We start from the raw sequence: 72,089 nt of genomic DNA, 5'->3' as shown, positions 1-72,089 counted from the left end.
AAAATAGAGTCAATAAGGAATCCAGGAATATAAATTTCACACCATAATTATTTTTTTACAATTTTTGGTGATTTTCCAAAGTTAGAACAGGGGATCCCGAAATCAATCCAGCCCTGTTTCAGTAAAATTCAGATATCTCCAAAAATACAACTCTTTTGCTTATTCTATTTATTTCATATGAAAATAGACACATTCAGCTTCAATTTCATATATTATTCAGCTTCCCATTCATTTTCCACCATTTATGGTGATTTTTCAAAGTTACCCATCTGCTGTTGTTCAACACAGTTTATAACTAAATCGTTCCTTTTTTCGTTTTTGATATTTTCTCCCATCTCATACATGGATCGATTTAGTATCCAACTCAATATTTGCCCCATAAAAATTTCCACCATATGGCAATATTCACCTTCCACACTTTTTCGTTGAGCACTCGGAATGTTAACCGTTATTGGTGGATCTCGCACTTAGCACCACCACTTAATCGGGGAATCAGCACTTAGCAACCCCTTGGGGAATCAGCACATAGCAACCCCCTTTTTATTTCAGAGATACGGTGGATATCGCACTTAGCACCACCAATGAACCGGGGAATCAGCACTTAGCAACCCCTCGGGGGAATCAGCACATAGCAACCCCCTTTCACATTTCAAAGATACGGTGGATATCGCACATAGCACCACCAATGAATCGGGGAATCAGCACACAGCAACCCCTTTATGTACAACATACTTCGGCTTATTCCGAGTGTTCAACCCATAAATCATATATTGCAACCCTTTACCACCTTTCCCGATTTAACAACATTTTTAGGATATGGCCAAACATTTATTTTAATTCCAAATAAATCTCAACATATATCAATTAATGTCAAAATAATACATCAAGTCACGTGTTTACTTACCTCGGTGCAAAATATCGTAATTTTGCACTTCACTCCACTATCTTTTCTTTTCCTCGTTTGAGATAATCTTCACGTCTTTCTTGATCTATAATAGCAAATTTAACTCATTTAATGTTCACATTCATTAAAATAATCCACCACCCAACTTTTTGAAAAATTGCAATTTTGCCCCCAAACTTTTGCATAATTACACTTTTGTCCCCAAGCTCGGAAATTAAACTTCATCACTTATTCTTAGGTTTTATGACATGCTGAACATTTTTCCCTTCTATGGCAACATCAAATTCTCACTCTAACATACACTTATGAACAATAATTATTTTTACCGATTATGCCTATTTACCCGTTTTCGCTTAAAATCGCTTAGCAAAAGTTGTTTAACATAATTTATAGCTTCATATTCCACCATAAAACAGCAAAATAAACACATTTCACCTATGGGTATTTTTCCAAATATGAGCCCTAACACGAATTATTGCTAGAATAAGCTAAACCGAGTTACGAGGATTCCAAAAATGCGAAGAACATTAAAAACGGGGCTAGGATGCACTTACTATGAGCTTGAGAAAGCAAAGAAACCTTAGCTATGGCTTCCTTCAAATTTCGGCAGCAACTAATGAGGAAGATGATGATTTTTGTCATCTTTTTCCCATTTTATTTTTTTTATTACCAAATGACTAATATGTCCCCACTTAAAAAAAATCTATTTCTCTCATTTCTTATGTCTATTTTTGTCCATCAACTAACTAATGGTCTAATTACCACATAAAGACCTCCAATTTAAAATTTCATATCAATTAGATACTTCTACATATAGAACTCAACTTTTGCACTATTTACAATTTAGTCCTTTTGACTAAATTGAGTGCCCAAACGTCGAAATTTTCGAACGAAATTTTTACGAAAATTTTCCGTGAAATTGTAGACCATAAAAATATAATAATAACCATATTTTCCCTCGTCGGATTTGTGGTCCCGAAACCATTATTCCGACTAGGCCCAAAATCGGGCTGTTACACAGCTAAAGCTTAATCCAGCCAAATGTACATTCGGGGCTACCTCAGGAAAATTGCTAGGCTTCATTGTCAGTGAAAGAGGTATCGAAGTTGATCTAGATAAAATAAAAGCCATCCAAGAATTACCTCCCCCGCGCACACAAAAGGAAGTCAGGGGATTTTTAGGGAGGTTGAATTACATTGCTCGATTCATTGCTCAACTTACCAATCAGTGCGACCCAATTTTTCGACTCCTTCGAAAACATAACCCGGGAGAATGGAACGAGGAGTGCCAAGTGGCATTCGATAAGATAAAACGGTATTTGTCTAATCCTCCTGTGCTAGTACCATCGACCCTTGGAAAACCCTTAATCTTGTACCTGACCGTATTTGAAAACTCAATGGGTTGCGTACTGGGCAACATGATGAGTCAGGGAGAAAAGAAAAGGCGATCTACTACCTCAGCAAAAAGTTCACTGAATATGAGGCAAAATATTCGTCCATTGAGAAATATTGTTGCGCTCTGGTTTGGGTAGCTCGGAGACTCAGACAATATATGTTGTATCACACGACATGGCTAATTTCAAAGCTGGACCCAATAAAATACATGATGGAATCGCCAGCACTATCAGGAAGAATGGCACGATGGCAGCTCCTCCTTTCGGAATATGACATTGCCTATGTAAGTTAGAAGTCAATAAAAGGGAGTGCAATAGCTGACTTTTTAGCAACTCGAACGACAGAGGAATATGAGCCTTTAAGATTCGATTTCCCAGACGAAGACTTAATGTGCATCACAAAAATAGAATACGAGTCATCAAAAGAGAAGTCATGGAAGATGTGCTTTAATGGTGCGTCAAATGCTTTAGGGCATGGAATTGGAGCAATCCTGGTATCACCAGACGGGAATCATTATCCGTTCACTGCAAGACTGAACTTCTTCTGTACCAATAATATCGCAGAATATGAGGCCTATATCATGGGGCTTCGTGCAGCTATCGAACGAAACATCGAGATCTTGGAGGTGTACGGGGACGTAGCCCTAGTGATTTACCAAATCCGTGGAGAATGGGAAGTGAGGGACTCAAAATTGATTAAGTACAGTGATTTAGTGGCTGGATTGATCAAGGAATTCAAAGAAATAACTTTTCATTACTTCCCACGAGAAGAGAACCAACTGGCTGATGCCCTAGCCACTTTGGCTTCAATGTTCAAAGCAAGTAGAAAAGCAGAAATAATGCCCCTCAAAATGAGCATATACGAGGTCCCTGCACACTGTTGTAGCATTGAGAAAGAAGTAGACGGACGGCCTTGGTTCCATGATATCTTAGAATATATCAAGAATCAAAGGTATCCCGAACAAGCGAATGAGAACGATAAAAGAACAATTAGAAGAATGGCAACGGGATTTGTTTTTGATGGGGATATCCTGTATAAAAGAGGAAAGGATTAGATGCTTTTGAGATGTGTGGATGATGTTGAAGCCAGAAAAATACTTGAAGAGGTCCATGAGGGAGTTTGCGGAACGCATGCCAATGGTTTCAATATGGCCAGAAAGATCATGAGACTCGGTTATTATTGGCTGACAATGGAAAGTGACTGCATCAATTTTGCCAGAAAATGCCACAAATGTCAAATCTACGGCGATAAAATTCATGTAGCCCCTTCACCCCTTCATGTCATGACTTCTCCGTGGCCTTTTTCTATGTGGGGCATGGATGTCATAGGGCCAATTTCTCCAAAAGCTTCAAATGGACATCGATTCATTTTTGTGGTTATCGATTACTTCACAAAATGGATTGAAGCCGCTTCGTTTGCCAATGTGACGAAGACTGCAGTGTGCAAGTTTTTGAAAAAGGAAATCATTTGCCGATATGGTTTGCCTGAAAGAATCATCTTAGATAATGCCACGAATCTGAACAATAAGATGATGAAAGAAGTGTGCGAGCAGTTCCAAATAAAGCATCATAATTCCTCGCCCTATCGCCCAAAGATGAACGGGGCTGTTGAAGCAGCTAACAAGAACATTAAGAGGATCATTGGGAAAATGACTGAGACATATAAAGATTGGCACGAGAAACTTCCATTTGCTTTGTTTGCATATCGCACATCTGTGCGAACATCTACGGGAGCAGCTCCTTTCTCTCTAGTCTATGGAATGGAAGCTGTGCTACCTATCGAGGTTGAGATCCCCTCTCTGCGAGTATTGATGGAATCAAAGTTAGAAGAAGCAGAATGGGTTCGAGCTCGATATGATCAGTTGAACCTCATTGAAGAAAAACGTCTAAGGGCAATTTGTCATGGGCAAATGTACCAAAAGAGAATGATCGTAGCCCATGACAAGAAGGTACGACCAAGAGAGTTCCATGAAGGAGAACTCGTTCTGAGAAAGATTCTCCCAATACAAAAAGACCTACGAGAAAAATGGGCACCAAATTGGGAAGGACCATACGTTGTAAAAAAGGCATTTTCAGGAGGAGCTTTAATCCTTACCGAGATGGATGGGAAGGAGTTACCGAATCCGGTGAATTCAGATGCGGTGAAGAAATATTATGCTTAAGATGAAAACCCGAAAAGGGCATCTTAAAAAAAAAGGGATCAGGGCGAAAACCCGAAAAGGGCGTCTTGATTAGTACAAAAAGATTAGGATGAAAACCCGAGAGCGCGCCCTAATGAAACAAACCTGGCGGTCGAACGATAGGTCAAGTAGTGAGACTACAGTATTTGAAGCACTTCTGAAAGCTCGAAATTTTCTACGCAAGAAGCCATGCTCGAAAAGATTATTGATTGAGGAACGTGGAAGAGTTCATGTGTTGAATATCTAAAGCATTTGTATCCGTTGAATACGACATTTTCTTTCTTTTTGACATTTTTACTCTCATTGGTTAACTTTCTTTGTTTGCCGCATTTGAAATAAAGGAATATGAGATATCCTTTTTGTCCCTACCTGACCATTTTCATGCATCTCATTATGTGTTTATTTAATGATAAATAGTGAAATGACATGCTCTAAACAAAAGAAATGTCAAGCATTACCCGGATAAGAATTTGATAAGTGCAAGATCTTCAAAGCAAGAACAAAGTTTAACCAAGGGAAAAAGGGTGATATCTGAGAAACGTCGATTACTCGTAAAGCTCGAAGACAGGTATGAGGCCTAAAGAGAAAGTCGAGAGTCAAAGCAATGAACACGGATCCTCAACAATCGTGGCTAAATGGACATACGACAGACATGCTTAAGGAGCACCGCATAATCATGTAGGCATAAAAGCATTTAAGACAAACATGTGCATATCATGATACATGGCATATACAGGTACTCCAACAGAGCAAGAAATCTTGAATGAGAGTCGCACTGAATCAAAGGAAAAGATACCCGAGTTCTACCAAAGGACTGGTTTTGGTATTTTGATGTTTAATATTCATGCTTTCCAAGGAAAATCAACTCATATTGCGAGAGATGAGTTGAGCCTCAAGACACGTTGAGGTATTTTTAATTTTTTTTTAAAAAAATCAACTCATATTGCGAGAAGTGAGTTGAGCCTCGAGGCACGCCGAGGTATTTTTAGTTTATGTTTTAAATTGACTCATATTGCGAGAGGTGAGTTAAGCCTTTTAATTTTTGTTTTTCAAAATCAACTCATATTGCTAGAGGTGAGTTGAGCCTCAGGACACGCTGAGGTAATTTCAATTTCTGTTTTCAAAATTCAACTTATATTGCGAGAAATGAGTTGAGCCTCAGGACACGCTGAGGTAATTTTAATTTCTGTTTTCAAAATTCAACTTATATTGCGAGAAATGAGTTGAGCCTCAGGACACGCTGAGGTAATTTCAATTTCTGTTTTCAAAATTCAACTTATATTGCGAGAAATGAGTTGAGCCTCAAGACACGTTGAGGTATTTTCAATTTCTGTTTTCAAAAAAAAAATCAACTTATATTGCGAGAGGTGAGTTGAGCCTCGGTTCACATGCTGAGGTATTTTCAATTTCTGTTTTTTAAAAAAAAATCAACTCATATTGCGAGAGGTGAGTTGAGCTTCAGATTACACACTGTGGTATTTTAATTTCAACTCATATTGCGAGAGGTGAGTTGAGCCTCAGGTCACACCGAGGTATTTTCCATTTCTGTTTTCATTATTATGTTTTTGAAAGAATCAACTCATATTGCGAGAAATGAGTTGAGCCTCAAGACACATTGAGGTAATTTCAATTTCTGTTTTCAAAATTCAACTCATATTGCGAGAAATGAGTTGAGCCTCAAGACACGTTGAGGTATTTTCAATTTCTGCTTTTCAAAATTCAACTCATATTGCGAGAAATGAGTTGAGCCTCAGGACACGCTGAGGTAATTTCAATTTCTGTTGTCAAAAAATCAACTCATATTGCGAAAAGTGAGTTGAGCCTCAGTTCACATGTTGAGATATCTTTAGTTTTTGTTTTTAATGTCTATTTTTAAAGAGCCAATTCATATTGCGAGAAATGAGTTGGGCTCAGGATCACATGCCGAGTAAAGAATAAAGATTGGAGTTAATCGAAGATACAAATTTTATATCCCTGAAATTACAGTGAAGCTAATTGAAGTTTAATAGAGTAGGTCGAGGCTACAAATCCCTTCTACCTGAATTCTTATTTCCTCGAAGTTTTAGTAGAGAAGATCGAGGCTACAAATCTCTTCTCCTTAAATCTCCGAAGTTGCAGTGGAGTGAATCAAAGCAACAATTCCTATGCCCCTGAAGATGCAATGGGATGAAACGAGGCTATTAGAAGAAAAGAAGTACCAAGAAGTTAAGATTCAGTAAGACTAAGCAAAATTGGCCATTTTGAAGTCTTTGCTTCATTCTCGTTACACGACAATGAGCAAAAAGGGCAGTTGTAATGGCCAATTTTTTGGCCCAAGCAAAAATAAAATCCACATAACCAAAATTCAAGTCCATTTACAATGTTAAACAGCCCAAAAATCAAAACAGGTCCAATTTCCACATTGAAAGGCCTAAACCCAAAACTAAATAACCCAAATAATACAAAAACCCTAAAGCCCACCTAGCCCAACACACAAAACATTTCAGCAACCCTAGGTCCCCCTTCTATTTATTTTGCACCGCAACCATGAAGCAGCCTCATACCTCCACTACAGCGGCCCCATACCCCCACTACAGCAGTCCCATACCTCCACAGCCCTCGTACACCACACCCACACCCCATACGCATGCCAACAGACTCTGTACCTACAAGAAGGAAACAAAACAACGGCAGCAACAGAGGAGTAGCCAATAGAAGAAACAAAATTTTTGTACTTTTCTTTGGAACATTCGGCTATAAAGCCATGTAATAGCCGTTGTAAGTTTTTTACGGGCAATAAGAGAAAACAGACACAATACCTGCATACTGAATAGCAAAAAGAAATCAAAAAAGTCATTCAAAGGTGATTTCACATTTTTTCTTTATTTTCGATCTACTTGTGATTTTTTTTAGCATGGAAAACGAAAGGCGTGTTTGAAACAACACCGATGAAAGCCCACATGTCTCGAAAATATGGAGATTTAGGCTAGGGTTGTTTTTATTATTATTTTCATCAGATTTTGCTTTGTTTTTTGGTAGAATAGCACAACATTTTAAGATTTTTTCTTTTAAAAAAAAAAGAGAAAAAAGGGAGAAGGAGTGTGTTTACCCGATCTCCGTGGGCGTGTCCTCCGTTGACAAGGTCTGGTCGCCATTGACGCACAGTCAGCCATCAAATAAATGATGGTTTAGGCGGCTGCATGTTGAATCAAACCCTAGGGGAAGGGGTTAAAGCTTCTATTTAAAAAAAAAAAAGAGAATGAAAGGTTGCTGGGTTTTGAAAAGGAAATAAATGGGAATTAAAGCTTAGCAACAGATTTGGAAATGATGAGTTTAAAAGAGGGGACCCACGCGTGTTGACCCAATCCAAAAGATTGGATCCGCATTCTTTTGTTTCAAATGGGCTAATGGCGCATTTGGTCCTTCTCTTTCGCGTCAATTTTCAATTGACTTCTATTTGTACTTTGTTTATTTTTTAAATATTCCCTAATATTTGTAAGTTCTTACACTTTAGCCCATGTCTCAACGCAGTGTTTCGAGATCAGGGATAATTTCAGTCTTGGTCCCTATAAATTTACGCGTGTTATACGTGGGTCCTTATTTTATTATTAGTAATTTATTTTATTTGTAAATTATCCTTTTTTATTTTACTTTGATTTTAATTAGGTAATTTATTTAGATTCATTTTATAGTTTTTTTTATTCGGGCTTATTTACTTGCATATTTTGAGTTTAGTAATTATTTTTTAATTTTTTTTTATTTTTATCATATCATTGATGTCTTTTGTAATGCTTGTATTAATTATTTGTATCATTTGCTTACTCGTTTATTTTAATTTAGGTAATTGTATTTTCATATTTTTAGATACTATTTTATGTAAACGTTTTTATACATATATCATCTTACGCACGCATTCTTAATATTATTATTACGTGTATACATTCATTATTTTCATTTCGTGTTCAATTCCATTATACCTTCATCTTTTCTAATATTATTGTCACCTCGATTATCTGTTTCAATATATTCCTAGCTCTTTCATTTATTGATTTTTATTTCATATTATTTTACTTTGCATTATGTCGAAAATATTCTTATTCATGATTTAAATCAATAATCAAGGTAATATACCGATTTAACATTAAGTCATCGAGTTCATCGCTATGTTGGGTGAACGTCAATTGACTCATGTTAAAGCGATATACCCTTAAAAAAAACGAAATAAACCAAAATTTCTCGTTCTTTTAATCGGATCACGACTAAATTTTACATTGAACCGTATTTTTGAAAATCAAGACAACCTGTGTTTATGAGATACCAATTTTTGGGCGTCGCAAGGGTGCTAATACCTTCCTCACGCGTAACCGACTCCCGAACCCTAATTTTTCTCTGGCTTTTAACGTAGACCTAAATTCAGCCTTCCTTTTATTTTAAAAAATGAATCTAACAGGTGTCCGATCACACCTAGGAAAAAGGATCGGTGGCAACTCCCTCTTTATTTTAAAATCGAACTTCAGTTTCCAAACTTTTTCACTAGAGTGCCACAATTAGCGACCCCGAAACCAATTTTTACGTCGCTACAGTTGTAATGTGAAAATCTTATTGAAAATGATTAATTTTTTGAAAATGATTTTTGATGAAAATCTATAATATCAAATTTTCACTTTACAATAATATGTTTTTATTAATTTTAATTTACTTTAGGTGGAATTCTAGTATTAGTTCATTTTTTTATAGAAGTTGTAGATTCTATTTCTGTATTTTAATTTTATTAATTTTAGTCTTAATATTTTTTTAATTAATTGATATTAATTTTTATACTTTTTGAAATTTGAAATTTAGTCTTCACTCAATCGTAACAATTAAATTCTTTTGGTTAAATTCAATTACTATGCGTATGGTTACATTTTAATCTAAGCTATTATACTTTTCGAATTGTGAAATTTTAATCTTTTCGCAAATGACAGTCGTTAATTTATTAATTAAAATTTTATTGAATAATATGTTGAAACAACAAGTTGGCATGGCATTATACATATGATAACATATTTGTCACATCAAGTTTTGAAAATAGTAAAATTTAATTAATTTAACAGTTATCGTTTTTTGAGGACGGAAATTTTACAATCTAAAAAAGTATAGGGACTAAAAATACCAAAAAAAAGTATAGGGATTAAATCCACAACTTTTGTAAAGTACAAGGACTAATAACAAAAATTAACCTTTATTTTTAATTACTATTATAATTATAGTTTTATAAATAATTTTACTTTTATTATAATTTTATAAATAAATTCAATTTATAATGACAAGTTCTCATCATTTATTATACTAATTTTGTAGTTGTTTAGTTCATTTGCAACACCAAAATAATTCGATAATTATTCTGCAAATTAATTTAAACATATTAAAAGTGGATAACTTGAATAGAACCTAAGTAAAAATAATTTTATATTTATCATATTTGTATAAATATTGTTTATTATTTATGATAACTCTAATATCTTAAAATTATTTCTTGTTTATTTTAGTATGATTTTTAGTTAATTTTATTAGATTTTAAGAATTTTATTTCATTAATTTTTTAAGTTAATTATATATTTATAGTGTTAAATTAGACTAATTTTCAATGTGTTCTTATCTAATATAGGTTCAACAAAGCATGGGAAAAATAGCTTGACATAAACGGATTTCTATTTCAATGGAAAATGTCCCCACCTCAACAAAAGCAGGCATACAGCTCTCCATTTCAACAGAAAATGTCTTTGCCCCAACGAAAGCAAATAGATGACTTTCTGCTCCAATGGAAAGAGCGACGCATATATATGATAATTTTTTAAAAGTTACAATTTTTAGGGGTTATTAAAAGGGTAAAAAGAAACCAAAAAATGGGAGAGAATAGAAAAAAAAAAAGGAGCCAGCCAAATTTTCACGCATAAAGAATCGATGGATTTCTACGAGAAGACAAAGTTTTTTCATTGCTTTTCCTTCCTGTTTCTTTTTATTATATTTAGTTATTGTTTTAATTTTAAGATGTTTCCCAAGTTCTCCATCAACTAAATCTCTTCTCTAAGGTTAGAATAGAGGTCATGCTTAGCTAATTGAATGCTATCTATTTCCATCTCTTTTTATTGTTGATAGAGTTTAGATTATGTATTCATTCTTGTTCTTCTTTGGTGATAGTCTGACCAACTATTAGTTTGATAAAACTTAAAGAAATCAAAAGATGACTTTTCGTTTTAGGTCTAGAATGAATAACACTTGGTCTTAATTAGATGAGTCAATTCATGATTCGTAATTAGGATAGGAATATATATGATTACTTTGGGTAGCCATAATTGAGGTAGTTATTAATCGATTTGGTCTACATTATTGACATAAAAATATAATGATGAGATTTTGGTCACATCATGTGATTCGAAAAAAAAGACTCGAAACTGGCCCAAGCTCGAAGGGCCTAAATACAAAATGAGAACGTTCATGGCCCATGCAACATTTGCATGTGGGCTATTAAAGCTTAAGAATCGTCCATATTAGTTTAATAATTGCAGAGCCCTTTAATCTTAATTTAAATGTGTGTTTGATGTGTTTTTAATGTGTCTTAAAGCATGTTTTAATGTTGGTAGTTTTTTAATTAAGTTTTCAGTTCAATAAGTGCGTTAGTTATAGTATGTTAATGTGGAGCTTGAGTTGAATAAGAATTTGAACATAGTGCAAATGTTTAAATATTCATTTATTATTGTTTAGGTGACTAGTCAAAGGACTAAGGAGGGCTCTTTAAATTCTGTTCGATTTTTTGGTTTACTTAAAGCTTATTCATGACACCAATTAAAGGGAGGAAAACACAAGCATTAAAACATTCAGTTTAGGGGAAAATGAAAGGGTCATAACTAGCACAATAAATGAGCATTAAATATTCATGAATAAGATGACTTTTAAGCTACACATGGAATAGTAAAGAGACATAACCTTTCAATTACACATGGTTAAGTGAAGAGACATGCTTTTTCAATTATTCACCATAAGTTATGGACTCAATTTAATTACATTAGATGAATGTGTTAATGGCTAGTAATGGTGCCAAATGTGAAAGGTCAAAGTATATATAAACTAGAATTTGAACATTTGTAAAGGACTTTTTGCTTGAATTTAAAAATTAGACTTTTTTGTAAGAAAATTTTCTCTAAGGTTCTCCATTGAACTATTTTTGACCTTATTAAACTTTCTAAGTTTGTGGCGTTCAAAATTGTCTTATCAATTCGTTTTCCATCCCGGAGTGTGGGGACTTTAATACACCAAGGTTCGGGTATTCTGTCAAGTTTAAGTGGGTCGTAGTTTTAATATAGCTACGGTTCCTTAAAGAATTCAAGTACTTCAGGTCAACGTTTCCACCGTTTGAACCATTTCAAGATGATTCTTCATATTGAGCTATTTTTCGGACATCCAAGCTCGGGAAATTGCATCATATAACTCAATAGTTAGGTTAAATTAGTTCTTTAATTGCTCCAAAAAGAATTAAGGGAATTTTAGTTCTCCAAGTTAATAATCAAGTCTATTAGGATAAATCGGGAACAAATAGATCAATTAGCTAACGCATTGGATGAAATTGTAATCCTAAGGTTTACTATAGATTTTTTATTTGATCTAATTTGCATTGCTTATTTTTATTTACTTTTAAATTAATTAGAAATTTTTATTATCAGTTAATTTAGATAGGTTCTAGAGTAATATTTGATGATAGGCATTTCAATTAATAATAAATCTACGTAAGATTGATATTTTATACTACTTAGAACAATACATATACTTGCGTGTGCGGTTTTCGATCAACAATCTAATATTTATGTATATATAAAAACCGTATATTATTTTATTTTCTATTTCATTTTTTTAAATGAATATAAATGAATTTGTTAAGCTTCAACCAAGTTTATAAATACATCTCAAATTAATTTGAAAGCTATAGTTGATACATAACTAAATATATATAATAAAAAATCAATTATTTTACATAATTGATTTATTCTTGTTTAAATATAGGAATTATTTTACATTTTTAAATTTTCAACAATATCGTCTTTAAAGTTCGAACATGTATTCTCCTTTAAAAGTTCAATGTGCTTTACCAGATGTGGTAATTTTTTTTAGTATGGTATAAGGTATACTATTGATATTAGGATTGACCCGATTAAGCAACAAGTAACAAAAAATAGCGGAATAAATTGAGAAATTGAACACACAAATTTAACGTGGAAAAACCCTTCAAAGAGGATAAAAAACTACGGGCAAAGATAATTTTACTATAATGGCAAAAGAACGAAGAGTACAAAAGATGGAGATAAAAAACTAAACCCCAAAAAACAAACAACCCTCAAAACGTAAACACAAAATTCTCTAAATGTGTTATGAGTTCTAATATCTAATGGGTGTATTTTTTATGGTTGTAAAAGAACCTATTTATAGGCTAAATTAGTAGGTCAAATAAATTATGCTAATAAATGCTAAATATATTATACTAATAAATACTAAATCTTCTAGAAAGAAAATATATTTTGTTTAACTTGACTTGCAAGCAATCTTTTAGAATTTGGGTCACACAACTCTAACAATCTCCACCTTGACACGAAATCTTACAACGCCATCTTTGCCAAAGCCCGCCAAGGGCCTATCTTGAACTATACAGGGAATTAACTGAGTCGAATCTGTGCTTAGAAGCTGAAAGACTTCTATCATTCGACTTGTACACTGCCAAATCAAAACTAACCCAGGTCTGATTTTCATGAACACAGTACCCTAACTTTTCAAAACTTGCATCCAAGAGAGAACCTTTCTTCAACGAAACAGTCATACATTTTTCCCTCCTATGACCAAGTTGCCACCGCTCCAAACGAGTTGACTTCGCTCCGTAATGAACGAGGGACGTCCGATTTCATCAGTCACTGTAGAACCTTCCAGAATATAAAGATTGTCGGTTATTTTACCTTTTAATAAAATGAGAGCTCTACGAGATAATTTAATGTCGCTTAACTCGATGTTGATTCTGCATCCTTTCAAGTCTAAAATACTTAAGGAGATGAGATTCTTTCGTAAATCAGGTACATACCTGACATTTGAGAGTGTCTTAATCGTCCTATCGTGTATTCTAATTTTAATAGTACCAATACCAATTACCTTACTAGATGAATCGTTTCTCATGCGCACAACTCCACCTTCAACCGAACTGTATGTGGAGAACCATTCTCTATTGGGACACATGTGGAAAGAACATCTCGAATCTAGGATTTACTAGGATGTGAGTTTGAAGTTATCGCTCGTTGACACTAACAGGAAATCATCACCGCTTTCATCAGCCAAATTAGCACCAGCTACATCTTCCTCGTTACTCTCAGCAGCTCTTTTATTTCGCAGTTTATAACAATCTGCTTTGACGTGACATAACTTTTTACAATAGCGACACCTTTTTGCCTCGTTTCTTTGATGTTACCAAAATGGAAGCTTGTCTATCTGCCTTGCTATCCAAACCAAACTCATTGTCGAGTTTGTCTCTACTCAACAAATGACCCTTCACATCTTCGAACGAGATTTTGTCTCTGCCATAAATCAGGGTCTCCCTGAAAGACTTGTATGAATGGGGTAAAGAGCACAATAATAGCATTTCCTGATCTTCATCGTCAATATGAACATCAAAGTTCTTTAAATCATTTAAAAGAGTAATGAATTGACTAATGTAACCTCTAAGAAGCTCACCTTCGTTCATGTGAAACGTAAATCGACGTTGTTTCAACACTAAACGGTTAGCCAGAGACTTAGTCTCATAAAGAGTTTCTAACCTTTTCCACAAGGCATATGAGGTCTTCTCCATCAATACCTCTTGCAATATAGTATTCGCGAGGCACAACTGGATTGTAGATAAGGCCGTTTCATCAAGCTCTTCCCATTCTATTTGATTTAGATTATCAGGCTTTTTTTCCGGTAATAACCTTTTTCAATCCGGTTTGAACTAGAATTTTCATCATCTAAACTTGCCACAAATTGAAATTTGTCTCACCATCGAACTTTTCAATTTCAAACCTTGTTGCTGACATCTCTGAACGGGCTGATTTATGAAAATTGAACTAGCTCTGATACCACTTATTAGGATCGACCCGATTAAGCAACAAGTAATAAAAATAGCGGAATAAATTGAGAAATTGAACACACAAATTTAACGTGGAAAAACCCCTCCAAAGAGGATAAAAAAATCACGGGCAAAGATAATTTTACCATAATGGCAAAATAACGAAGAGTACAAAAGATGGAGATAAAAAACTAAACCCCGAAAAACAAAGAACCCTCAAAACATGAACACAAAATTCTCTAAATATGTTATGAGTTCTAATATCTAATTGGTGTATTTTCTAAGGTTGTAAAAGAACCTGTTTATAAGCTAAATTAGTAGGTCAAATAAACTATGCTAATAAATGCTAAATATATTATACTAATAAATACTAAATCTTCTAGAAAGAAAATATATATTTTTTAGCTTGACTTGCAAGCAATCTCTTAAAATTTGGGTCACACAACTCTAATAATTGATTTATAAAATTTTACATCTTTTAATAACTACAACGAAAATAATAATAGATAGAGTAGTTTCACTTTAAAAATTTGTAATGATATCTTTATAGAATTAGGATAAACAATATCAATAGTAAAAGTGTATTTGATATAATATGTTTTCTATCATAAACAACTATACATTGTATTATCTAAAGGGATCAATATTAATCGATTCAGACAACAAAAATATAGAAAACGAGACGTACATGAAGATTTAACTATAAAAAAAATACATGTAAATAATTTATTTTAAACTTAAAATAACATTAATAATAAAATTAATTTATTTATGTAAATTTTATATAAAAAATGAAGATTTGAATATTAATTATATGAAATAAAAAAATATTAAATAAATAAAATTGTTATAAGTATATATATTCACGTGCGACTTACATATCAATTAGACAAGTTAAATGAGATTAGTTTAAGTCAATATACATTCGAGTGATGATTAACTCTAAATTTGAGTTATTTAATCGTATCATTTTAAATTTAATTAATTTAATATTAAAATTTTAATTTTTAAACTTAAATATTACGAAGTCAGAATAATTAATAATTTATTTTGAATGATAAAAATAAAATTACATCAAAGATTTAATCGAAAAATAAAACAGACTAACTTTATTTTATTGTAACACTTTTAAGATTTCATTAGGAGTGATATGAAAAATTTATAAATTGAACTGTCGAAACCATTTTTTGAAAAAACAAATTTGTTGTCGACTTGAAAACGAAACGAAAATTGGAGTTGCCACCGATCCTTTATTAAGGTGTGATCGGCTCACCTTGAAAATAATTTTGGTATGCGAAATTTGAGAAAATAGGTTCGAGAGTCAGTTACGCACGAGGAAGGGTTAGCACCTTCGTAATGCCCAAAATTGGTACCGAATTGATTAATTAAGGTCTTAATTTCGAATATCGAAAATTCGTGAAGAATTTTAAAAAACATGATCCTCCCTTTTATTAATGTTAATTTTATAAAAGATGCTTGGATAAATCGATGCGGATGCTAAAGACCTCCTTGTCTCAAAGTAATAAAATGTCACACCCAATACATTAAGGCACGACATTTTTAGTCCTCGAGAATAAGCTTGTCTTTTGATTTCTAAAATTTGTGCGGTGAAGTTTAAAAAGGATATTCAATTGCTTTAAGTCAGATGAAAAATCGAAACCCAATACGTTAGGGTATAATTTCTCAAAATTCTTAGCATTGAATATAGCCCTTATTATTATTTTAAAAATTCTCATCTCGATGAATCAACATGTCATGTCCAATACATTAGGACACGACGTATCGAATTTCCGAGAATGAGCTTTTATTTATGCGTTTTGATTAAAGAATAATCTCGATTATTTAGATTCAACGAGGAAAAATGGAACCCAATATGTTAGGGCTCAATTCTTTCGAATATTCCAAATGCCGAACTTTGCGTTATCTTGAAAACTTTTGAATGAAATAATTTTGATATTTGTAATCTTTTGAATGAATAAAAAAACGGTTGTATAATAATGTACAACGCGCAATGATAATTCATAGACTAAAGCGTGCACTAAGGAACAGTGAATAATCAATGAATACAACAAACAAACATAACAACAATGATCTCTATTGGACATCATGCCAATATCAATATCAACATTCAAAAACTAAAAAAAAAACGAACCAATTAATGCAAATGCAAACAAAATGTATAAGTTTTGAAATAACTAAAAACAAATGATATGAAAGAAATAATATATATATATAGAAAAATAAGTGAAATATAATCAAATATAATAATATTAATAATACGAAGCGATAATAATAATAGTAACAATAATGATAATAATAATAACAATAATAATAATAATAAACAATCAGAAGGACCAATTAGCAATCAAGGCTGAAATGTAAGAGCAAATTCGAAAATAAATAAGGGGTGCGAACCACATTGAACACGCGAATAACTAAGGGGGGTCAAAAGGGAAATTAATCACTGCCCTTAAAAACACTACGTTTCAACCTGGATCGAAGTGAAATCAGCAAAAAATTGCACGGCCAAAATTAAAATAGCTGAAAAAACCAGATTGAACTACGGCACAAAATAAAAGGGACTTGGCACGAAAATATCCCCTCCCCCTCCAAAACGCCCTGATCTAGCCGCATTCAGGTCGGGTCGGGTATGGCTCAACACGGCATCGTTTTAGAGCCATTGGTACGGGCCTAAGCGGTGTCGTTTTATGACCAACATAAATGCCCTTCAAAACCCTAAAAACAGAATGCTTTAAAGCTATATTAAACTATCAGAGAAAAAAACCTAAACCTCTCTCACCTTTCACCGCCTCCAAACCCCAAAACTCCGTCTAACTCCGATTTGGGCGGAAGAAACGGAGCTTCGACGGCGTACTCGCAGGTAAGAACCTCCTTTTTCTTTTTCCTTTTTTTTTACCCACGATTAACCGAGATCGAGGCCTCAAAATCCCAACCGAAAAAGAAAATAAAAAGAACAACCACCTTTTGAACAATTTTTTTGCTTTCTGATTTCTTTCTCTATTTTTTTGTATTTTGATTCATTTTTTTGTATTGATATTGTCTGTAAAAAAAACCCTTACAAAACGCTGAAAAATGGCTTTATATAGCCAAAACTAAATGAAAATTACAAAAGAAAAATGGATTTCGCTCTTTTTCTTCTTTTTCCTTTTTTGCTGTTGATTTCTGCTCATTTTTGCTTGTTTGTTTGTGTGCAGGTACGGGCGTACGGGGTAGTGGGCGTGGCCTGTACGGAGGTAGAGGCACAAGCGTACGGAGGCTTGTCACTGTGGAGGACTTGGCTGCGGCGCTGGAGTCTGCTTCTGTTTCAGAGACTACTTTGGTTTCGGCCTTGATTTGGGCTGGGCATAGGGCTGGTGTTAGGGTTCATTGGGTATTTGGATTTTGTAATCGGGTTTGGGATTAATTTAACTTGGTCTGTAAAAAAAATTAGACTGTTCAATAATGGCATTTTAATTTTATTTGTTTTTATATTTGATTTATTTTTTTGTTTGTGTTTTTGGGCCCAGGCAAATTGGGCCTATTACAGCTGCCCTTCTTTGCTCATTGTCCTGTAACGGGGATGAAGCAAAGACTAAAAAGGGCCAATTTCGCCCGGTCATGCTGGACCTTGGTGCTCTTTTTCTTCACGTAGCCTCATTCCATCCTACTGCATCTTCAAAGGTATAGGAATTGATGCTTCGATCCACTCCACTGCAACTTCAAGGAGATAGGACCATTGGCTTCGATCTGTTTCACTGTCGATGCAGGAAGGCAAGACCTGCTATCTTCAACCTGTTCCACTACAACCGAGGGAGGCAAGGCTTGTGTCTTCGATCTACTTCGCCGTCAATGCAGGAAGGCAAGATCTGCTATCTTCAACTTGCTCCACTACAATCGAGGGAGGCAAGGCTTGTGTCTTCAATCTGCTTCACTGTCGATGCAGGAAGGCAAAATCTGCTACCTTCAACCTGCTCCACTACAACCGAGGGAGGCAAGGCTTGTGTCTTCGATCTGCTTCACTGTCGATGCAGGAAGGCAAAACCTGTTATCTTCAACCTAGTCCACTACAACCGAGGGAGGTAAGGCTTGTGTCTTCGATCTGCTTCGTCGTTAATGCAGGAAGGCAAGATCGGCAAGACCTGCTATCTTTAACCTGCTCCACTACAACCGAGGGAGGCAAGGCTTGTGTCTTCGATCTACTTTGCCGTCGATGCAGGAAGGCGATATCTGCTATCTTCAACCTGCTCCACTACAACCGAGGGAGGCAAGGCTTGTGTCTTCAATCTACTTCACTGTCGATGCAGGAAGGCAAGATCTGCTACCTTCAACCTGCTCCACTACAACCGAATGAGGCAAGGCTTGTGTCTTCGATTTGCTTCACTGTCAATACAAGAAGGCAAGATCTGCTATCTTTAACTTGCTCCGCTGTAACCCAGGGAGGCAAAGCTGGTGTCTTCGATCTGCTTCGGTGTTGGTGCAGGAAGGCAAGATCTGCTATCTTCAACCTGCTCCACTACAACCGAGGGAGGTAAGGCTTGTGTCTTCGATCTGCTTCGCCGTCGATGCAGGAAGGCAAGATCTGCTATTTTCAACCTGCTCCGCTGCAACCGAGGGAGGCAAGGCTGGTGTCTTCAATCTGCTTCGCTGTCAGTGCAGGAAGGCAAGATCTGCTATCTTCACTGATCTGTTCTCTGGGAACATGACTTGTATAATGAACCTAATTATGCCTAATGATTAGGATGGCATGATCAAAATGAATCAAATGCTTCTAACTAGACATGTGTGAATAGTGTTTGCATGAATGTAAAATTTTATTTTTTCCGAGTGATCCTCCTTTATCGCTCAGGTTGTCATTGCTTCACATTTATTAAGGCTTTATCACTGACGTGCAACCACGCCTTCTTGCTTGGCTGGCTTTTCTGAAGAAACATTTAATCAGATTGCCCCCATTGTAAACTTCAAAGATCAATCTGCTGGGATGCAAAATTTGTACCATCATTCTCCCACTGCAACCCGAGGACAGAAATATAAAGCTTTTCCTCAATCATCTTCCATCACAATTCAAGGATCTCTCTAGTCCCTTACACCATTCCTAGGGTGTCGTACCCAAAGCCTCATACACAAATATAGGCTTTCTTTTCGAGGAAACCTCTTCCTATTGCCTGGTGATCATTGCTTGCTTGTTTATTTAAGCTTTGACATCAACACGACATTCTTGTCATTTTGTTCAATTAATGTTTTTGACAACAAAATCTAAAGAGAAAGTCCTAATTTAAACTCTTCCTTCTCAAATTTCCAACCTTTAATTTTGGTGTGTTCTAAACAATCGTCCTGTTTCAGGTTCCTATATTATTTAGAAACTTTCCAGAGTAATATGCAAAACTTCCTTTGTGAAAGTTTTATTAGTCTATTAATCATTATTCCAATGCAACATGCTTGCAAAAAAAGGATCATAATAATGGATAAGAATGAAGTTGGTTCTGAGCATAGCTCGAAAGGAATAAATTATCCAAAAATAGTAAATGAGGATGACAAAGAAACTGATTGGGAATGTGTATCTTGGAAAAGAGTGAAGTATTCCAAGAACAACCAATTCAATATAAATAATATAAGAACTGGGTGCCCCAGATATCACAACTTGAACTTCTCTATACAAACTTTATGAAGACCATTCTGAGTTTGACATGTGTTTAGGAGATCTACAGTACTTTGTCGATGCCCTAAGATTTCGCCTACTCTTTCCTGTTGATTCAAGTATAGCAAGATCACCACATGTCCCAATCTGATTAAGATTTGAGTTGCTCTGATCACTTCATGCCCCATTCTAATCAATATTTGAGCCACCCCTTTCAGGTTTTCAACTCAAATCCCTTTTGGTCTCAATGCGCCCTTTGCGGGTTTTCACCTTGGCTTCTCTATTTTCTTTTTCTTTGGTTTATTCTTTTGGACTCAAAGCACCCTTTACGGGTTTTCACTTTGGTCTCTTTTTTTTTAGAAACTTTTTTTTATTGTATCTGAACTTATAGGGTTAGGCAAGTCCTTGTTATCCCTTTCGAGGGATCTTCTTTGATATCAGATTTCTTTCATAGAGCCTTCTGGGGTGAAACTACGATAGAAAACTTTTGATCTTCCTCTTTAATCAGGATAAAATCCAACAAAACTTGAAGAGATGGAAACTCGACTTCAAATGGGCAAAGCTATACTGAGTCAACGAGAAAGGCATTGCCCTGGCAAAGAATTTTCATTGCATCGTTCACACTGTAAATTTCTGCCATCGTGTTGTTGTGCAGATTTCATTATCAGCACTTAACCCGGGCATATCCTGGTATGATCATACAAAAACATCTTTGAACTCTAGAAGTGACTCAACAAGGTCTTACTTCGTCTTTGCAATCAGGTCAATTCTAATATTCACCAAGCTCACAATTTCTAATGATTCCTTGTGAGGTAGGATCTGTCTATCCTCTTGTTCTACCATCCTCAACAAGTCCGGAGATAAGCTACAATCTATATTATTTCCAAAGTCATGATATCCCTCTAAACACATGCCTCGCTCAAAAAGAAAATTTGAGTTTGTAGCAGCGTCATTCATGTCATTGATATCTAGGGATCCATAAAGAATGGATAAATTTATGAATAATTATTTGTACAATATGATTATGAATGAATTATGTGGAAGAAAATCCAAAAGAATGAAATAATAAAAAATAATTATTCAAAAGAATGGAAGAACATTGGTTCAAAAATGGTCACAAAGATATATTTCATTAGAATAATAACGTTCAGACATGAGCCTATTTCACAAAGAAGTTCTCATTGCTCCTAGGCTAAAAGCAACGAGTACGTTCTGAATATTATTCTAAATAAGCTTTAAATGCTATAGGGATTTTTTTTGCAGTCCAATTGCTTAGAACACTCTCAGGGTTATAAGGGTAGATATCTAACAAGGTCCCTTCTTCAGTTACTTTTTCGTCGATGTGAACATTTCCCACTCTTCTTTATGCATTGCATTCACTCTATTTATCAATTATGATTGGGTAATGGATTTTTCGCACTGGAAAAATCATCAAATTTAACGACGCCCATACTGATAAGCCTTTCAATCACTTTTTTAAAGGTAATGCAATTTTCTATAGAATGCCCCGTCATTCTTGCATGATAATCGCATTGTGCATTTGCGTCATACCATCTGGGGTACGGAGGCTGTGGAGGTTTTGAGTAGAAAGGGGCAACAATGTGCGATCGAATAAGCTTTGATACAACTCCTTATACGACATCGGAATTGACGTGAACTAGAGGTTCTCAGTGCCTTGTTTCACACCAGATTCTTGTCTTGATGAACCTTGTTGACTAGCAACCACTTTTCTTGGCTAGTTCACCGTAATCGATTTGTTGTAAGTGTTCACATTGCTCACCTCGTTTTCCTTCTTCTTTAAGTCAGACCTTCTATTATTCTCCCCAGCATCAATCTTTCCACTTCTCACGGCACTTTCAATCATTTCACCGCTCATGACTATGTCAGAAAAGCTTTTTGTAGCACTTCCTAACATATGTGTGATAAACGGGGCTTTCAATGTATTAATAAAAAGCATTGTCATTTCCTTTTCCAAAAGTGGTGGTTGAACCTAAACCGTGATTTCTCTCCACCTCTGCGCATACTGTCTGAAGCTTTCATTCGATTTTTTCTCCAAATTCTGTAAAGTTATTCTGTCAAACATTATTTCTGATACATGATTGTATTGTCTCATGAAAGCCTGCGCCAAATCTCTCCAAGTAGCAATTTTGGTTCGGCTCAGCTGATTGTACCATTTTGACGCCGCCCCTGTAAGACTATCCTGAAAGCAATGTATTAATAACTGATCATAATTGATATACCTCGTCATTCTCCTACAGAACATGGTGATATGAGCTTCAGGGCAACTGGTCCCACTATATTTCTCAAATTCCGGCATCTTGAACTTATAAGGAAGCGCTAAATCCGGGACCAAACTCAAATCTTTTGCATCTATTCCACGATAGCTTTCAATGTTCTCTATTGCTCTAAATTTCTCTTCGATCCATCTCCATTTCTCCTCAAACTGCTTCGGTAATTTCCCCTTTGCTTTATCCCTTTCAGCTATTTCATCAAAATCCGGGACGGCAAGATTAACCAGATTATCACCAGGGTTAGGGCCTGATCCAGCCTGGAATTTTATCGGTATTAAAACATCAGCTTGAAACTGCGGAGGCCTAATCGAAATAGAAGATCTACGCGGATGCACCTCAGTTTGAACTTGCCCATGCGGAGGCGTAAAACCTGAAGGATATAGAGGTCCCTCTTTGTCTTCTTCTTCATTAACCATAGGACCTTTCCCCTTATTTACTTTATTAGTCAGTAATTGAGTTAGCTTTGTCATCATGTCCTTTTGAGACTCCTGCATCTTTTCTGTCATGTCATGTTGCATTTTTTCAAATTGCTCCTTCATTTGCATCTGCAACTGATCTTGCACTTTTTTTTGCATTTGCTCCAATTTCTCCAATCTTTGATCCATTTCTTTAGTTTTGTGACGAGTACCGTAAGGGTGTTTGGTTGGTTGGTTTTCCAGATTAGCTGAAATAAATTTACTCAATTAGACTCTTTCAATAGATTTTAATGTATATGATGTTATGTAATGTAGATGCATGAAATGAATGCCTAAAAAGATGTTGATTCTGATTCAATTACATTTAGAAAACTTTACTAAAAGGTAAATTTCTTTACATAAAGTGGATATATATACGGCATCGCCCTCATATTCCAAGAGACAACATCGATCGTTTCCATCACCCGTATGCTAAGATAAACCTCGCGAATTCTTCAAAAGGGGTGCCTCCTCTATCTCTTTTTGCTTGATCTTGGTCGCAATCCGTTGTCTGCCTATCCTCGTAATACTGATCAGCTCCTTTTTAGAATGTCGATGGCTCCTAGATAATCATCTTGAATCTTCGGGCCATGAGGTAAAGGTCACGAACTCTTTCATCACCATTCCTGTGTTTCTTGGAATATATTCGGGCGGTCGTATTATTTTCCACTTTATCAAGGAATTCGTATTCCATGACAAGCTTTCTAATTTAGTAATCGGATTTGAATCAATATCTCTTTCCTAAGATGCAAATGCAATGCAATCATAATCAAAACAAAACAAGATGGGTTAGTACAAAACAGAAGCAAACAAGGAAAACAAAAGTACCTAGTCGGGTACCACTAGAGGTTTGGAGTGGCTCTACCTAGGATGAGTTTCTAGGTCTTCTATATGCGGTTTGGCTCTAAAGTCAAGGTACCCGAACCAGCAGATTCCTCGATCTTCACCCATCATAGGCTCATACAGACCGAGTTCGGTTCAGGGGAATTCATTTCCCTATGGCTGCACGGAGATGAAAATCTCATGAAGACATAGGTACGGATGTATTCCAAAAGTGATCCACTATCCTGCACGGAGGTGAAAACCTCACGAAGGAGTAGCTTCTCACTCCCACTTAAAAGGTAAGTCTAAACTGTCTTTATGTAATATGATGCCAAGATATAAAATTTAATTTACAGTAATCATTCAAACAAATACGAAAGGAGGATCGTGATTTTTCAAATCAAATTTTCAATTTTCGACAATAAGACAGAAAACAATCAATTTTACGGCCTGACTCTCTAAAGGTCCCCAGCGGAGTCGCCAAGCTGTCGAAACCATTTTTTGAAAAAACAAATTTGTTGTGAACTTGAAAACGAAATGAAAATTGGAGTCGCCACCGACCCTTTATTAAGGTGTGATCGGCTCATCTTGAAAATGATTTTGGTCTGCGAAATTTGAGAAAACAAGTTCGAGAGTCGGTTACGCACGAGGAAGGATTAGCACCCTCGTAACGCCCAAAATTGGTACCGAATTGATTAATTAAGGTCTTAATTTTGAATATCGAAAATTCGTGAAGAATTTTAAAAAAGATGATCCTCCCTTTTATTAATGTTAATTTTATAAAAGATGCTTGGATAAATCGATGCGGATGCTAAAGACCTCATTGTCTCAGAGTAATAAAATGTCACACCCAATATATTAGGGCACGACATTTTTTAGTCCTCGAGAATAAGCTTGTCTTTTGATTTCCAAAATTTGTGTGGCGAAGTTTAAAAAGGATATTCAATTGCTTTAAGTCAGATGAAAAATCGAAACCCAATACATTAGGGCACAATTTCTCAAAATTCCTAGTATTGAATATAGCCCTTATTATTATTTTAAAAATTCTCATCTCGAGGAATCAACATGTCATGTCCAATACATTAGGACATGACGTATCGAATTTTCGAGAATGAGCTTTTATTTATGCGTTTTGATTAAAGAATAATCTCAATTATTTAGATTCGAATAGGAAAATTGGAACCCAATACGTTAGGGCTCAATTCTTTCGAAGATTCCAAATGCCGAACTTTGCGTTATCTTGAAAACTTTTGAATGAAATAATTTTGATATTTGTAATCTTTTAAATGAATAAAAAAACGATTGTATAATAATGTACAACGCGCAATGATAATTCATAGATTAAAGCGTGCACTAAGGAACATTGAATAATCAATGAATACAACAAACAAACATAACAACAATTATCTCTATTGGACATCATGCCAATATCAATATCAACATTCGAAAACTTAAAAAAAACGAACCAATTAATGCAAATGCAAACCAAATGTATAAGTTTTGAAATAACTAAAAACAAATGATATGAAAGAAAAAATATATATAGAAAAATAAGTGAAATATAATCAAATATAATAATATTAATAATACGAAGCGGTAATAATAATAGTAACAATAATGATAATAATAATAATAATAATAATAATAATAAACAATTAGAAGGACCAATTCGCAATCAAGGCTGAAATGTAAGAGCAAATTCGAAAATAAATAACGGGTGCGAACCACATTGAACACGCGAATAACTAAGGGGGTCAAAAGGGAAATTAATCCCTGCCCTTAAAAACACTGCGTTTCAACCTGGATCGAAGTGAAATCAGCAAAAAATTACACGGCCAAAATTAAAATAGCTGAAAAAACCAGATTGAACTACGGCACAAAATAAAAGGGACTTGGCACGAAAATATCACCTCCCCCGCCAAAACGTCCGGATCTAGCCACATTCGGGTCGGGTCATCGGGTATGGCTCAACACGGCACCGTTTTAGAGCCATTGGTACGGGCCTAAGCGGTGTCGTTTTATGACCAATATAAATGCCCTTCAAAACCCTAAAAACAAAATGCTTCAAAGCTATATTAAACTATCAAAGAAAAAAAAACCTAAACCTCTCTCACCTTTCGCCGCCTCCAAACCCCAAAACTCCGTCTAACTCCAATTTGGGCGGAGGAAATGGAGCTCCGACGGCGTACCTGCAGGTAAGAACCTCCTTTTTCTTTTTCCTTTTTCTTTTTACCCACGATTAACCGAGATCGAGGCCTCAAAATCCCAACCGAAAAAGAAAATAAAAAGAACAATCACCTTTTGAACAATTTTTTTGCTTTCCGATTTCTTTCTCTATTTTTTAGTATTTTGATTCGTTTTTTTGTATTGATATTGTCTGTAAAAAAAACCCTTACAAAACGCTGAAAAATGGCTTTATATAGCCAAAACTAAAATGAAAATTACAAAAGAAAAATGGATTTCGCTCTTTTTCTTCTTTTTCCTTTTTTGTTGTCGATTTCTACTCGTTTTTGCTTGTTTGTTTGTGTGTAGGTACGGGCGTACGGGGCAGTGGGCGTGGCGTGTACGGAGGTAGAGGCGCAAGCGTACGGAGACTTGTCACGTGTGGAGGGCTTGGCTGCGGCGCTGGAGTCTGCTTCTGTTTCAGAGACTACTAGGGTTTCGGCCTTGATTTGAGCTGGGCATAGGACTAGTGTTGGGGTTCATTGGGTATTTAGATTTTGTAATCGGGTTTGGGCTTAATTTAACTTGGTCTGTAAAAAAACTGGACTGTTCAATAATGTCATTTTAATTTTATTTGTTTTTATATTTAATTTTAAGTTATTAATTTTGAGTTGAAGTTAAAGTCATCTTATAGTAAGGCTTCCACTTTTATGATTAAAAAGTTTCACTTGGAGGGGATAAGTGTGAAACATGAAATTACTCAAAGAAAATCTGCAAAACCAAATATAATTTCACGTTTAGTTCTTATAAATTGTTTAGATTTTTTTGTTGAATTTGATAATTAACGTCAAAATTATCTCAACCATCATTAAATTATTGAACAATCACCACCAAACAATTATGCTTTACTGCAATTTTCTTTTTGCCTAACTTTGATTTTTGATTATAAGTATTGAATTTAATCCTCTTATTTTGTCTTCTAACTTGAGTATTTTGCTCTTCTGCACTTAGTTATCATCGCCCTTTAGCTTAGCTCTTTCCGCCATTATCAACAATGCAAGCTCTTCAAGCTCCTACCCTTCGAGCTTCCCCATTAAACCCTCTCAAAAAACCCAACCCAAATCCCCATTTTCGCTATGTATTCACTCTCCCACATCGGCCAACCAAGAGATTCACTTCCATCACCGCTTCATCCACCACCGTTTCGGCTCCCAAGCGGGAGAAGGACCCCAAAAAACGGGTCGTTGTTACGGGTATGGGCTTGGTATCCGTTTTTGGGAACGACGTTGATGTTTATTACGATAAATTGTTGTCTGGGGAAAGTGGGATTGGACTCATCGACCGGTTCGATGCTTCCAAGTTTCCGACTCGGTTCGCCGGTCAGATCCGGGGGTTTACTTCTGAAGGGTATATTGATGGAAAGAACGATAGGCGACTCGATGATTGCTTGAGGTATTGCATTGTTGCTGGTAAGAAGGCACTTGAAGATGCTGATCTTGGGGGTGATAAATTATCTAAGGTAATGTTTTTAGATTCTGGGTTTTGTTTGATTGGATTGTTTTGCTTGTGATTTTTCATGTTTTGTTATTGAATTATTGAAAATCTTTTGAATCTTAGCTTGTTTGTGTTACTCGGATTCGGGTGTAAGCATAATATGTATTATAGTTGAAGGTCATACCTTTGTATCTATGTCACAAGTAGAAAAAGAATGAAGAGTACAAGCAACCTAGGTTGTAGATTAAACCTAGAAATGATTGCTGCATAACTCTAGACTGCTTGGAGGCTCTCTCTTAAGGATGATTGTATGAACCAATTGACTTAAGCTCAGTGGCGGATCTTGAGTCTGGGGGACCTAACTAAAACTTTCAAAATATTTTTAGGAGGTTAATGAGATATTTTATCAACAAAATTTGGGGGGGGGGTCTAATTAATATATTTAAAAATTTTATGAGATTAATGAGAATTTGGAAAGAAAAAAAACTAGAAGAGTTTATTAAAATTTTGAAAGACATAAAAGGCATAATGAAAACTTTCAAAAATTTGGGGGGTCAAATTAAAATTTTCAACAAATTTCAAGGAAAAGAATGAAAATTTCAAAAAATTTGAGGGGGGGGGGGACCAAGGCCCCCTTAGCTTCCATTTCGGTCTGCCCCTGATTAAGCTTTGGGTTTCTTATATTACTAAACATTCAATTTGTGATGCATCCACCAGAAGTATGCCTTTTAAAAATGTATTTAGAAAGATAAATTATTGGTTATATTTATAATTCGAACACCAGACCAGTTGGATGCCACCTTGTTTCATGAACCAATTGAACTAAGCTCTGGACTCATTAGATTACGACTTTTACATTGATCATGTGACGAATCCACCAGAAATATGCCTTCAAAAGAAAGTTTACAAAGATTTAACATCATCGGTTAAATTTATGATGTCTATGGAATGGATGGTTGCTTATGTCTTGCAGATTGATAAAGAGCGAACCGGAGTGCTTGTTGGAACTGGTATGGGCGGTCTTACTGTGTTCTCTGATGGTGTTCAAAATCTAATAGAGAAGGGTCATAGAAAAATAACACCATTTTTCATTCCTTATGCTATAACAAACATGGGATCTGCCTTGCTTGCAATTGAGCTTGGTTTCATGGGTCCCAATTATTCGATTTCTACCGCTTGTGCAACGTCCAATTATTGCTTCTATGCTGCTGCCAATCACATCCGTCGAGGTGAGGCTGATTTGATGATTGCTGGTGGAACTGAAGCTGCAATTATTCCTATTGGGTTGGGGGGTTTTGTCGCCTGTAGGGCATTGTCTCAAAGAAACGAAGATCCACAAACTGCTTCAAGGCCATGGGACAAAGAGCGGGATGGCTTTGTTATGGGTGAAGGTGCTGGAGTATTGGTAAGCTTGCATTCGTTACACACTAATCCTATAAATGCATTGTTTAACTTCTTGTTGGTTATTATGTTGCCTATTTCTGGTTAGCGTCTTGTTTTGTTTGCACGGGTGACTATCTCCTTTGTAATATCGAAATTTTTTCCCTCGAAGCATGTTGTTTGATACAGATGGAGCCTAACTATTATTTGATGTTTGGTGGAATGTAAGTATAAATAATCACCGATATGGGAATGGAGAAAAGATTTCAAGTTACGCATACATACTTTGCTCTCTTTTATCGCATTGAACTACGTGGTTAATGCAACTTAGTCTTGAGTTAATGGATTGGTACTTTTGCATAATGATTCTTGGTTTAATTCATACTTGGTTGGCCTTTTATAACGAGTTATTTCTTCTGCTTTCCAGGTGATGGAAAGCTTGGAACATGCAATGAAAAGAGGTGCACCAATTATCGCCGAGTACTTAGGTGGAGCTGTTAATTGTGATGCTTATCATATGACTGATCCAAGAGCCGACGGTCTCGGGGTGTCTTCATGCATCGAGAGAAGCCTTGAAGATGCCGGTGTGTCCCCTGAGGAGGTGATTCTTTCTGCCTTTTAACTTGATTTTCTTTACGAATACAGTAGGAGTAACCCAGCTTGGTCTGGTATCTAGGATATTTCTCATTTCCCGTGTTATGTTGTATCTTCAATTCTTTCTTCCCGGTTTGCTGACAACTTTAGAAACTTTTGTTTCCAAAAAATAAATTCAATATCACCAATGAATTCTCCGGTGAATCTCGTACAAATACACATCTAATTAGCTTCTCATTACCTAAAAAGGCGACAAAGTAGCAAACTAAGCAAGTTTTTTCTCGTTTCAGGTTAATTACATCAATGCACACGCGACTTCAACTCTTGCTGGTGACCTGGCCGAGATAAACGCTATTAAGAAGGTATTCAAGAATACATCTGAGATCAAAATCAATGCAACAAAGGTACCTTCCTTTTTTCTCTCATGAATTTCGCAAAACTGAAGATGAACATGTGTAATGTTGCTCGTTTGCTGATTGCTAATTGTTTTGTTTCTTTTTTGCAGTCTATGATCGGCCATTGTCTGGGCGCAGCAGGTGGTTTAGAAGCCATTGCCACTGTGAAAGCCATTACAACTGGATGGGTTCATCCAACCATTAATCAATTTGTATGTACTTCTAGTTGCCTTTTTAACATAAAGTTTTCTTGTATATGTACTCCGTAAATGCTTGAAGTGCCTCCTTTTTTCAATGCAGAATCCAGAGCCTTCAGTTGAGTTCGACACTGTTGCCAATGAAAAGCAGCAGCATGAGGTTAACGTTGGTAAGACTCTCGACCTATGTTACTCAGATTTAGGTGTATGTGACTCTGGCACTGGTATATTCAATTTTATTATAATATTTAAGGTCCTCAGAAGATCATATCATATTCATATCTAGATATGTGTCAGACACGTGCTAGATGACAAGTTCCTATTACAATTTATTTGTCTCTCTCTCCTCTTTTACGTATTTGGAGAGTCCTCGGAGGATATATCCTCATCCCCATATCTGGATACGGATTAGATATACTTGTTCAATGATAAATTCCTATCACAATTTGTTTGAGTATTCGGATAATCCTCGGAGGACATATCTGGATGGGATCAGATATACTTGTTCAGTGACAAGTTCATATCACATTTCTTTCTCCTCTTTTACTTAAATATTAGTTGATTTCGACCTTGAACCCAAAGTTCTAATTGATCTCTATATGATTCAGCAATATCGAATTCTTTCGGATTTGGTGGACACAACTCTGTGGTGGCATTTTCTGCATTCAAGCCATGAAAGTTTCATCATTTATTAGGGAAAAGATAGAATCGTTGTTCATTACAGCTGAGGGACTGCTTCAATCTTTGTAACATTTCATGAGAGCCATTTTTCATCATTAGTTTTGTTATAATTTTGACTTGGATATTAGCTACCCTAAGAAAATTGTGAACCCCTATTTAAATTAGTTGATTTATGAGGGTAATGATTTTATTGAAGTCAGAACAGATAGCCGGATTGTTAAACCGGTGTAATTGTACCTAGAATCTCATTTTTATACTCACCGATCCCACCTGAAATTACCCGCTCAAAAACTCAAAACTATACAAATCAATGATTGAAGAAAAAAGGAATCCTGGAACACAGAGAAATAATAAACGACTCCACTGGGGATCGAACCCAGAATCTCTGGTTCCGTAGACCAGCGCCTTATCCATTGGGCCATGGAGTCTCTTTTAAAGGTTGCAGCATAAGACAACAATAATAACTTTTAATCCCTAAAGTATATAAATTTCATGACTCGCTGTTGGGAGAATTCTAATTTTTATATGGACATTTTAAACCTTAGCGTGCTTGGTAGGATGAAAATAGCTGGTTAATAATGAATTAATTTAGGCTCCTTTTATTTCATTTAAAATGGTTTTTGGAAAATAATTTATTTCTTTGAAAAAATTAATATTTTTTAATCTTGGATGAATTTGTGTAAACTAATTCCTATTATTTGATAGATTTCCTAAAAATTTTATAAAAGCTGTTTTTAATGAAACAAACATATATTTGAGATTTTCTTATTTTTTTATTGTTTAATTGAATCTATTTTATATTTATAAATTTATACTTTACATTGTTTTTTGTAAAACAAGCACGACATAAACATATTTTTTATAAAATATTATAGTTTAATTTACTTTTAACAATTAAAATTTATTTTATAATAAGTGTAACAACCTGATTTTCAGTACTGTCGGAAACAGTAGTTCGAGACCACCAAATCCGAAGAGTAAGCTCGTAAATTTTATTATTTAGTATTTACGAGTTAAATGTGATGTTAAAAATATTTTTGAATTAGTAATTTGTGTTTTATAAGGATTTATTAGGTTAAGTGGTTTAGAAAACGAGGTATCGAGACCTTAATTTTATAAACCGAGCCTTAAATATTTATATAAATATTTACGGAGTGTCATTAAGGTAGTATTAAAGTTTAACGTTTTGATAGTTAATTAATTAAAAAGGACTAAATTAAAAAAATATGCAAAACATGCTAATTAAAAGAAATAGTGATAAAATGGCTTAAATGGCAAATAGGGAGGACTTCAAGAGTAAATTAGCCTAAAGGAAATGGTTGAGGCCGCATAAGCACAAAAAAATAATAAAATGATGTGAGTCAAGGGCAAAATTGGAAATAAATGAAATTAAAATATCAAATTGAAAATCTAAAAGTTTCTAGACCATTTCTTCTCCAATTTTTTTGTCCAAAAACACCATTTAAGAGCTCTTAAGGCTGATTTTCATATTTTAGCTTCATGTGAGTTTAATTCTTGCCCTTTTCTTGTAATTTTTATGTTTATGGGAATTTTACAATTAGGTCCAACTAGTTATTTCATTAGTTTTTTATTTTATTGGAAAATTTGAAAGTTACCATTGATGAATACCAGATATTTTTTTATGAAATAACATGGATTTAGAGCTTTAATTTTGTTGTATGATGGTTTTACATAGTAATTTTGTTAGATATTAATTTTAGGACCAAATCGTGAAAAGGTTAAATATTAGGGTTTGGTATTAAATTTTTGTTTATCAAGGGATATATGATAGCCTAGAATATTTAGATAAATTATCAATTGAGAAAAATTAGTTCATTTGATAGACAAATTAGTTAAGGGACTAAATTGCAAAAGTTGTAAAAGTTGGGGTAATTGTGTAAATTTGAAAAATTGAGGTGTATTAATTGTGAAGTAGAATAGAACTGAAATATATGCTAATGAATGAGTAATTTTATATTTTAGATCAAGAGCCGTAGATACTCGTGAAAAAGGAAAATTAGCAGAATAGTCCCTGAACTTCTACAAATCTTACAATTTAACCCAGGTAAGTTCGTATGGTTAAAATTTAATATTTCTATTAAATTTATGAATGGTATTATGTATTTAGTATATTGTTGAAAATGGAATTATTGCTAAGTTATAAAATTGAAGTGAATATCCGAGATAAATGGAACGCGGGATTTGAGTACAATCGTCGTGTGGCGCAAGACAACAAATGAGGAATCGATGGCAAGTTACCCAAGTAAACCGAGGTTTAGCATTTGTTGCAAATTTCGTGTTTACTTTTCGTTTAGCTTTTACGAGCTTCCGTTCAACTCATATGAGTTTCTGTTTAACCCTTATAGGTTTCCGTTTAGCTCTTATGAGCTTCCGTTCAATCCTTATGAGTTTCTGTTTAGCACTTATGTGCTTTTGTTTAGCCTTCGGGCTTTTTTAAACGATGTACTCTTATCCGTAAATCGTTCTTCGATTTGGTAAGATTTAGTAAGTGACTTATATAATTGAAATTGAAATACTTATTGTTATTATTGGTATTGATTTGAAATAAGTGTGTTCATCGATTAAAGTTGTGATTGACAGGGAGATTGCATGAATAATTTACTTATTAATTTGTTATATTAGGTCCAGTAAAATTTATGTTTAACTTAACGAACTTACTAAGCTTCATTAAACTTATTTGTGTTGTTTAATGCCCTTGTAGATTCTCGTGAAGTTGGAAGATCGGATCAACACATCTAATCACACTATCCAGCTTATTCCGGTGGTTTTTGCAACGAACATTATGGTTTATATGGAATGTATAGGGTTGGTATGGAATTAATCAAAGTTGGTTTGTGTAAATATTATTATGAATTACATTTTGTTTATATTTGTAAACAACTTATATATGTATGTGTGGTCTTCTCATGCTTGACATATGTTTGATGTGGTTAAGTGATAGTTTATAGGCATGTTGATAAATAAGATAATATGTACAATAGGTAGAAATTATGTGTTTTGATCAATATGATAAGTTTTAAATGCTATAATATATATATATATATATATATAAGATAATATGACATGTGTTAGAGCTTGAGTTGGTTGTATTGAAGGCCTTGTTATGGCCCATGAGTGTGCTAAATGATTAATGAAGTGTTTAGGTTGAAATAAAAAATGGGTGAGGGATATGGCTTGAAAAGAGCCTATTTTCATCCACACGGGCAGAGACACGGGCGTGTGTCTGAGCCGTACGTGACACACGGCCTATCACATGGGCATGTGGTCTGGCCGTGTATCCTCTGCATCTTTAAAATTGAGAAACAGAATGCTCAAGTATTTTTACATGGCCTAGCACACAGGCGTGTGGCTTGGCCCGTGTGCTAGGCCGTGTAACCCCTGCACCTTAATTTCACAAATTAATATGCTCCACTGCCTAGCACACGGGTGTGTGGCTTGGACGTGTGACCCAAGTCAGAGAGTTACACGAGTATGGACACGGGTTGGGACACAGCCGTGTGCCTCATTTCGAATGCCTACACGGCCTGAGACACGGGTGTGTCTCTTGATCGTGTGAGCCACACGGCCTGGCCACACTAGCGTGTGTCCTTTGCACCTAAGTTAAATTTTTAAGTTTTGTAAAAAATTCTTTGAGTTTCCGATTAAGTCCGATTTATTTCTAAAGTGTATTTTGGGCCTCGATGGCTCATATAAGGGACAATATGGGTGATTTATGATTAGTTTTTGATATGTATGTTAAATAATATGAAATGTTCGTAAATGATCTGAAATGCCCAATAATGCTCTGTAACCCTGTTCTGGCGACGGATAAGGGTTAGGGGTGTTACAATAAGAAAATATTTTGTAATAATCAATGTCATATATAAATTTATTAATAAATAATGCTTAATTAAAACTTGATTTAAATTACATATATTATATATATGAGAGTACATATTGACACATTACAGTTGTAAGAGAAAAATGAAGCTAAGCATTATTTAAACAAATACTCATATTTATATAATTAAAATATCCATATTTTTATACTAGGTTAAAATATGTTATAAGACTTTATACTCTTTGTAAATTTAAGATTCAGTCAATGTACTTTTATTTTTGGGTTAGTCCTATTTTTTAAATATCAAAATTTAGGTTTAGCTGTTAGCATTATTAAAAATAATTTGTTAAGTTCATATTCATTGTAACGTCATTTCTTAGTTACATTAATACCGAGTTTTTTTTATTTAAAAGTGCGACATCAACAAAATTGAAAAAAAATGTTAACAATTGGACTTGATTTTCAAATCTAAAAAATAGAAAGACTAAATTATTAAAAATAAAAGTATAAGGACTAAATTCAAAATTTGTGAATAGTAAATAGACTTATGACATATTTTAACTTTTATGCTACAGAATATTTATTATTAATATATTTGTAATTGTAATAAATATTTATTATTAAAACAATAATTTATATTAATAATTTATTATGTGATCATATATAGATAATTAAATAGGTATGTTTAGTAATATTGAAAATTATAATATTTTATATTAATATTTTATTAATTTTATATGGTTTTAAAAATAAATTATTAATATAATAATTAAGCTTGACTTAAGTTAATTTTTGTATAAAAATAAAATCATTCGTAAATAAGTTTTTTTTGAAAAAAGATTTGTGCTTCGAAAAGTCATTTAAGAAAACACTTATTTCCTGTTGAGTTATAAGCTATTTTTCTTTGGCCAAATTATTTTTCACGGAACAAATATAAAAAATAATTAATATTTATTGCTTAACAAAAGAATCAATAATACAAACTAATTTCCTCCTGTTTTTATAATAGAAACAGTTGAATATAATACTAAAAAAATGAATAAATTAATGAAAAGAGAATTCGGCAGATGGCAGAATTACAACTTACCTTCATCAACTGAGCAAAGATTTAAAGAGAAAAAGAACGGTAAACTTGTGGCGAAGGTGGACTCACCAGTCACCGTTTCTCTCTAATCTTATGGCCACTCCTCTGTTCCTCAGAAACTCTCTATTCCCTCCTCTCCACCATTCCTTTCTTCCCTTCCCTAAATATTCTTTCCCTTCATTTCCCTCCTCCATTAAATCAAGGCCTCTAACTTCTACCATGGTAATCCCCATAACAAGTTCCCACTTTTCCCTTTTCATTACCTTTTGTGATATCCCTTCTTGAATTTGCTTTTTTAATGTTTCTGTTAGATGAGAGGAAGTGAAATAACAGAGGAAGTTTCTGAAACCAAAGAGGCAGTAAATGTGGATACAAAGAAGAAAACTATATTTGTAGCTGGAGCAACGGGTAGTACTGGGAAAAGGGTCGTTGAACAGCTACTTTCTAAGGGATTTTCAGTCAAAGCCGGGGTTCGTGATTTGGGGAAAGCTAAAACTTTGCTTTCTAACGACAACCCATCTCTTCAAATTGTTAGTTCTTTTCTCTTCTTTAAAATTTTGAATGTGTTTTAACCTTGATATAGTACTGAAACTTCAATGGATGGCTATAAATGGTAGGCTTTTTATTTTTTGGATAAAGTTAAGGGAAATTTACTAAAGAATCAAAGGGTTCTTCAGCTTCCGTGATCTTTGTTGCTTGAGAGAAATTTGGGTGTTTATAGCTATGTTATTCGTGTTCGTAACTAGTGTCTACCATGTATTCGATAATATGATCCTTTGAGAATGTTTGAAATGCATAAAAATTTTGGATATCCGTACCGGATACTTACATTAAAGTTGAAGGAGATTATTCGAGTTTATTTGGTTTTAGAAACTGTGAATGGCTGGTTTTGCAGGTGCAAGCAGATGTGACTGAGGGATCAGCAAAGCTAGCAGAAGCCATTGGTGAAGATTCAGATGCTGTAATATGTGCCACTGGATTTCGACCAGGATGGGACTTATTTGCTCCTTGGAAGGTCAGGTTTCATTTGAACATATAGCAATTTTCATTATTGATACGGGCTACGATCCTCCAAATATATACATTTCCTAAACTCACATCCGAGTTGGAATGACATGGTTAACATATATCCATATCCTTGCTGCTTTCTTCCGGTTTCCTTTTCCGAAGTTTGAGCTTTAAAATGGAGTTGTATGATGATTCTCTTGTTTGTTGATTGTTGTTCATAAAATCTGTGTATGCATTTTGGATATGATTTCCTTAATGTATTGAAGTACACTCACTTCTTTAGATATTGAGACCAATTAACCCCTTAGCCTGAGTTTACTTTTGACTCGTGATACCATTTTCTGAGTCTAGATTGACCGAGCTTGCACGGAACCATAACGTAGCTATCTTCATTAGGGAAACAATTTCTTAAGCTTACTTTTTGATGATGGTCGGATAACGTCTGCAAGTTCATTGCTGTTTGATCATTTGTTTGTATTTTACTAGCATGATTTGTCTAGGCTTGTGAATGATGTATGCATTTACAGCACCGGAGTTAGGTCTCTGGGGTGCATGCTGATGTCTAACTCCAGCACCATTTGAACCCCTTTCTTCCCTTGTCACTTTTCAGCCACTCTGACCACCTAAATAATGACGACCTTAATCAGACCTCGACAGATTTCGTGTTTATGGATATTGTGATTCTATCCTGTTTTGCCATTTGATTTGTCCTCATTAGTGCCTTGATTCTTGTTTCCTATTATATATTGATAGTGTTAAAAGTTGTATGGTTGTGAATTTTGTGCCACCATCCTTCGATAGTTTCAATTATGTAAGTTTTATTATGTCACGCAGGTTGATAACTTTGGCACGGTAAACCTTGTCGAAGCATGCCGAAAACTTGGTGTGAACCGGTTCATTCTTATCAGCTCAATTTTGGTCAATGGAGCTGCAATGGGGCAGGTTTTTAATCCCGCTTATATTTTTCTCAATGTTTTCGGACTCACCTTGATAGCAAAACTCCAGGCTGAGCAATATATCAGGAAATCTGGGATTAACTACACAATCATAAGGCCTGGTGGGTTGAGAAATGATCCGCCAACCGGAAATGTTGTGATGGAACCTGAGGTAAACCATTTCAGTTTCGTTTTCAACTTTCTTTTCATCTTTTCTCATGTAGGTTGGCATTCTATGTTTGCTCCGACTCTTCGTTTTTTCCGTTTGATTCATAGTATGAACACATAGGGACCGGTATGAGGTGGGATGGGATGTGTTTTTTGCTTACCTCTACCCCAAAAATTTTAACGAAAAAAAAACTTACCCCTCTTGAACCCGTTCTTCAAAGGGAAAAAAACCTTGCCCTTACGACCATTATATTGCTCCGACTCTTCATTTTTATTGAAATACTCGTGTTTGAGGTTCACATCAAAATATGTGTACGGAGATATGAGTCCATGACCCCCTAATAAAGGTGATATTGGTTTGGCTTGTTTTGGTTCAATCAAGTTTTTGAAATTTTAAAAATACTTTTTTGTATAGTATTTTTAATTGTTTTTCACTTCTCAGAAATAAAATATTTATTTTTAAGGTGAATATTTGATGCATTGTCACTGCATAGGTCTCATACATCATCAGTTAATAATAAAATGGCACATCATCATTGGTGTAAAATAAAAAGTAGCATTTATTTTTCAAGTCCTTCAATATTTTTTATTTTACACGAAGTGTCATCTTATTATTAATCCGTAGTGCATAATATATCAATCTTTATTATATTATAAGTAAAAAAAAACTAAAATTAGCGTAGTTTTTTAAACTTATAAATAAAAAATCCTAAACCTAACCACATTCATTTACTTTTATCCAAACCCAAGCACTACAATTCATATTTGTTTTCGAATTGTTCATCGTGTACCGGTTTCCTAATTTAGGTATTTGACACATACTCGTATTTGACATACACCCGAGTAACATTTGGGTATTGTTTCCTAATTTAGGACACACTTTATGAAGGGAGCATATCCAGGGACCAAGTTGCAGAGGTTGCAGTGGAGTCATTGGTTCATCCTGAATCATGTTTCAAAGTAGTGGAGATTGTTTCTCGTACTGATGCTCCCAAACGTTCTTACAAGGATCTTTTTGGTTCCATAAAACTAACATGACGTTGTTTCCTTCAATTTTGTGAGAACATACTTTTTGCCAAACCAGACAATATCTTGTAACTTCTCACAATTGCTATTGAAGTAATCACGAGTTAAATTGTAAGAACCAAAGTGTTATACTGTGGGAGCATTTTTTTTATTTTTATAATTGTTAAATGCCAATGTTATTAGAATTAGATAGATGGTTGGATCGGTTCAATCATCCGTTTGTTAATTTGATTGGAACGATTGGTTCAATTAAAAAGTTATTAAAAATTTATAAAAAAAAAATCTATTCAATTGGGTTTTTAGTTGGTTCAATTGATTTGATACCATTTTTCGGGTCGATTGGATTTTATTAATACTAGAATGATTTCTTTAAAGAGGTTTTATTAATGTTAATTTAAAGAAAAAACATCTCAAGCAAGAACGAAATTGGAGAGCATAAAAAGAAATACAAAATAAATTAAAGTTTCAAAAGAACCATGCAAGCATTGAAACTACTGCGACAAACACAGCGGGAGCACCCAAAGCCACCCCAGCGCTTTCCATTGGCGACGGTGCAACTGCCCCTTGATCTTCCCTCACACTGGTGGCCGCCACTCCGGTGGCAAAAACAACAAGAACAGTGATATAAGCAACCAAAACCATAGCCATTTTGCTACCTTCCATTTTCCTAATACAACAATTGAAGGAAAGCTATTGAAGTATATAATGAGCCTTTTGATTGAAATGTAAAGAGGCTTCAAATGGTTTTTATAGTGAAAGATAATGCTAATAAAGTATATTCCATATTTATTTGGGTTAAATTCCTAAGATTCGTCCCTTTATTATTAAATGGATCAATTTAGTCCCTATAAAAAAATATCTTGAAAATTATTAATTTTTCAATTCCAAACAAAAAAGATTTCATTTACAAAACCATAAAAAACTTTAGAAACATTAACTCTGTTAAATAGCAAATGTTAAATCTATTCCCATTTGATCTTATTTGATTCTTTAGAGGGACTAATTTGATCAGATGCCTATAATAGAAGGATCTCTCAAATCCATTCACCTATTTCTATTTTATAAAGAAGGAATAATCTAAGTATTTGCCAACTATATTGTGCTGGTTTAACTACAAACAAAATCATTTGAAGGCAGTGAGTTAGATATGATTTGAGTAGTTTTGGTGTAATTATTTAAGAATTAGATAATGACATTGAAAAAAAGAACATTATTAGGGCATCTTCAACGCATTATTTAACATTCAAGTAACATGGTTGGTAGCCCCAAAAAATAATTAATACATATTAAATTATTTTATATTAATAAATTCAAAAAATATGTATGAGATATTTAATTAATAAATACCATATTGAAAAAGTACAATTTTTATTTTTATTTTTATTTTTTGAATATAAAAAAAAACTTAAAATCGTCTTCAATAATAGGTTTCACATATTTTTTTCATAATAATTAATTGATGTGTCAAAGATTATTTATTTGTCAAAATTTTAAATCGAGTTATTTTTTAATTTATTTATATACATGGGGTATTAACACTAAACAAAATAATTTTACAAACGAATTAGAATGATGCGGTGTGTTATTATAAGATAATAAGTTAATCATAAAAAATACTCGATAATATCCTATATTTATTTGAGAAGTTTTTTATTTCAACAATATAATTAGCCTCATATATATATATTAAATAAAGCAAGAAAATAGTGATTAAATAATATATAGGAAAAGGTTTTGGTTGGCATTTTCATTGAAAATATTACAAAACACTTTGGGAGTAGGCAACAAATAACAATGGCAGTGGTTCTGTCCAGGCCTGGCTCCAATGTTTTTTATATTCTTACTCATATATAATTATAATAAAATATATGATAACTCGATTCAGAATCCGACCTGAAATATTTATGATTCAAATAATCTTAAATATTTATGATTCAAATAATCTTAAACGCTCTATTTGAGTGAAGAGACTCTGATCTTTAGAACATGATACCATTCTCCTCTCTATATTAACCTCCATTGATACAATGTATCAACAGTTCCTTTCGAAAAATATTATTTTAAGTAATAAAATATAAAATTATTTCAATAAAAAATATTTATAATAAATTGAATTAAAAAAATTCTTATTATTAAATAGAAATTCCAGCAGAATCAAATTTTGTAAGATTCTTGTACAACAATCCGTAACCCTTGAAAACGGTCTAAAGCATTGCTTTGGCAAAGTTCAAAAAAAAAAAAAATCAATTCTCTATTTTTTATTTAAAAATCTTAATGTAATTATTAATTTTTTTTAAAAAATTTCCAACTTGACAAACTTATTAACAGGTCATGTGATAAGTAGACTAAATTTCGATGCGATATTTATTTGATAAAAAAAATTAAGAATATTGATTGAATTAAAATTTTTATAATATAGAAAATAAAAAGAAAATCTTTTAACTTTTTTTTCAATATAAAGATTAAATATTTTATTAAATTTTATGCGATACGTAGGTTAATTATGTATGTTAACTTTATAATATTTTTTGGGTTAATATATAATTTACGCCTTGGACTTGTTCAAAGGTACCTAGTTGACATCTAAAATTTTCTTTTACCTAGTTGATCCTAAACTTCTCCAAAAAAATGTTATATATTTTTAATATTAATTTATACTTTTTAAAAAAAATTAATTTATGTCTCTCACATGTTATACTAAGAGATTGACACATTTCACCATAGGATTAGTCACCAGTAGAGGTGCTCATGGCTCGGGCGGCCCGGCCCGACCCGACAGCCCACCCAAAATATGGGAGGGTTCAGGTAAAAATATAGGCCCGAAATATGGGCTTGGGCAAAAAAATAAGATCCGTTTAGAAAACGGGCCAGGCCTCAGGAACCACTTTTTTGGCCCGGGCCCGGCCCGAATATAATAAATATATTTTTTATTTTTAAAAATATTTTTAAAATACATTTTTTTATTTTTAAAATATTTTTAAAATACTTTTTTTAATTTTTTTAAAATTTTTTTTGGTATTTATTAAAAAAATGGGCCGGGCCGGGCCCGGACTTAGGAATTTTTTCTCGAGCCAGGCCTAGACAAAATTTTAGACCCGTATTTCGGGCCGAGCCAAGCCTGGGCCTAGGACACGGGCCGAAATTTTTTTATGGGCCCGACCCATGAGCACCTCTAGTCACCAGTGTCATGTCAGGTCTAATTAACAATGTTAATGCGAAGATACCAACTTAGGTGATGGAATACAAATTTAGGGACCAACTAGATACAAAAAAAAGCTCAAATAGTAAACTACATATTAACCCTTTAAACAATGAAAGTAAGCTAAGTAAACATTGTAGAATAAAATTATAATCTATATGAAAATCTTTTAAGTACCTTGAGTTGAATCTTTCTATTTTTCTACCTTCAATTGTAAATAAATATTATATTTTTTTATTTTTATTTTTACTTTTTTTGGTAGAAAAAACAGCCTTAAGCAATTACATTAATAAACACATAGTGAACTCATGTAGAATTAATTCTACCCACCAACAAGAAGTCGCGCACCGAAATTGGGGGTTTTTCAAAGGAGATCAATCCCACACCACCGTTAAATGCACATTTTTCCATTTGATCTGTAATTTTATTTCGAGATCATGGAATATGACAAAAACGAACTTTCCAGTTTCGAGTTAGTAACATATGGATAAGTTGTGACTAGAATAGTTTCCACTAGTAAGGCATAGTCACACTCCACATCAGTTTGTCTAAAACTCTTCTCCAAGCTATGCACAATCATTCTAACATTGCTCTTGCCTTAACTCTAAAAATTAAATCCTTACCAACCACCATCGAATAGCTATATAGCCAGTTTGTATAAGAGCCCTAAACACTTCTTTAATACAAACATTAAAAACATTCAGTGACGTTACTTCATTCATATCAAGTTTAATCCATTCTCTATTCGGTGGTAACCAACACCTACCCATTACCAGTCAGCTAGAGTGCAAAGGAGTGGTGTTCTAGCTCATAAAGCTCCTTGCCCATGCAACACCTGAAGTCACAATCTCATGTACACATATATGACTGTAACTTATAAGATTTTATGTATTTCAATATGAAAAGAACATATTTATAGTAACTTAAAAGAATTTTTAGTGAAACCTATCAATTACAATTATCATTATCATGATGTTAATGCATCAACCCGCAACACATTGTTTCCTTTTTCTTACAACCTTAAATTGTTGATATGATTTGCCATTAGGAAATAGAAGGTAAGAAAATGATTTGGACTAAAAAACTCTTTTACAAAAATTGTTTTTTCTTCTTTCTTGGTAACATAAAACTGGATCGAGAGCCTGACTTAATCGAGATAAATATACGATGCTTCTCAGCCTGTTGATGGCCCGATACAAACTCATACATAATATGAAGATATGATCGTTCAATGACCATCAACATACATGAAAATCTTAAGGAAAAAAAATTGAATATACTTATGTCCGACATATACTTATAACCAACATTTACCTCCAAGTTTGAATAATATAGCCTAAAATTACAATGTACAAAAGAGGAAACCAGTGACAGTGCTCGAGAAAAATCCCATTCATTTTCATTGCAGATAGAAAAGCAATGCTGGAGCCTATCATATGTTGGGTGCTCGGATACATACAGCTCAATCCTGGCCGATAAAATAATGCATGGATCTCCTTTCTGGCGAGCCAGTCAATCAAGTCTGTTCTGTTTTTGATGCAGCCTTCAGTTTCTCCAGTTGTTTCCGAAGATAGGCCTGTCTGAGTTTCTCGCGACGAGCCATTGCTTGCTCTTGCCTTCGCAATTTAAGCTCGGACACCATTTCCCTTGCTTGATTAGCTTCTTCATGAACTTCCCTGCGAATAACCATAACGGAATATATTTTAGCTTCAACTTTAAAGTATCAAATTTCTAATAAAAGACTTTTCAAATCTTCAGTACCTTCAAAAATGTGTTAGATTACCATATTCATATATACTTTTTGATACTATGCAATACATGGTATTTACCGTATTCATATATAAACTTTTCGATACTATGGATCAATTTCGGTCAGGTCTATTCCAGTTCTAAAAATTTTCTGGTCGCTTCAGGTTTGGATCATTTCGTGATTGGGTTAGTTTCGAGTTCAGGTCATTCGAGTTTGTCAATCAGGTTTTTCAAATCATGTCGTCTCTGATTTTTTTTATTTGGATTTGACACTTGAGTTCTATTCATTTTCAGGCTCGGGTTGAGTGGGTTCAGATAGTTGACCTTTTATGGTCGAATTGGGTTGTGTTCGGTTCAGATTCGGGTTAATCGGATCAAGTTTTCAAGTCTGGGTCATAATTGAAAAGTCTATATGGTATGCCACTTCATTGGGCAATTAAGCAAAACATTTAAGCAAGATGAAACCAGCTAGCCAGCTACTGGTTAGCAAAGAACTTAAAAAGAGGGGCATCAACTCAAACTTAAAGCTCCTTTTCCGAAACTTCACCAATCATACCTATGATAATTTTACCCATCGTTCTTATTCATATACATAAATTTAGCTCAAATCCACAATGAATTCCATGAGCAGCATGTAGGTTAAGGATAGAAAGGGATGAAACATCATGCTACTAGGAGATTGATTCACTATACTAAAGTGGTTAAATCTTCAAGCCCAACCTATCAGTTGCACCTCAAATATGCCAAGCAAAGCTAAACCCTAAACCCGTACTCGAAAATGAATGTCTAAGTCTAATATGGGTATATGTCGGACATAGCTATGCTAAATTTTTTTAAACTTTTACATATAATTGCTCGATCATAACCCATACTTGTATCCAACAAAATACTTTAAATGAAAACCAAAAGCTATAACCTATGTAATCCAGACTCGATAACCAGGTATGTGCCGGATACAGATATGTTCAATTTTTCTAAATTTTTTCATCTAGTTGTTCGATCATACCCGAAAAACACTAGGCAATTATTAATAACTTCGTAAACACCACCAAACATTTCATCGAACAATAAGTTGAATTTAACATAGCATTTAACCAAAAAGGAAAGCTAAAAAGTAAAACCCTCACCTTACAAAGCGTTTATGTTCATCATTGTTAATGGTTCCACCCGTTCTTCCAGGCCCTACGAATTTCGTTTTAAACAAAGCATGGCCATCATCAATCTCACCACCGCCTTCATCTTCTGCTCCTAAATTACCAAAATCAGGATCGACTTTCGACTGCTCCGATTTCTCGAGCTCGAAACCCTTCCTGGAAAAATCAACACAATACTTCTCCTTATCTTCTTCATCAGATAACTCTCCCTTCACTAACTTATCATATAATTCAGCCTTCTTCTCCAATGCCGCATAGCTAACTGACCCATCGTTAACAGCTTTAAGCTCAAGCTTGTCCCTGTAACCAAACACAAAATTGAGAAACCCTAAATTGAAAAAAAAGCCCTAATTTCCCAATTAGGTTAACTTTAGAAAGGGGAAACAGAAATTACTTGAGGGCGCGAGATTCGACGCCGGAGTTCTTGAAGGAGAAGGTATCCTGAGCGGAGATTTTTTTCTTTGCACGGTGGTAGTCGACGTCGGAACCGGTTAATTCCTTGGATTTCTTGGATTCTTCTTGGGATTTGTAGAGATGGGCTTTGAGTTCAAGGATGGAGGAGACTCCGACGCCTTCGATGGCGCGGTGTTTCTTGGGCATGATGGAGGATTCCGTCAGCCATCCAAGCGATTCCACCACCACCCTCTTCTTTCTCTCTTCCTCCGCCATCTTTTTTCTTTGTTTTGCTGTAATTGGTAAAGTTGCCACCTTTCAAAATCCCCAGAATTTAAAAGGAATGTCGTAAATATAAATTTGTCCCTAAAATTATGTAAATCATGTAATTTTGACCCTATTCTTTTATTAAATATCAATTAAGTCCTTAAACTTTATTTAAAAAGGTTAAATTCTACTATTAGTCCCTGTACTTTAAAAAAGTTTTAGATTTTGTCCATATACTTTAATTTGGTCGTTTTTAATCGATGTACTTTTCGAATTACATTAAACGATAACTGTTAAATTCATTAAGTTAAATTCTGTTATTTCTAAAATTTGATATGGCAAACATATTATCGTATGTGTAATGTTATATCAGCTTGTTATTTCCACATATTACTTACTAAAAATCTACTTAATTGATTAATGGTGGTCATTTGTGTGAAGACTGAAATTTTAAAATTCGAACAAATATAGGGGATTAGAATAATCCAATCCGATAATATGGACTAAATGTATAATTGTACACAAAGTACATGACTAGTAATCCAATTTAATTAAACAAATTTAACTGTGTTTGGATCAGACTAAAATTCCAAAATTCAAAAAGCACAAAAACTAAAATTGTTGAAATTAAAGTAAATGGACTAAATCGTTATGGTTACTTGACAATTGGTATATCTTCGACTTTAGAAATTGACACCATGTTTGGTTTGGGGTAGAGGTGCTCATGGGCCGGGTTCGGGCCGAGCCCAGAAAAAATTTCGGGCCGCTTGCTAGGCCCGAGCCCGGCCCGTGGAAAAAATATAAAGCCCGGGCCCGGCCCATTTTTTTTACTTAAAAGTTAAAACTAATTTTTATTAAAGTTATATCAAATATCAAATTATATTTTTTTTGTATATAATGAAAAAAATTTAAAATAATAGCTTTCATCATGTTATCTATAAACTTTATGTTAGAATTGATGTAGTATTACACTAAACTAATACACTGTAAGTTTAAAAAATTACCAACTAATTGAATTTAAATGTTATTTAATTGTCTATAATTACACATTTGTGACATTTAGGTAACAATCAATTCTTAAAAAAAGAGAATAAAAATAAAAATGATTATACAAGTAATTGTCCATCAACATATTTAATTTCATAACAAAATATAAATTGTCCATCAACATATTTAGAAGGAAAGTATCTTAATTTCATAACAAAATATAAATTGTCCATGAGCTTACAAAATGTATTTTTACTAACCGAAACTCTACGAAAAACAAAACCCCGCCACAGTTCATTTTCAATTCATTTTACATCAACCAACAAATTCAATTCAATTCATTTTCAGCAACTTTTCATTCACTTTCTCACCAACCAAAAAACAGATCAAACCAAAAAGAAAAGCAGATGAAATTTTGACTTTGCAAAAACATGACCATGTAAACCTAACTTCATTCGTATTTTAATCTTAAGGATCTTTAAGATCAAATTCCCGTTTGTTGACTAAGAAAACGAATGACAAGAAGTATTTACTACTCATACATGTAAACCTAACATCGTAATTCATATTTTAATTTTACATCAATAAATTCAAATTCAAATTCAAATTCCGCCACAGTACAATCATTTTAAAAATATATACTTAATAATTTTTATTTAAACTTTAAACAGTTTTTCTGGAAATAAAATAAAATCTGGAAAATGATCAAGCCCATCTAGACAATTTTTACAGAAAAGCACTAGCAAATGACTTCAAACTTCAAATACATGGCAACAGTATATTAAAAATCGAAGCATGTCACCGTCACTAAACTCAGCAATAAAGAGCAGCCTTCTCTTAAGTCTTAAATACATGATTAAAATGAAAACTAAAGTGAAGAAGAATAGAAATAAGTTACCTTGAAGGCTTGAACTTGTTGATTTGAAGGGTTTGGGTCGGACTCGGAAGTTGCAGAAGAATCGAAGTGAAGAGAAAACAATGCCACCTAGTGTCGTGGAGTGGAGGTGGAGTGCTGGAGGACCGGAGACTGGAAGTGGGATGGTGGATCGGTGGGGACTGTAGGTGGGTTTTCAATTTGGGGAAAAAAAGGGAGGAGGGAAGGGAATGGGTTAGGGATTTCTGTCTAAAATTTTAACGGGGTTGGGGAAATGGGGAGGGGAAATGGGACAGGTCACTCAAATGTAAAATGTAAAAATAAAATAAAAAATGTATATTATTTATAGCCGGGCCGGGCCGGGCCAGGCCCGGGCCAAAAAAATTTTGCCCGAGGCCCGGCCCGTTTTTTAAACGGGCCTCGATTTTTGCCCAAGCCCATATTTTGGGCCTATATTTTTACCCAAACCCTCTCATTTTTCGAGCAGGCCGTCGGGCTAGGCCGGGCCGCCCGACCCATGAGCACCTCTAGTTTGGGGGAATAGAATAGCATTCCCCCCTTATTTATTAAATGGTAAACCATTCTTTTGTTTGGTTGAACGTAATATTTATTCAATGAAATGACCATTACTTCCTTATTACTTGTCTTCCCGTATCAAAAAACGACTATTCCATGCAACATTGAATAACAAAACAAAATTAATATTCAGATTAGTCCTTTAAAGCTTGAACTCAGAAAATATAAAAATAAAATATTTGAAATATTTTAATATAACTCGATATAAAACTAAAAAAATATTTTAATATAATTTAATATAAAAATAATTATATTAAAAATGTTATTAAATTATATTTTTATTTTTATTAAATAATTTTTAATAATAATTATATTAAAATATGATTAAATTATTTATTTTTTATTCCTTATGCTATTATAATATCTATTCCATTCAATCAAAACCAAACACAAGTATACTATTACAATTCTATTCCATTTTATTCAACTAAACAATTAAATTATTAATTACAGCTCTATTCCACTATAGCTCTTTACTATTACAACCCTACTCAATAATTACAACTCCATTCCATTATAGCTCTTTACTATTACAACCCTATTCAATTCTAATGAACCAAACGTGTCGTGACAGTTATGTTTATCCAAAAGTAATTTAAATAATAAATCAATAATAATGCTAAATAAGTATTCAACATTAAATAAAAAAAACATATTTTACTTTAAACTGTTATGAATATCTTATTAAGTGGATGTCCATCATGATTAAGATAAAATTTTGATGTACTTTAAATTTTAATAGTTATTAGAATTAGATCTCTACTTCTTTTATACTTCTTTTGCCTATAAATAGAGACTGTAATGAAGCATTGTAATTATCCCTTTTGATCAATAAAGTACATTCTCTATTGCTTTCATATTTTCTTTATTCTTTATTCTCTCCATTTCTCTTTATTTTATAGCACGTTATCAGCATGATTCCCTTTTAATTATTTTTCTCCATTAGCCACAATTTTTTTCCCTTTCACCAAGCAATGCAATAGCCGATTACTCCAAATTTGATGTTCAAGCTGTTGTCGATTGCCTTCTAGAGCTACTACTATTTCAGTATTCAATTGAGGCTTGCGCATTATGGGTAATCATTAGAGCTTTTAACCGCTCAAATCTTTAGGTATATTTTATTATGATTTATTTACTTTATCATATTTATTATAATTGGAGACTAATCATGACAACATTAATAGATAGATTTTGATTTGAAATCCATGCATGTTTGCGATGATGATTATGAAATAAAGAATTTTTGGGATGTTTATAAGTTTGTCCTAGTAAATCTATTGCATTCCTCGAAGTGAACGCAAAAGAAAATATAAACCAATATTATTTCAATATTTGGTAGTACAAAATTAGTCCAAAGCTCTAAAAGAGCTAATATATTAATATATTGTGATGGTTAATCCATTGGTTTTAAAAGGTATTTATATTGGATCTCATATTTAGATTGTGAATGAAGAAAAATTATTATTTTTGGATATTTGAAGATTTTGGCATATTCCTTGAAGCGAATATTGCATATAATTATTTAGAAATTATATTGACTTAGTGATATTATAGACTTCACATTGATTTAGACAAATCTAGTCATAAACGTCACAATAGTACTTATATGTGGATACAAATTAAAAGGAATGATAATAAAATTATCAATTTGTTACAATTTAGTAAAATTGAAACACATGTTAAAGTAAACCAGAAGTTTACTAATACAAATACATGTATTACTTAGCTTGACCAGTTAGACCATCTTAGATCATATATGATGTGAAAATTAATTGAGAATTTATATGGACATTCATTAAATAACCATAAGATTCTTTAATTTAAAAAATTCTCATTAGTTGCTTGCTCTCAATGAAAATTAATTCTTAGAAATTCACTAGCTAAAGTTGAGATTTAATGTCTTGCATTTCTAAAATGAATATGGGCACATTCATCCACCATGTGGATGGTTTTGATATTATATGATTTTGGCAAATGTATCTACAAAATAATCACATGCGTTATCAACTCGTAACCTGTCGTTTGCGAGATTGCTTATTTAAATGATTAATTTCAGATTATGAAATTAAAACAATTCATCTTGCTAATGTTGGTGAGTTTACATCCCAAGTTTTTAATGATTATTATATGTCAATTGGGATAAAAGTTGGATATTCTGTAGCTCATGTTCACACATAAAATGAGTTAACTGAATTGTTTATCAAAAGCCTCCAACTAATAGCTAAATCATTACTTATGAGAACAAAACTTTCTATTTCAGTATGAGATTGTATTGATTTGCATGTTGTACGCATCAAGCCAATAAATTATAAATACTCCCCATTACAATTGATTTTTGGTCAAGAGCCAAATACTTCCCATCTTACAATTTTTGGATGTGCAGTTTATGTTCCAACTACTCCACCACAACGCACAAAGATGGGTCATCATAAGAGATTAGGAATGTATATTTATATGAGTCTCTTTATAATATTTATAAATTATTAATTTGAGATTTAGTTATGACATGAGTTGTCAGGAGAGAATAAAAAGCTGGATTAATAAAGTACTTGAAATAAATTATCAATGTTTAAGATCCTCGTACAAAGCAATGTGAACCAGAAGTTCAATAGAAAATTAGTTTTACAAATCAACTGCTAGATTCATTAAATCTCACATACTAATTGAAAATGCTTCAATACAGATTGATGTCTTAATAGGGCAAACTGTTAGTGAAAAAGAAAGTAATCCATGCCTGAAGTGTGGAAGACCGATCGGTTCTAAAGATAAAAATCCTTGTAAAAGTAAAGGAGCAAACATTCAAGATGGTTATATAGTGGAGGCGGGGGTTCCTGAAGAGACCCATGGCATAACTAATTATAAAACTCAAGAAGAGATTCAGGTACCTAAAAGTGAAAATGAAAATGATGAAAATAAATAGATCTCAATAAGTTATGTCAATACAAGAAAAAGATGGAACTGAAAAAAAAATGTAGTTGTCGATAACAATTTTTCTTATAATATTGCTATTGAAATAATAAAAGAAAACGAGGATCCTGAGCCTAAATCTATTGAGGAATATAAAAATAGAAAAGATTGGCCAAAATAGAAAGATGCAATTCAAGCAGAATTGAATTCACTTTCTAAACGTGAAGTTTTTGGACTTGTAGTCCAAACACCTAAAGGTAGGATATAAATGGGTATTTGTGCAAAAGCAAAATGAAATTAATGAAGTCGTAAGATATAAAACTTGACTTGTAGCACAAGAATTTTCTCAAAGGCCCAGCATTGATTATTGTAGCGACGTAAAAATTTTGATTTCGGTCGCTAATTGTGGCGATCTAGTGAAAAAGTTTGGAAACTGAAGTTCGATTTTAAAATAAAGAGAGAGTCGCCACCGATCCTTTTTCCTAGGTGTGATCGGACACCTATTAGATTCATTTTTTAAAACAAAAGGAAGGCTGAATTTAGGTCTACGTTAAAAGCCAGAGAAAAATTAGGGTTCGGGAGTCGGTTACGCGCGAGGAAGGTATTAGCACCCTCGCGACGCCCAAAAATTGGTATCTCATAAACACATGTTGTCTTAATTTTCAAAAATGCGAATTCAATGTAAAGTTTAGTCGTGATCCGATTAAAAAACAAGAAATTTTAGTTTATTTCGGTTTTTTGAGAAGGATATGCCGTTTTAACACGAGTCAATTGACGTTCACCCAACATAGCGATGAACTCGATGACTTAATGTTAAATCGGTACATTTCCTTGTTTATTGAAATTAATTAGCAAAACAAGTATATGATTTTCGAAATAATGCAAAGTAAATTGATATGAAATAAAAATAAATAAATGATAGGGCTAGGCATATATTGAAACAAATAACCGATGTGACAATAATATTAAAATGATAAAGATCTATACGACATTTTAGCGCAATACTAGAATTAAACACGAAATAGAAACAATGAATATATACATAAGATGGTATAAAGATATGTACATGGAAATGTATAAGAACTATATATAACTAGTAATATTAAAAATATTTATAACATATATAGAACATATACAATACGTACATACCTTAGAAATGATAATAATAACAAAACTATTTTGTACACTACACAAATACATAAACACATATATATATATATAGATATATAAACAATAGTATTAAGAATATACAATATAATATTAGAAACATGTATATAATAGTGTAAAAGAAAAATATGACAAGTAAGATTAAAATATATATAATAATAATAATAATATAAAAAGTGGATAAAATATAATGATATAAAAATAAAATAAGAATAAAGTAATAGGTAATAATAAATACAATAACATTAAAAATGAGAAAAGGTAAGAAAAAGGACTAAAATTAAAATAAAATCAAAGTTATGGGGCCAATTTAAAATAAAAACAAAGAAAAGGGACTTAATTGTAACACACGTGCAACTTGGAGGGTCAAAAGCGCAATAAACCCAGGTATTAAAACGCTGTGCAGCGTGGGGACCAGAATGAATTCGGGGCAAAACCATGGGGCCAAATTAAAAATAAAAAAAACCTTGATTGTAAACTCCCAGAAAAGCGGAAGGGCTAGAAGTGCAATTAGCCCTTCCAAAGAAAAACACGCGGATCCTCCCTGGTGCGGGTCAGGTCGACCCGACCCGCTTCCAAAACGACGTCGTTTTATTTACTTGGGGGGGACCAAAACGCACCGTTTTGGTCCCCTATATAAGTTAAAAATTTTGCTTTTTTTTTTCTCATTTGTACAGCTGAAAGGAAAAAAAAAAGAAGATGAGAGAAGGGAGAGAGGAGAAGGGGGGAAAGGGAGAGCTCCGGCCAGGGGGGGTCACCGGTCCGGTCACCGGAGTCTCGCCGCGGTGGCCGAAATTCGAAAAGGTCAATTTTTTTCTCTTTTTTTATTGTTTGTATTATATTGTTATTTTTATATTTTTTAGTATATATATATATGGGAAAATAGAACAAAAGACAAAACAAGAATAGATTCACAACCACCTTAGGTTTCCGGTTCTGATTTTTGACTTGTTGATTCACTGATTTTTGGGTGTTCGAATCTCTGCCTTTTGATGTTAAGATCGTAGTATTTCGGATATCAATTGTTTGCTTTTTGGTTAAGAAATCGAAAGAGAGAAGAGAAAAAAAAAGGTCCCCCCCAAAATACAACCGATTCTTCCCTTTGAAATCTCCAAAAAAAAACATAAAAATCCCCCCTCTATTACATTCAGATCTGGCATTTATAGCCATTTCAATACAATATTTTAAATTTCTTGCCGTTGCTTCCTGCCGTCTGCCTCTGTCTTAGTGTTTGCTTTCTTTTTTGTCTTATTCTGCAGGTGATGGAAATCAACAGGTGGGCGCACATGGAGGAGTTGGTGGGAGTGTCAAACGCGTGGGGCGTGGTGGCCAAGGCTGAGGGGCATGGTGGCCGACATGGTGGCATGGAGAGCTGGGGTGCCAGGGGTTTGCTGCTGAAAAACCTTAAGCAAGTGGGCTGTTATTTGGGCTAGGGTTTATTTTTGTTGGCCCGTTGGGTTTGTTTTATTTTTGGGTTGTTGTAATTGATTTGGGCTTGTTATTTGGGTACTAGGCTGTTTAGGTTAGGGTAGGTTAGTTGGGTTTTGGGGTGGCCCAAAATTGGCCTGTACAGCTGCCCCTCTTTGCTCATTGTCGTGTAACGAGAATAGAGCAAAGACACAAAGAAAGGCCAATTTTGTCCCGTCTTGTTGAGTCTTGACTTCATTGGTGCTCTTCTTATGCAAATAGTCTTCTCCCAGTCCATCGTATCTTGTAGCTTGGTCCATTGCATCTTCTGATATATGCCTTGTAGCTTCAACCTATTTCAATGTAACTTCAAAGATATGAGATATGTAACTTTGATCTGCTTCCATGCTGCTTCAGAAAGATGAGGTCTACAGCTTTAATCTGCTCTTCTATCGCTTCTGTGAGATGAAATTTGCGATCTTCTCTTCTGTAACTCTAGCAAGGCAAGATCTGATATTCTCGATCAGCTCCACTGCAACTTCAGGGAGTCAAGACTTGCAACTTTGACCTGCTCTATTGCAACTTCAAGGAGGCCACATTTTGTGTCTTTCATCAACTTCAATCTTTATTCTTACTTGGCATGTGATCTTGAGCCCAACTCATTTCTCACAATATGAATTGACTCTTTAAAAACAGACATTAAAAACAAAAACTAAAGATATCTCAACATGTGAACTGAGGCTCAACTCACTTTTCGCAATATGAGTTGATTTTTTTGACAACAGAAATTGAAATTACCTCAGCGTGTCCTGAGGCTCAACTCATTTCTCGCAATATGAGTTGAATTTTGAAAAGCAGAAATTGAAAATACCTCAACGTGTCTTGAGGCTCAACTCATTTCTCGCAATATGAGTTGAATTTTGAAAACAGAAATTGAAATTACCTCAATGTGTCTTGAGGCTCAACTCATTTCTCGCAATATGAGTTGATTCTTTCAAAAACATAATAATGAAAACAGAAATGGAAAATACCTCGGTGTGACCTGAGGCTCAACTCACCTCTCGCAATATGAGTTGATTTTTTTTTGAAAAACCAAAATCAAAAGGCTTAATTGAAAATACCTCGGCATGTGTCCTGAGGCTCAACTCACCTCTCGCAATATGAGTTGAAATTAAAACGCAAAAATTGAAAATACCTCAGCGTGCCCCGAGGCTCAACTCACCTCTAGCAATATGAGCTGATTTTGACAAAGTAGAAATTAAAAGGTTCAACCCACCTCTCGCAATATGAGTTGATTTTTTTGAAAGTAGAATTTGAAAATACCTCGGCGTGCCCCGAGGCTCAACTCACCGCTCGCAATATGAGTTGATTTTTGAAAAACAGAAATTGAAATTACCTCAGCGTGTCCTGAGGCTCAACTCACCTCTCACAATATGAGTTGATTTTTGAAAAACATAAATTGAACAGAAATTGAAAATACCTCAACGTGTCTTGAGGCTCAACTCACCTCTCGCAATATGAGTTGATTTTCTTGAAAAGTAGAAATTGAAAATACCTCAATGTGTCTTGAGGCTCAACTCACCTCTCGCAATATGAGTTGATTTTTTTGACAACAGAAATTGAAATTACCTCAGCGTGTCCTGAGGCTCAACTCACCTCTAGCAATATGAGTTGATTTTGAAAAACAAAAATTAAAAGGCTTAACTCACCTCTCGGAATATGAGTCAATTTAAAACATAAACTAAAAATACCTCGGCGTGACCCGAGGCTCAACTCACTTCTCGCAATATGTGTTGATTTTGAAAAAAAAATTAAAAATACCTCAACGTGTCTTGAGGCTCAACTCATCTCTCGTAATATGAGTTGATTTTTCTTGGAAAGCACGAATATTAAACATCAAAATACCAAAACCAGTCCTTTGGTAGAACTCGGGTATCTTTTCCTTTGATTCAGTGCGACTCTCATTCAAGATTTCTTGCTTTACTGGATTATCTGTATATGCCATGCATGATGTCATCATGATATGCACATGTTTGTCTTAAATGCCTTTATGCCTACATGATTTTGCAGTGCTCCTTAAACATATTGGTCGTATGTCATTTTCGCCATGATTGTTGAGGATCTGCGTTCATTGCTTTGATTCTCGACCTTCTCTTCAGGCCTCATACCTGTCTTCGAGCTTTACGAGTAATCGACGTTTCTCAGATATCACCCTTTTGCCCTTGGTTAAACTTTGTTCTTGCTTTGAAGATCTTGCACTTATCAAATTCTTATCCGGGTAATGCTTGACATTTCTTTTGTTTAGAGTATGTCATTTCACTATTTATCATTAAATAAACACATGATTAGATGCATGAAAATGGTCAGGTAGGGACAAAAAGGATATCTCATATTCCTTTATTTCAAATGTGGCAAACAAAGAAAGTTAACCAATGAGAGTAAAAATGTCAAAAAGAAAGAAAAGGTCGTATTCAACGGATACAAATGCTCTAGATATTCAACACATGAACTCTTCCACGTTCCTCAATCAATAATCTTTTCGAGCATGGCTTCTTGCGTAGAAAATTTCGAGCTTTCAGAAGTGCTTCAAATACTGTAGTCTCACTACTTGACCTATCGTTCGACTGCCAGGTTTGTTTCATTAGGACGCCCTCTCGGGTTTTCATCCTAATCTTTTTGTACTAATCAAGACGCCCTTTTCGGGTTTTCGCCCTGATCCCTTTTTTTTTAAGATGCCCTTTTCGAGTTTTCATCTTAAGCATAATATTTCTTCACCGCATCTGAATTCACCGGATTCGGTAACTCCTTCCCATCCATCTCGGTAAGGATTAAAGCTCCTCCCGAGAATGCCTTTTTTACAACGTATGGTCCTTCCCAATTTGGTGCCCATTTTCCTCGCAGGTCTTTTTGTATTGGGAGAATCTTTCTCAGAACGAGTTCTCCTTCATGGAACTCTCTTGGTCGTACCTTCTTGTCATGGGCTGCGATCATTCTCTTTTGGTACATTTTCCCATGACAAATTGCCCTTAGACGTTTTTCTTCAATGAGGTTCAACTGATCATATCGAGCTCGAAACCATTCTGCTTCTTCTAACTTTGATTCCATCAATACTCGCAGAGAGGGGATCTCAACCTCGATAGGTAGCACAGCTTCCATTCCATAGACTAGAGAGAAAGGAGTTGCTCCCGTAGATGTTCGCACAGATGTACGATATGCAAACAAAGCAAATGGAAGTTTCTCGTGCCAATCTTTATATGTCTCAGTCATTTTCCCAATGATCCTCTTAATGTTCTTGTTAGCTGCTTCAACAGCCCCGTTCATCTTTGGACGATAGGGCGAGGAATTATGATGCTTTATTTGGAACTGCTCGCACACTTCTTTCATCATCTTATTGTTCAGATTCGTGGCATTATCTGAGATGATTCTTTCAGGCAAACCATATCGGCAAATGATTTCCTTTTTCAAAAACTTGCACACTGCAGTCTTCGTCACATTGGCAAACGAAGCGGCTTCAATCCATTTTGTGAAGTAATCGATAACCACAAAAATGAATCGATGTCCATTTGAAGCTTTTGGAGAAATTGGCCCTATGACATCCATGCCCTACATAGAAAAAGGCCACGGAGAAGTCATGACATGAAGGGGTGAAGGGGCTACATGAATTTTATCGCCGTAGATTTGACATTTGTGGCATTTTCTGGCAAAATTGATGCAGTCACTTTCCATTGTCAGCCAATAATAACCGAGTCTTATGATCTTTCTGGCCATATTGAAACCATTGGCATGCGTTCCGCAAATTCCCTCATGGACCTCTTCAAGTATTTTTCTGGCTTTAACATCATCCACACATCTCAAAAGCATCTAATCCTTTCCTCTTTTATACAGGATATCCCCATCAAGAACAAATCTCGCTGCCATTCTTCTAATTGTTCTTTTATCGTTCTCATTCGTTTGTTCGGGATACCTTTGATTCTTGATATATTCTAAGATATCATGGAACCAAGGCCGTCCGTCTACTTTTTTCTCAATGCTACAACAGTGTGCAGGGACCTCGTATATGCTCATTTTGAGGGGCATTATTTCTGCTTCTCTACTTGCTTTGAACATTGAAGCCAAAGTGGCTAGGGCATCAGCCAGTTGGTTCTCTTCTCGTGGGAAGTAATGAAAAGTTATTTCTTTGAATTCCTTGATCAATCCAGCCACTAAATCATTGTACTTAATCAATTTTGAGTCCCTCACTTCCCATTCTCCAAGGATTTGGTAAATCACTAGGGCTGAGTCCCTGTACACCTCCAAGATCTCGATGTTTCGTTCGATAGCTGCACGAAGCCCCATGATACAGGCCTCATATTCTGTGATATTATTGGTACAGAAGAAGTTCAGTCTTGCAGTGAACGGATAATGATTCCCGTCTGGTGATACCAGGATTGCTCCAATTCCATGCCCTAAAGCATTTGACGCGCCATCAAAGCACATCTTCCATGACTTCTCTTTTGATGACTCGGATTCTATTTTTGTGATGCACATTAAGTCTTCGTCTGGGAAATCGAATCTTAAAGGCTCATATTCCTCTGTCGTTCGAGTTGCTAAGAAGTCAGCTATTGCGCTCCCTTTTATCGACTTCTGACTTACATAGGCAATGTCATATTCCGAAAGGAGGATCTGCCATCGTGCCATTCTTCCTGATAGTGTCGGCGATTCCATCATGTATTTTATTGGGTCCAGCTTTGAAATTAGCCATGTCGTGTGATACAACATATATTGTCTGAGTCTCCGAGCTACCCAAACCAGAGCGCAACAATATTTCTCAATGGACGAATATTTTGCCTCATATTCAGTGAACTTTTTGCTGAGGTAGTAGATCGCCTTTTCTTTTCTCCCTGACTCATCATGTTGCCCTAGTACGCAACCCATTGAGTTTTCAAACACGGTCAAGTACAAAATTAAAGGTTTTCCAGGGGTCGGTGGTACTAGAACAGGAGGATTAGACAGATACCGTTTTATCTTATCGAAGGCCACTTGGCACTCCTCGTTCCATTCTCCCGGGTTATGTTTTCGAATGAGTCGAAAAATTGGGTCGCATTGGTTGGTAAGTTGAGCAATGAATCGAGCAATGTAATTCAACCTCCCTAAAAATCCCCTGACTTCCTTTTGTGTGCGCGGGGGAGGTAATTCTTGGATGGCTTTTATTTTATCTAGATCAACTTCGATACCTCTTTCATTAACAATGAAGCCTAGCAATTTTCCCGAGGTAGCCCTGAATGTACATTTGGCTGGATTAAGCTTTAGCTGAAACTTTCTCAGCCTTTCGAACAACTTCTTGAGGTTCATTACATGTTCTTCTTCTCCTCGAGATTTAGCAATCATATCATCGACGCAGACCTCTATTTCCTTATGCATCATGTCATGGAATAATGTCACTATAGCCCTCTGATATGTTGCCCCAGCATTCTTTAACCCGAATGGCATCACCTTGTAGCAGAACGTTCCCTATATTGTTATGAAGGTAGTTTTCTCAATATCCTCAGGGGCCATCTTGATCTGATTATACCCTGATAATCCATCCATGAAAGAAAACAATGAATGTTTTACTGTGTTGTCCACCAACGTGTCAATATGTGGCAAGGGAAAATTATCTTTTGGGCTTGCTCGATTCAGGTCACGGTAATCCACGCACATTCGTACTTTTCCATCTTTCTTTAGTACCGGGACTATGTTAGCCACCCATTCTGGATATTTGGAGGCTTGTAGGAAGCCAGCGTCAAATTGCTTCTTGACTTCCTCTTTTATTTTCAACAGCATTTCGGGCCTCATCCGTCTTAATTTTTGCTGGATGGGCTTGCATTCTGGCTTTAATGGGAGCTTATGGACCACTAAATCTTCATCTAGCCCTGGCATGTCCTGGTATGACCACGCGAAAACATCTTTGTATTCGCGGAGTAAAGTGATCAAACTATGCCTGGTACTTTCTGAAATAGAAGTCCCAGTCTTCACTTCTTGTTTCCTCTCTTTAGTGCCCAAATTTATTGTTTCCACAAATTCTTCATGAGGCAGAACCTGTTTATCCTCTTGTTCCACCATTCTTAACAATTCAGGAGACGAGACATAATCTTCAGCATTTTCTTCGGCTTCAAATTCTCCTAAGCAAACAGCCTTCTCAAAATCAATTTCAAGATTCGTAACGGGCTTATTCATGTCGTCAATATCTGAGCACCTGAAAGTTGAATGGAAAAGGAAGCTATAAGGGGACATCCAAGTATTGGAAACAACAAACAAATGTTATGTCATGGTAATGAGGCAAATGTAAGGATGAGAAAATGATTATGAAATTAGTGATAATGCGAAAAATCGTGACAAAATGCATCTTCATTGATATTCATTTAAATGATAAAGAGCGAATGTAAACTCTTACAAAAGAATTCTATTATATCTAAGGACACAATAGAAGGTTGATGTTTAGCATTACTCTGAAGGCTTATAAACTACAAGAAGCTCCTCAGTAATCCAATTGTTCAACATGAAACCAGGAGGGCAAGGGCGTATCCTCGAGACATCTTTACTTGCACCAGCTTCTTTGTCAATGACATTTATACTGACATTCTGAAAATCCCTTTCAATTAATCCCAGCATGTTTCGTGGATCATCTTGTCCATGGTACATCATTCCCGCAGATGTAAATGTTTTTGACAAAGGAGGGTACTCTATTGGTTTCATTCTGGTTCTCGGCCCAAAGTTCTTGCAATTCTTCTCTCTTGATCCCTCTTCCACTGTCTTCTTCTTTGACGCATGTCAGGCTGGAACCCCAAACCGTATCGGGCCTTGTGGTGCACTGGCTTTAAAGCCCTCACTATTCCTTGTAGATGTCTCCCTAAACCTCTTCTCGCACGAGCTCCCTTTCCTACGGTCAACTTGACACCCATTCTGGTATTTCTTGACAGTTTTGGCATCGGAATTCTATTTCCCTCAGCGACGAAAGTGGCATTGATGAATTCAAGGAATCGAAAGGAACATTCCACTGCGTCCTTGCTTAGTTCCAGGTATGGCGCATCAGCAGAGATAGATGCGACGATGTCTTCTTCGCCCTCGACTGCGACCAAACAGCCATCCATGATGAATTTCACCTTTTGATGGAGGGATGATGGGACTGCTCCAGCAGAATGAATCCAAGGTCTTCCCAAAAGGCAGTTATAAGAGGGTGTAATGTCCATGACTTGGAATTCGACCTCATAGATGTAGGGGCCCACTTCCAAAGGGATTTCGATCTTTCCCATGACTTCGCGCTTCGTCCCGTCGAATGCCCTTACCATGGAATGACAGGGCTTTAAGTAGGACAAATTCATCGGTATTCTGGAAAGCGTAGCCAATGGCATAACATTTATCGCTGACCCATTATCGATGAGTACGTTCAGTATTATGTAGCCCTTGCAGCGGGTCGTGATATGCAGCGCTTTCACCGAGCCTCTACCATTTAGCGGTATCTCATCATCACTAAAAGAGATGAAGTTGTCCGCATTCAGATTGTTTACCCACCTATCAAGCTTTTCGACAGATATGTTGTTGGCCACGTAAGCTTGATTTAACACCTTCAATAAAGCGTTCCGGTGTGGCTCTGAATTTAACAGTAGAGATAGAACTGAGATTCGTGCTGGCTGCTTGCTCAATTGTTCCACCACACTATATTCGCTGTGCTTAATAAATTTCAAGAATTCTTGAGCTTCTTCCTCATTCACAGGCTTTTTAGTTTCTTGCACGGGTGGAATTTCTTGCTCGACTTCGACCTCGTACATCACTGCTTTCCCTTTTTGCTTCGAGTCGCTACTTTTCTTTACCGGTTCAACTTCTTTAGAATAGCATCGTCCACTTCGAGTAAAATGACCTACCTCCCCAACATCTTCAGTTATGGCTTTGGACTTTTCAACTTCCGCTGTAACGATATTAACATCATATTTCCACGGTACTGTTTTGTTGTCCTTATACGGGAAAGGAGATGGTACTTCAATTACCATCTGTGGTTTCAATGGCTCTCTTATCGCGTCGTAATAAATTACCAACGGTCGATCAGCACTATAAGGGGGCCCTGATGATTGGCTATCAGAGACGCATACTTCTCTTTCGTTGGCATCTTCACTCTTGTTATGGACCCTGATCTCCTTATTATCCATCCGGTCTTGAAGTAACCTTTTAAAGTCCTCACATGACTGAATATCATGTCCAACAATCCCATGAAAATTGCAAAAACTTTGACCTTCTTCTCCAAAAATTCTATCAGAGTGACAGAGCAATCCTTTCTTAACCAATACCTCCCAGATTTTCTGTAGAGGCGTCCTTATTTCTGATACACATCTTCTGACCTTCTATTATCCTCTTTCCCCACTGTGCTCACATTCCCTTCGGTATGGTTAGGGAACGGGTTCCCCGTGGCGTTACTAGCACTATCGAATCGTAGGATACCCGCGTCAATGAGTCATTGAACTCTCCTTTTGAAAGCGAGACAGTTCTCAGTAGAGTGCCATTAGTTCCCTGCGTGGTATGCACAACTAGTGTTTGGATCGTACCACTTTGGGTATGGAGGTTTAAGGGGTGCCATGTAATGGGGAGAAATTAGCTGTTTTTCTAAAAGTTTTGGGTACAATTCCCCATACGACACAGGGATGGGGGTAAATTGCGGTCTCTCGGGATTATGCCTTGATTGGCTTTGGACGGGTACCGTGTTTTGTGGGAAAGTGGTGACGAGTCTTTGGTTGTTCGTGGCGTATACGGGGCAGGACAGATGTGGTGCTTGGTAGTAAGGGGTTTGAGGGGGATAATAGGAAATCAGGGTGGATAATTTCGAGGTCGGGGTTGGTGAGGATACGAATTGGGAATGTAACGACTCCCAGTTTCCACCATGTGGGCTTCTGGCTCTTTCTTCCTTAAGGGTGCTACTTTTCTTGAGCCTTCTGATCCTTCCATTCTACCGCTCTTGACGGCATTCTCTATGAGTTCACCGGATATTACAATATACGCGAAATCTTTCGTGGCACTTCCCACTAATTTGTCATAAAGCGGTGCCTTTAAAGTATTGATAAAGAGAACGGTTATCTCCGTTTTTGTTAGTGGGGGTTCCACTTGAGCTGAGACGTCTCTCCATCTCTACGCATACTGTCTAAAGGTCTCTGATGGCTTTTTCTCCATCATTTGCAAGGTCATACGGTCTGGCACCATATCCGATACATGCTTGTACTGTTCGCAAAATGCTGACGCCAAGTCCTTCCAGGATCGAATCTTTTCTCTACTAAGTTGATTGTACCACCGAAGAGCTGACCCTGTTAGACTATCTTGAAAGCAATGTATGAGTAGTTTATCCTCGTTCACATAACCGGTCATTTTTCGACAGAACATAATGAGATGTGCTTTCGGGCACCTTGTCCCATCATACTTCTCAAAATCAGGCACTTTGAACTTCGGAGGCAAAATTAGATCAGGTACCAAACTGAGTTCCTTGGCACCTAGTGCGGAGAAGACTTCAGTGCCTTCTATTTCTTTGAGTCTTTCCTCTAGACTCCTATATTTTGCTTCATGGTTATCCAATTTCAACTTGGCTACCTCTGCTGGGTCATCCAGATCTGGAACTAGTGGATTAGCAGAACTAGCCCCTGGGTTCGACGCTAACATTCCTTGCCCCAAATTAGTGGGTGGAGTAGGTGGCATAGGTCGATGTTCCAAGCCAGTGGGTTCCTCTTGAGTATACCCTCTTTGTATTGTATATACGGGCGGTGGAGTGAATCCCGAGAGATAGAGTGGATCCTGATCATGGTGAATTCTTGACCGAGGTTCCATAACATCGGGGTTCTACATTTTTCCTTTGACCAAAGTTGTCATCATCTCCATCAATTTAGCCATCTGATCTCTTTGCTCGAGAGATTCCTCTCGATCCATTAGGTCTCTCGTCTCTTGTTGCAATTTGGCCAGTTGCTCTTGTAATTCCTTTTGAGCCCTTTCCATCCTTTCAATTCTCTCATTGAATTCATTCTCCATTACTCTAGCTTGTCGGTGCATTTTATACGGATGACGTGGTTCCAGTATTGAAGTCTGGCAACTGCGAATTGTACGTTTTAACCTCAGCGAACGAGTATGGGATATGCAATGAATGAACTGATGCATGAATGAATGTATGAATGTCAAATGAATGTCAGTTATGAATTAAATGCAAGAAATTGGTGTTGATTTCAAGATAGCCCCATATTTAGGTATTTCATTTATCAACATAGTCTATTACACAAAGTTCTCATTTTTCCAACAGTTACACAAATTTCCTAGCCACATTGCCTTGTTTCTTTACTTGCTCTAAAAACTCTGATATGCTCGATCTTTGGCTCGGAGGGAATTGGCAACTGAGAACTTCGGCTTCATCTGATAATTGAACAACTTGCATAGCCGCTTTACGAATTTCATTGATCAAGAAGTCAAGTTGCATTTCTTTTTCTTTGAGGGTTCCTTCATACGCGTGAATGTCCCTATCGTACTGCTCACTCTTTTCTTCTAGAGCCTTCAAGAGGTTATCTAATTGTTGTTTACGAGATTGCAGCATATTTTCTAGATCTCGTGTTTTCCTTTTTAATTCTTGATGTTCAGATTGACTATTCGCCAATTTTGCAGTCACTATTTCATACTCGGCGTTCTTCCTTCTTAACTCTATCACAGCGCGCGCAGCCTTTTCCTCCCCTTTCTTTGCTTTTCCCTTCCAAAACTCCTTTCCTGCCTTGATATTGCTAATTTCTTCCTTCCATTCTGCTGTCGACTTGCCCAACCCGCTATTCTTTATAGTGTTTCTTAATTTCTTGTTTTCCAAATTAAGGTCCCTTAAGTCGTTTCTCACAATCTCGGCTTCTCTTTGTACTTTTTCAGTCCTAGACCTTTCAACCTGAACTTCAATCTTCAGTTGATAGTTTTCTTCTTGAAGGGCACTAAGGTCCCGAGACATCTTGGCCTTTTCTCGTTCGAATTCTTGTCTTGCCATTTCTAGCTCAGACGACATTTCCTCCGAGAAAGGATTCTGGATGGTGTAGTTTGTTGATGAGATTTGCTGACTATTTACCCGTTGCTTCCTCCATATGTCGTAATCTTGGGTAAGGGTATTAGCATACAAAGCTAATTCCATGAAATGAATTTCCTTCCAATACTTTGCAGTGTCTCGGACTCTCTTCATATATCCTTCACCCGCGAAAGCGAACTCGAACTGTGCTAATCCTCCAGTTGCGGGGAGGAATTGTCGCGAAGAAAACTGCCTTTGGACTAATAGCGGGGCATATCCAACTCCTCCCCATAACCCGAGTAGAGGTACCCAATCTTGGCTTCCACATTTGTATAGCAGAACTGAAGGACGGATCCAGGGTGCTCTCCATGTTATATTCTCGGTGCGAAGATTCTGAAAAACTGATACCCAATGTTGCTCGGTGACTTCCTTTGGCCATTCTTTCTTGAGGTAAGCTTCTAGCGGGGAGAATGTTTTAGAAAACATATGGAACGGAGTGCGCTCTACCTTCCAGAAGTGACTCAAAATCCAAACATTGAGCAACTGCGTGCATCCGATAAATCGTCCCTCCCCTTTTCTTCGACAACTACTCAGGGACCTGAAGGTCTCGGCTAGGATGGTCGGGACAGGGTTGATTCCTTGTTTTAACCTTTCGAAGAAATCAACTACTGCAACTTCGAGATGTCCGAGAACTTTTGGGAAAATGACCAAACCGTAAATGGCCAAAGCAAATAGATTTACCCTTTTCAGCATGTTGGGATGGTTCAGAGTCAAATCTCGTAGGGAGGACCATGGAATGCAAATGGTTTCATTCTTCTTCTTTATCTGTTTTTCGGCCCATGCATCAGTCATGTCTGTCAGTCTCACTAACTTTTTCTTGAAGGTCATCGGCTTAGGCTCCTTCACATATATTTTGCCGAATTGTACATTGTCGATGCGGAGTAAAGCAGCATACTCTTCTATGGTTGGAGTCATGTCTTCTTGATTGAAGGTGAAACACTGATAAGCTGGGTCCCAGAATCGAACCATGGCTTGAATCAACTGTTCGTCTACACGGATGGTGATCAGGTGAGCTATATCCCCATACCTCTCAGTGAAAATGTCTCTAGTGTCTGAATCCCACTGATTCCAAATTTGAACCAAATCCTCAAGGTTATTTTGGCGAACATTTACAGTTATATGTTCGGGCAAATTGGCAATACACCCTTCCACTAGACTATCCCCCTTTTCTTTCTGAATTTTTAGAGACCAGTCCCGAACCACGGCACTCTTCTCGGTTATTTGTGTAATTGACTCCTCCATCAGAAACCCGTTTTTTTAGCAACCAACTTTTAATCAACACCTTCCTAATATGATGCCTATGATGCATGATGAAAATAAAAGTAAAAACAAACTTGGTTAGTAAACACAACAAATATAATTTGAAAAACAAATTAAACTACCCAATCCAATTATTTTGCATAAACAGTGTAAATGAAAGGCAAAAGGCATTTTCCCCGTGTACTTATTTTGATGACTATAAGCGGACAGAGGTTCGGCATGGCTCTAATTGGATGGCTCGTATGGTTCACTATATGCGGTTTTGGTTCTAGATGGGTACTCGAATTGCTCGTACTATCATCTGCTAAGATCAGCACGAAGCCTCGGTCATAACCTATCACAGGCTCACGAGTTCAATTTGAGGGATTACATTTACTTATGCCTATGCGGAGGGATAAGTTAACTCACGAAAGCATAAGTCATATGTAACCCGAAAGTATTCACTAGCCTGTGCGGAGGGACGAGTTAACTCACGAAGGCGTAGCGTTCACTTTCACTTAAACGGACGGAGCCCGGGTAAAGAGCTCATGTTATGCGAAAATGCAAGTACACGGTGTGTGGGGAACAACTCATAAACCTTTACATTTCACTTAAAGAAAACCAAACCAAAATTAAAACCATAAAAATTGAAACACTGAAAAACAACCAAATAAGCAAGTTAGAAGAAATATTTACAGCACGATACAAATGCATGAATTTTGAAAACGAGATTTTCGGATCATGACCAAATATTTACTTTGAACAAGGAAATTTGAAAATTTTGACAAAATGTGTTTAATTCCAGACACGACTCTCAACAAGGCTGTCCCCAGTGGAGTCGCCAGCTGTAGCGACGTAAAAATTTTGATGTGGCGATCTAGTGAAAAAGTTTGGAAACTGAAGTTCGATTTTAAAATAAAGAGAGAGTCGCCACCGATCCTTTTTCCTAGGTGTGATCGGACACCTATTAGATTCATTTTTTAAAACAAAAGGAAGGCTGAATTTAGGTCTACGTTAAAAGCCAGAGAAAAATTAGGGTTCGGGAGTCGGTTACGCGCGAGGAAGGTATTAGCACCCTCGCGACGCCCAAAAATTGGTATCTCATAAACACATGTTGTCTTAATTTTCAAAAATGCGAATTCAATGTAAAGTTTAGTCGTGATCCGATTAAAAAACAAGAAATTTTAGTTTATTTTGGTTTTTGAGAAGGATATGCCGTTTTAACACGAGTCAATTGACGTTCACCCAACATAGCGATAAACTCGATGACTTAATGTTAAATCGGTACATTTCCTTGTTTATTGAAATTAATTAGCAAAACAAGTATATGATTTTCGAAATAATGCAAAGTAAATTGATATGAAATAAAAATAAATAAATGATAGGGCTAGGCATATATTGAAACAAATAACCAATGTGACAGTAATATTAAAATGATAAAGATCTATACGACATTTTAGCGTAATACTAGAATTAAACACGAAATAGAAACAATGAATATATACATAAGATGGTATAAAGATATGTACATGGAAATGTATAAGAACTATATATAACTAGTAATATTAAAAATATATATAACATATATAGAACATATACAATACGTACATACCTTAGAAATGATAATAATAACAAAACTATTTTGTACACTACACAAATACATACACACATATATATATATAGATATATAAACAATAGTATTAAGAATATACAATATAATATTAGAAACATGTATATAATAGTGTAAAAGAAAAATATGACAAGTAAGATTAAAATATATATAATAATAATAATAATAATAATAATATAAAAAGTGGATAAAATATAATGATATAAAAATAAAATAAGAATAAAGTAATAGGTAATAATAATACAATAACATTAAAAATGAGAAAAGGTAAGAAAAAAGACTAAAATTAAAATAAAATCGAAGTTATGGGCCAATTTAAAATAAAAACAAAGAAAAGGGACTTAATTGTAACACACGTGCAACTTGGAGGGTCAAAAGCGCAATAAACCCAGGTATTAAAACGCTGCGCAGCGTGGGGACCAGAATGAATTCGGGGCAAAACCATGGGCCAAATTAAAAATAAAAAAACCTTGATTGTAAACTCCCAGAAAAGCGGAAGGGCTAGAAGTGCAATTAGCCCTTCCAAAGAAAAACACGCGGATCCTCCATGGTGCGGGTCGAGTCGACCCGACCCGCTTCCAAAACGACGTCGTTTTATTTACTTGGGGGGACCAAAACGCACCGTTTTGGTCCCCTATATAAGTTAAAAATTTTGCTTTTTTTTTCTCATTTGTACAGCTGAAAGGAAAAAAAAAAGAAGATGAGAGAAGGGAGAGAGGAGAAGGGGGAAAGGGGAGAGCTCCGGCCAGGGGGGTCACCGGTCCGGTCACTGGAGTCTCGCCGCGGTGGCCGGAAATTCGAAAAGGTCAATTTTTTTCTCTTTTTTTTATTGTTTGTATTATATTGTTATTTTTATATTTTTTAGTATATATATATGGGAAAATAGAACAAAAGACAAAACAAGAATAGATTCACAACCACATTAGGTTTCCGGTTCTGATTTTTGACTTGTTGATTCACTGATTTTTGGGTGTTCGAATCTCTGCCTTTTGATGTTAAGATCGTAGTATTTCGGATATCAATTGTTTGCTTTTTGGTTAAGAAATCGAAAGAGAGAAGAGAAAAAAAAGGGTCCCCCCAAAATACAACCGATTTTTCCCTTTGAAATCTCCAAAAAAAAAAACATAAAAATCCCCCCTCTATTACATTCAGATCTGGCATTTATAGCCATTTCAATACAATATTTTAAATTTCTTGCCATTGCTTCCTGCCGTCTGCCTCTGTCTTAGTGTTTGCTTTCTTTTTTGTCTTATTCTGCAGGTGATGGAAATCAACAGGTGGGCGCACATGGAGGAGTTGGTGGGAGTGTCAGACGCGTGGGGCGTGGTGGCTAAGGCTGAGGGGCATGGTGGCCGACATGGTGGCATGGAGAGCTGGGGTGCCAGGGGTTTGCTGTTGAAAAACCTTAAGCAAGTGGGCTGTTATTTGGGCTAGGGTTTATTTTTGTTGGCCCGTTGGGTTTGTTTTATTTTTGGGTTGTTGTAATTGGTTTGGGCTTGTTATTTGGGTACTAGGCTGTTTAGGTTAGGGTAGGTTAGTTGGGTTTTGGGGTGGCCCAAAATTGGCCTGTACAATTATAAAGAGACATATTCTCATGTGGTAGATGCAATCACGTTTAGATATCTTATTAGTCTGGTAGTACGTGAAAAACTTGACATGCATCTAATGGATGTTGTTACATCCTATTTATATGGTACACCTGGTAGTGAAATTTATATGAAAATCCCTGAAGGATTTAAAATCCCAAAAAGATTTAGAGTTTCTTGAGAAAATTGCTCAATCAGAATAAAGAAAAGTTTATATGGATTAAAACAATCTGAACGTATGTGGTACAATCGTCTTAGTGAACACTTGTTAAAAAAAAGTTACAAAAAGGATCCAATTTGGCCATGTATCTTTATAAAAAGGTTTGGGTTAGATTTTGTGATAATTGTTGTTTATGTTGATGATCTAAATATTATTGGAACTCTTGAAGAGCTTCAAAACACAGTAAATTTTTTAAAGAAAGAATTTGAGATGAAAGATCTTGGAAAAACAAAGTTTTATCTTGGCTTACAAATCGAGCATTTAAAAAATAAAATTCATGTTCATTAATCAACTTATATGGAAAAGATATGAAAGAAATTTTACATGGATAAAGCACACCCATTAAGTACTTTGATGGTTATACGATCATAAGATGTGAATAAAAATCAATTTCGTCCTTGTGAGGATGGTGAAGAGTTTCTTGGTCCTGAAGTACCATATTTGAGTGCCATAAGGGCATTGATGTATCTTGCAAACAACACAAGACCTAATATAACTTTCGCTATAAACTTGTTAGTAAGATTTAGTTATTCTCCAACACGTAGACATTGGAATGGAATTAAACATGTATTTAGAGGGACTATTGATATGGGGTTATTTTTTCAAATGATTCAAAATCCCTATTAGCTGGCTATGTTGATGCTAGATACTTATTAGATCCACATAAAAGTCTATCTCAAACAGGATATTTATTTACATGTGGGGGTACTGCCATAGCATGGAGTTCAACAAAGCAAACATTAGCTGCTGCTTCTTCAAATCATGCAGAAATAATTGCAATGCATGAGGAAAGTCGAGAGTGTGTTTGGCTAAGGTTATTGACCCAACATATCCAAAAGATATATAATTTGCCTTTACAGGAAAAGATGTCTACTATCTTATACGAAGATAATGCAATATGTATAGCTCAATTGAAGGGTGGTTATATCAAAGGTGATAGAACGAAACATATTTCACCAAAATTATTATTCACCCATAATCTTGAGAAAAAAGGTGATATAAATGTTCAACAAATTTGTTCTAGTGATAATTTAGCAGATTTTTTTACTAAGGCATTGCCAACTTCAACATTTGAAAGACTACTACATAAGATTGGAATACGTTGACTCAAAGATGTAATGAAATGTTGCCATCAGGGGGAGTCTAAAAACAAGTTGTACTCTTTTCCTTTAACCAAGGTTTTGTCCCATTGGGTTTTCCTAGTAAAAGTTTTTAATGAGGCAGCTTGTAATATAAGATTATGTACTCTTTTTTTATTAGGTTTTTATCCCACAAGGTTTTTCCTAATAAGATTTTAACGAGGCATATTATTTACCAATGGACATCCAATGGGGAGTGTTATCAATATCTTATTAAGTGGATGTCCATCATGATTAAGATACAATTTTGATGTACTTTAAATTCTAATAGTTATTAGAATTAGATCTCTATTTCTTTTATACTTCTTTTACCTATAAATAGAGACTTTGATGAAGCATTGTAATTATCCCTTTTGATCAATAAAGTATATTCTTTATTTCTTTACTATTTTCTTTGTTCTTTATTCTCTCCATCTCTCTTTATTTTATAGCACGTTATCAGCATGATTCTTTTTTAATTATTGTTCTCTATTAATCACAATTTTTTCCCTTTCACCAAGCAATGCAATAGCCAATATCTTTGTTCTTTATTCTCTCCATCTCTCTTTATTTTATAGCAAAAACCTATTAAATTTTTTTTTTTTACCTTAGTTAACTAATTCAAAAGATTCTCAGTTAATTGTTATAGGTTATCGATTTTAAGTTCAATAAGTACAACTGATTGATTTGATTAAATTTTTACAACAATAATACACTAATTACTTAATTCAATTTTCATGAGTACTAATTTTGCTCACAATAATATCACCATGAGTAATAATATCACGAACAAAATGATACTGAAGATTAATGTGTTTTGTTCTCTCATGAAACATTTGATCTTTCGTAAAGAAGATGACACTCTGACTGTCACAAAATACTGTATTGATTTGAAGGTCTTCATTGAGTTCACTAAAGAGTCCCTTCAACCAAATAACTTCTTTACAAGCCTCAATAATCGCTATGTACTCAGCTTCAGTGGTAGACAAAGCAACTGTAGTTTGCAAATTGGCTTTCCAACTGATTGCACAACCTCCGATTGTAAAGACATAACCTATAAGAGATCTTCTTCTATCAAGGTCTCCAGCAAAATCAGCATCAACATACCCAATGACTCCATATCTAGTTTTTCCAAACTGTAAGCAAACATCAGTGGTATCTCGTAAGTATATTAAAATCCACTGCACTAGAGTATGAAACATGTGATATGTACTCAATCTCATCATCTGGTTATGGAGACAAAGCTGACAAAAGTTTGAAATGGGCTGCTAAAGGAGTATTAACAAGCTTAGAACTCTGCATATTGAACCTATAAAGAACTTTCTCAATGTACCCCTTCTGACTTAGGTACAATTTACTTACTTTTCTATCTCTGAGAATCTCCATACCAAGTATCTTCTTTGCTGGTCCTAAATTTTTCATCTCAAATTCTTCACTTAGTTGGGTTTTGACCTTTCTTATCTCTCATTAATCTTTTGCTTCTATCAACATGTCATCAACATAAAGGAGTAAATACACAAAAGAACCATCACTGTTTTTCTTAAAGTAAACACAACTGTCAAAACTACTTCTTTTGAAATCATGAGAAGTCATAAAGGAATCAAACCTTTTGTACCACTGTCTTGGTGACTGATTCAAACTGTAAAGGGACTTTTTCAACAAGCAAACATAGTCCTCTTTTTCTGAGATTGTGAAACCCTCTGGTTGTTGCATGTAAATATCCTCCTCAAGTTCTCTATGTAAAAATACAATTTTTACATCTAACTTCTCAAGATCCAAATCATGCATGGCCACAATACC

General features: G+C 35.1%; 3 protein-coding genes and 1 non-coding gene across 5 annotated transcripts; 2 read left to right on the top strand and 2 right to left on the bottom strand.

Annotated features, from left to right (window-relative positions):
- Positions 1–26,612: 26,612 nt before the first annotated feature.
- Positions 26,613–30,875, top strand: LOC107962139 (3-oxoacyl-[acyl-carrier-protein] synthase I, chloroplastic). Its single transcript, XM_016898383.2, has 7 exons — positions 26,613–27,458; positions 28,407–28,838; positions 29,241–29,414; positions 29,698–29,811; positions 29,913–30,014; positions 30,103–30,169; positions 30,608–30,875. Exons 1-7 carry the CDS (start codon positions 26,994–26,996, stop codon positions 30,673–30,675), a joined length of 1,422 nt encoding a protein of 473 aa, XP_016753872.1. The 5' UTR covers positions 26,613–26,993; the 3' UTR covers positions 30,676–30,875.
- A 160-nt stretch (positions 30,876–31,035) lies between these two features.
- On the bottom strand, positions 31,036–31,108 carry TRNAR-ACG (transfer RNA arginine (anticodon ACG)). Its single transcript has one exon. It is a non-coding gene; the product is annotated as a tRNA-Arg (tRNA).
- A 4,450-nt stretch (positions 31,109–35,558) lies between these two features.
- LOC107962138 (uncharacterized protein At2g34460, chloroplastic) lies at positions 35,559–38,871 on the top strand. The gene is made up of 5 exons (XM_016898382.2): positions 35,559–35,827; positions 35,917–36,135; positions 36,501–36,620; positions 37,448–37,720; positions 38,590–38,871. The coding sequence occupies exons 1-5, from the start codon at positions 35,699–35,701 to the stop codon at positions 38,752–38,754; spliced, it is 906 nt and encodes a 301-aa protein (XP_016753871.1). The 5' UTR covers positions 35,559–35,698; the 3' UTR covers positions 38,755–38,871.
- Positions 38,872–43,084: 4,213 nt separating this feature from the next.
- Positions 43,085–47,679, bottom strand: LOC107962136 (uncharacterized protein At4g18257). 2 transcript variants are annotated; one of them, XM_016898381.2, is made up of 4 exons: positions 47,390–47,679; positions 45,239–45,530; positions 44,818–45,144; positions 43,085–43,617 (listed from the first exon to the last, which is right to left on the bottom strand). In XM_016898381.2, the coding sequence occupies exons 2-4, from the start codon at positions 45,511–45,513 to the stop codon at positions 43,458–43,460; spliced, it is 762 nt and encodes a 253-aa protein (XP_016753870.1). In that variant the 5' UTR covers positions 45,514–45,530; positions 47,390–47,679; the 3' UTR covers positions 43,085–43,457. The 2 variants fall into 2 exon arrangements, with proteins under 2 accessions (XP_016753870.1, XP_016753869.1); XM_016898380.2 differs by having other exon boundaries at positions 45,239–45,552; positions 47,390–47,660.
- Positions 47,680–72,089: the final 24,410 nt, after the last annotated feature.

This window comes from Gossypium hirsutum, chromosome D09 (assembly GCF_007990345.1).
Source record: "Gossypium hirsutum isolate 1008001.06 chromosome D09, Gossypium_hirsutum_v2.1, whole genome shotgun sequence".
NCBI lineage: Eukaryota > Viridiplantae > Streptophyta > Magnoliopsida > Malvales > Malvaceae > Gossypium > Gossypium hirsutum.
The sequence above is the reverse complement of the archived record's forward strand: the minus strand, read 5'-3'. Positions and strand labels throughout refer to the sequence as shown.

What these genes read in the sequence shown, in the direction of transcription:
- LOC107962136 (XM_016898381.2), bottom strand. Translation starts at nt 45,513, where the DNA reads ATGGCGGAGGAAGAGAGAAAGAAGAGGGTGGTGGTGGAATCGCTTGGA. An exon ending in GTCGAATCTCGCGCCCTCAA is followed by an intron (nt 45,145 to 45,238) that starts GTAATTTCTGTT and finishes GTTTGGTTACAG; the next exon opens with GGACAAGCTTGAGCTTAAAG. An exon ending in GAACATAAACGCTTTGTAAG is followed by an intron (nt 43,618 to 44,817) that starts GTGAGGGTTTTA and finishes GGTTATTCGCAG; the next exon opens with GGAAGTTCATGAAGAAGCTA.
- LOC107962139 (XM_016898383.2), top strand. Translation starts at nt 26,994, where the DNA reads ATGCAAGCTCTTCAAGCTCCTACCCTTCGAGCTTCCCCATTAAACCCT. An exon ending in GTGAAGGTGCTGGAGTATTG is followed by an intron (nt 28,839 to 29,240) that starts GTAAGCTTGCAT and finishes TCTGCTTTCCAG; the next exon opens with GTGATGGAAAGCTTGGAACA. An exon ending in ATCCAACCATTAATCAATTT is followed by an intron (nt 30,015 to 30,102) that starts GTATGTACTTCT and finishes TTTTCAATGCAG; the next exon opens with AATCCAGAGCCTTCAGTTGA.
- LOC107962138 (XM_016898382.2), top strand. Translation starts at nt 35,699, where the DNA reads ATGGCCACTCCTCTGTTCCTCAGAAACTCTCTATTCCCTCCTCTCCAC. An exon ending in ACAACCCATCTCTTCAAATT is followed by an intron (nt 36,136 to 36,500) that starts GTTAGTTCTTTT and finishes CTGGTTTTGCAG; the next exon opens with GTGCAAGCAGATGTGACTGA. An exon ending in ACTTATTTGCTCCTTGGAAG is followed by an intron (nt 36,621 to 37,447) that starts GTCAGGTTTCAT and finishes TATGTCACGCAG; the next exon opens with GTTGATAACTTTGGCACGGT.